Source organism: Nelumbo lutea, chromosome 3 (genome assembly GCF_056320005.1).
Source record: "Nelumbo lutea isolate HS-2025 chromosome 3, American lotus-T2T, whole genome shotgun sequence".
In the NCBI taxonomy this organism is placed as follows: Eukaryota; Viridiplantae; Streptophyta; class Magnoliopsida; order Proteales; family Nelumbonaceae; genus Nelumbo; species Nelumbo lutea.
The window spans coordinates 42,735,636-42,807,724 of record NC_142686.1 but is presented as its reverse complement, the minus strand read 5'-3'; the positions used below and the strand labels follow the sequence as shown (position 1 = coordinate 42,807,724).

The 72,089-nt window shown below is 35.1% G+C and overlaps 1 protein-coding gene across 1 annotated transcript; it reads right to left on the bottom strand.

Moving 5' to 3' along the window:
- Positions 1-29,629: 29,629 nt before the first annotated feature.
- On the bottom strand, positions 29,630-53,259 carry LOC148864531 (tubulin gamma-1 chain). The gene is made up of 11 exons (XM_088978642.1): positions 52,883-53,259; positions 51,718-51,918; positions 38,130-38,241; positions 37,001-37,401; positions 34,338-34,391; positions 34,110-34,214; positions 31,074-31,148; positions 30,944-30,988; positions 30,554-30,682; positions 30,055-30,159; positions 29,630-29,974 (listed from the first exon to the last, which is right to left on the bottom strand). Exons 1-11 carry the CDS (start codon positions 53,009-53,011, stop codon positions 29,906-29,908), a joined length of 1,425 nt encoding a protein of 474 aa, XP_088834768.1. The 5' UTR covers positions 53,012-53,259; the 3' UTR covers positions 29,630-29,905.
- Between the last annotated feature and the right edge of the window lie 18,830 nt (positions 53,260-72,089).

Here is a 72,089-nt window from a genome sequence, read left to right as displayed (position 1 = left end):
CAATTTTTGAAATGAGAAAACAATTGGTTTAGTTAATCTCATTAGTGTTTTTTATTAATTTAAAATTCAAATATTATTTCTTTATTTTGTGAAATACCGTTGAACCATCAATAGCGAAATTTATACTGCTGGAAGATTGGGGTACTTTTCTATTCCATAATAAAGACACTTGGCCTATTAAAGATAAAGCTTGCAAAGCTTGTTTGATAATATGAAGGATCGAAGTATCAATATTAGGTATCTTATCAGCTAGCTTGAATACGGATATAGATATAAATGCACTTTAATAATGTATAATTGTGAACGAAAGATATTAAAACATTTAGATACCTTAGGAAAATACATGCAAATCACACACACACAACTCGTGGGATACAATTGTGGCATATCTCATATTCATGGCGATAGATACAGATACAATACACTTCATATTGAGAGTATCTTATCGATAACAGTTATCTCCAAATATTTTCTTTTCACCTCACATCACATGGTAAATGATGAAAAAGCATTCTTCTTTTTTTAGGCAAAAGGAACCATTCAAAAGTCAAAACACAAGGATGCATCAATAGCCCTTTGAACAGTAGCATGAGTGAGAGTTTGAGGTGGGGGGGTGGGGGTGTACACCAAAAGATACAAAAGAACGTTTACTAGTGGCTACTCTAGCCATAGCATGAGCCTTTTTTACAACATTTCTACATATGATCAAGAAGGGTAATGTTTCCCATGGATCCTTTAATCTTACAAAGAGCAGCTAAAGCGTTAGAAAAAAGAACATCATGACAAAATTGACGGAGAGCAGCTTCTGTAAGCCCCTAACAATTGCCTGAAGTTCAGCTTCTATGGATGTATTTAGGGGTGAGAAAATGGATAGGGTCTATTCAGAATTGAATGGAACTGACCTCAAACCAGCCTTGAACCAAATTCTTAGAACCGATTCTAATCCAGGTCGGTTCTAGGGTCTAGGGGTTTACCCTACTCAAACCAACCATGGTTGGCCTTGGTGGAATTTACCTTGAAACCAAACTAGCCTTGAAATAAACCCCAAAATATTTTTAGGGATGTGAAGATTTAAACCCAAGCACAGCACTCATGGTTAGACCTTGGAACTGACCCAGAACCACAATGGAGACATGAAGCTACTGTCTAACCGCCTGGTCAATCATGGAGACATGATTGTCAACCAGTCCCGGGTCTACCATGGAGACATGAAGCTACTGGATCAAGTTAAGTCCTCTAAAGCATGGTTTTAAAAATCAGACCTGGGTGAAATGATCTAACCGCCTGGTCTGATGCGAGTTTGGATCACCTACCAACAAGGTGATCCCATCACATCTGATGCCGGGTCAGATGGTTTTGGGATCTAAAACCGGACCCAGATCCATGTCTGGTTCCCGGGTTGTTAACTCGTCTGACTGTCCAATTCGGTCCAGTTTTTGAAACCATGCTCTAAAGAGAACCTTATTTATGATGTCCCATATACCTCATAGGGTAGCTAAAATTTCTGCAAGGTATTCTTTTTTACTGTGTTTGTCACCATCGAAGTCAACATACTAATTTTCTATGAAATTTAAGTGGTTTACAATTGTTAACCTCTTTGGATTTATACCCCAGTTGAGCTTGAAGCCAAACAGCTTTGGAGAAGCTGCAATAAAAAAGAGATGCAGTTGGGTTCCTCAACATTGTTACAGAAAGTGCATAAAGTGCCATTTCTTCTTCAAAAAGCTCCAGTTTGCTTGCTTGGTTTTAATCGCACTTAGATTATACTTTCAAGCAAAAATCTGGCATCTGAAAGGAGCTAGTAAAGACCATATCCTCGTCCAATTTGTTGACCTGCTAGAGCTTGTTCCATGTCTTGCAATGAATGTTCTATAGGCTGATTGAACAGAGAAGGAACCACTTTTGGACCCATTCTACGATCTACATTATAGTATCCTCTTGAATTGAAGAGTTTCTGGAAACGTTGAGGATGTTATCCACGCTGGGAGCTTCAGAAAAAAAAAAAAATTTAATAGATGTCTATTCTAGATACCCTGATCAGTAATGAAATGAGACACTTTCAAATCTGTCACTTGTGTATTATTACAAATATTTGGTTTAAAAAGAGGTTTATTACTCACTGACCAAGGGATCCACGGATCAGTTATTGCATGGCTCTACCTCCTTCTCCTATTTTTCAATACAGCTCCTGTTCTTTATTTTGTAAGAGAAGAGACTATTTCATTTGAGATATCTTGAATGAATTTGTTTTGCCCATAGGTCATTATTTTTGTTCAAAAGCTTCCATATTTGCTTTGAGAATAGAGCCTTTTTCCTTGATTCACATGATCTGATTCCCAGTCCATTTTTTTAGTTTGCAGATAGACTTCCAGGACATCTTATGTCCGTAGGTATTTGATGTAGATCCTTTTCACCAAAAAATTCTTTGCATCTTCTCCAGATTGTAGTTGTCATAAAAATAACTTTCTCGATCAATGACCTCGAGATCGGCCCGTTCGAACAGCCTTTACAGTCTTGCATCGAAAACGTCTCCATACTTTTTTACTTTATTTCATGAGGAGATATTCCCAATACAAAACTATAATGGCTGTTGGAATGCCCTCGAGATCAACCTTAAATACATGGTTAAGCTTATGTTATAACCTATAACATTTATGATTTTAATCTTATTTCGATAAAAAAAGTTTTTTAAAAGATAATAAAAAGTTCTTTATTATTTCTTTATCTTATTTTTCTTAGATTCTTAATCCAATAGAGTTGAACAAGTCAACTAGATGGTTGCACTGCTTGATATAACAACATGGAGCGTACCTATTCAACAAAAAGATTCGTGAATTGTAACAACATTTTCAAACATGTTATTGAATAAAGTAGTCAGATTCCCATCACCTGACCAGGTTTCTAGCCTTATAGGTCTATTTATCCCCCAAAAAACTAATGGCTAAATTTGTTGATTTGATTAATGACAAAGTAATTGGCCAATTGAACCACTGAACCATTTGACCTTTATAATTGGTCACTCGTTTGACATTAATTATCTTTTCAATTATTTTAATTCATTTCCATAAATAACAATAATTCTCATTTGTCATATTTTTTTTAATATCATGGATATATAATGTTGGATATTCATGCCCCCTTTTGCAAATTTCTACATTACTTTTACATTTTTATCTATTTTTATATTTTATTATTTAATTTATTATGTCATGGGTTGAAACGTTTGACCTATATATTTGAATCACTAGTGCCACTCAAAGGAAAGGTGGTTCCATTTATGAGTATTTTTAAAACATTGGTTATAGAATGGAAGCTTAAAGCCATAAGATTGGAAGAAAGCTTCAATTAACTTCCTATTTTTTGTCTATTTTGAGCTTAACTTTCACAGAACTTTGGCTTTCAAAGAAAATCTTACCAAACCATAAATGATCTTTCTTGAGCTTTATGGCTTTCAGAAGCCCAGTCATAGCCTAACCAAACATGGCTTAAATTGAGGTAAAATTGTTCTCTAAAAGGGTTCGACTATGATATGGAAAAAATATGATATCTGAAAATTTTCTGACCAATCAATTGGAAACATAAACGTGGTAGCCAATCAGGTGTTATTATCAAAATTCAGGGGTGAGTTTTGATTGGTCAAAACTCTTTCCATACCATATCTTTTCCACATCATAGATTTTCCCTTTCTAAAAAGAGTTTAGATCTCCTACCCGCAAATTGTTCCCACATCCCTACCCTAAGCTAGACACTACAGATGCACATTAGGAATATGTCCATTGTCATTCATGAAGAGATGTTCCCAATACATAGTGGTAGTGTGTAGTTGACAGAGATGTGGTAAAAAGTTTGTGGGTAGGAGATCTAAAGTGTTCCAAAAATATGGTTTGGCTTAACAGAATGACCTTCAAAGCCACTACCACAAGGATGACAAAAAGGAACTCGAATTCACCATGTTTTGTGTTAGACATTTGTTGGGTTGGGATTATGGTCAAGGTTCAAAATATTTGTAATCATATATCATATTTGAAAGTGTGGATGTCAATATAGATACACCTTGGATATGCATGAATACAATGAAAGATATGAATCCACTTGAATGTATGAAGAAACTCTTATAAGATCTCATAAATCAATAGCACTATTACACTAAATCTAAAGTTGAAATAACTACAAATAAGGTATAAACACATAAGAAACTTACATTTTAATAGTTTATATAAAGAGATATATTACACTTAACAATACCAAGAGTTTAGAACATGGAAGCAATAACTTGACTATAAATAATGCAGCAAACAATTTCTGAGATTCTGATCTACCAAAAATTAATTATAACACATAAAATTGTAGTAGATCAATGAATTTGGAATATATAATTATTTATTTTTCTTAAAATATTAAAAAAAATATTTTTGACATAAATTATTCAGAGATCAATGAGTTTTAGTAGATCATTGATGAATTGTATTATAGGTTTTTTTCTTGCATTAAAAAACAATTATTTTTTATAATTTTCATATTTTTTTTTTGTGGCGGTTTATATGTCCTCAACATAGACAAAAGAAGTGGGCTTCCAGGCAAATCATTCATAGAAAAGACGTGAATGGCCCACAAATCATATTCCCTTTTCGTTGGGCAAATTCCACATTGAGAAGAATGACTCTTCTGTATGAAAACGGCATGGAAGGCCCCGTGAATTTAAACTTACTCCAAAGAAGCCACATTCTCTAATTGAAATGAATTACGGTACACCCGGTACCATACCTTTTATATTATATACCTTATATTAAGACCAGCATAGACCCCGTCCATGATGATGATTAATACAAATTGCTTTTTCACACATTTATTTTTCTTACTAAAATGACAAACATGTATAATGGCAACACATAACTAAAAGTCATCCATAGAAGTGACCAAACTAGAAAGAATTAACTATCAATCCTTTGAAAAAGCTGACCGTGCATGCAATGCAATGGAAGTATTCATCTTGAAAGATGCCCTGAAAGAGTTTCGTTTTACTTCCACAAAAGGCAATGGAACCTCAATGGGTGATCTGGTTGTCAGAGACTGATAGTAGTAGTTTATTGAGGACTGGGAATGAAATTGCCATCGTTTGTCTGGAGAATGGTGGTTTTTTAGTTTGTTTTGGTCATGGGCTGTTTGCAATATTTTGAACTCTACTATTTGTACTCCTTTCAAACTGAGCGGAAGCTTCATGTGCATGACAAATTTGGCATGGGTGTCGTGTAAAAATGTAATCATAATCAATAGTATCTTAATAAAAAGACAAACAAGGAACTTATTATAATTGGGTAGCGTGGTGACATGTCTCACGTACTTGCAGAAAAGCCCCCAGAGAGCCCAGGCTGTTTTTTCCCTTATAAATGGACCAATAATCCTTTGCTTTCAACTAGAACTAGTTTATAAACCGCAAAAGACAGGAAATGAGTGAAGCAACAGATGAAATTAAATAAATAGTCTGAATTTAACAAAAAGAAGGAAAAGAGCTAATCAGAAAAAAGATGAAGAAAGAATATGTCAAACAAAAGTGAATACAAAAGAGAAGACATGAATGGAAAAGAAAAGAAGAAGGGACCAAGGAAAGAGAAATCTTTCTCCTACACGGCAACACTAACTCAACTCTCCCCCAAGCACATTACACCAACCCAAATCCAAAACACCAACATCAGCACGTATGCAATCCCTTGATCGATTGATGTTCCTGTGTATCGAAACACAACCACGTCCATCACCATCTATTTTATAGCAATAAAGACAACCAAAGAATTCAAACAATGGAAAAAGGAATTTTTTTTATATTTTCTTTCTTTTTTTTTTTTTTTTTGTGGTGGAGTCGTGGAGAGGAGGAATTTGAGTACCAAGCAAAAGAAGAAAAAAATTCACGATTGACCACTGAAAATGATCAACAGAGCAAAGACGCAAGATAAAATACTGATAAAGCAGTGGAATGTTGAACAAAGATACATTCAAATGGCCTTACACAGATCTAGAAAATAAAGACATTTCAAAGCCACAACCCTAAAGAGGAGGAAATGAAATGAGAGCAAATGCCGAAAACTAAAATAGATTTCAAAGGATGAATGAAAAGCAACTGTCTTTTGATAGAAAGAAGAGAGCAAATTGGAGATCTGTAGCGAAAAACACCGGATAAATGGAAGCAATATTTTTAACAGTGAAGCCTAGAATAGGGAGAAAATTTTTGTGAAGTTAACAGGAAAGAACTGTAACGACCGTCTCATGCAGATGAAACACAGTACATTGATAGTTATTCGAACTCATGGACCAAAAACACCGGATGCTCCATTTCACAGCAACGTGATGATAAAGAAGACAAATTCCATATGCACATAGAAGAAAACAATGAGAATCATCAACAAAGAAAATCTACCGAAAATATGATGTTACGAAAAGATTAAAAAAATGAAATGGGAACCGAAAAACGGAAACAAAAAATGTACCGTCGCTTGTAGGAGCGGGAGCAGGAGCCACGGATTGAGCCTGGACGGCAGGTAAGGCAACGGCGAAAATGAGAGCGACGATCGCCACTGCTCCGAAAGAAACCCTAGAAACCGCCATTTTTCCCTAGTTATCTGTTCTGCTGTTGTTCGTACGAAACCCTGGAGCTCTCTCTCTCTCTCTCTCTCTCTCTCTCTCTCTCTCTCTGCGAACTCTCTTTCGCAAAGGAAGGGAAGAAATCGAGTAGGGAAGCTTGAAATCTCTGTAAATCGGCTCCGGGGAGCCGCAGAGAGAGAAGACGAGACGGAGGAAGAAGAGGAAAAAAAGAACCACAGAAGAAAGGGTATGAGGCAGGGAAGCGATGATATATATAGAAAGAGAGAGTGTGTGTGTGTGAAGGATAGAGAAAGAGAGCCTTGGGACGTCCATGGATGTGTCGTTTTATACTGGTCAGTGGTGACGTAGTACTCTCTCTCTCTCCTCGTCGTCGTCTTTTACGAGACGACATGGCAGAGAGACAAAACCGGCGTGCCACTAAGCGGCCGGTCCTCTTCTTGTGGGGCCCGCCCCGCGTGTCTCGCTTCCCGACCCCCACCCCCACCCTGCAAGTCTGTAATATGTAACCCCACCTCCCATGTGATCGTCCTGTTTATTCCCCGCTACGATCGCCACACTCTCTGTCGGCCCAGTTGTTGCCAGCTGGTGCCTCCTTATGCTCCCACGTGGCACTGTCTAATTGGCCTTCTCTACAGATTTCCCTCCTTCTCCCTCTGATTGAATGTGTCTTCTGTCTGCTCCGTGCTCCCCCTCCCTCTCGGGCTCTCTCACCCATTCTTTGAGGAAGCATGGTGTGGTTAATAATTACTTTGACATCGATGCCCCTGTCTTTTATTGTTATTACGCTTCATAATGGTGGATGAAGTGCACTGCACACTATTAAGGGTTGTTTAATTAATAACATAGGCCTATTACAGGCAGATTACCTGTACTTGAGGGCTGTTTTATTAATAAAAACGCCCCACGTCAGCCATGTGCCAAAGTGAGATATGGGACCATGTACAATGGATTGAGCAATCTATCACAATTAACGTGTCACTGTTCCCCACACATGAAGCCCACGAGAGACCAAACCAAACACTTGCGTGTCCACTTGTTCCCATGGCCCATCTCCCCCGTGCTTCGGGAACATCTTCCCTGTGTCATGGGTAGATGTTCCATTTGGAACAGTTCCAAATTTACATAAGCATGGTTTTGAAAACCGGACGGTTGGACCGGTTGACCCATTAACCAGTTAGTAACTGATTCCATTTCACCTTAAAATCACTTTTGGCCAAAAAAACATTAATTTGGTTAATGATTTATTGATGGGAGGAGTGGTTGAACCTTCAATCTGGCAGCCCGAATAATGGTTTTTATCCATTTTTATTTTCTTTTCTTTTAAATTAGAATGAGCCATCCATTCAAATCGGATGGTCAGACTGTTCGGCTCAAAAACCAGCCCCCAGAACAGTTCCGTGTCCAATCCAATTTTTAAAACCTTGCACATACGGAATGAACTGTGGGGCGCATGTGAAGAGTGCTGTGTGGAAAGCCCATCCCGTCTCTTGTGAGATATCTAAGTGGTCATGGGACATATCCATTTGATGGCTGAAATGGAGCATTATAGTTGATTGGCATCCCCTAATCAATTAGGATCTGCTTTTCACAGAGCTCTCCTTATATCGACCTTACAATCGCACCCCACGAATTAATATCTGCTTCTCACATTGCGCTTCTTAAGTTCTTATATATCTCGACTTTACAGCTACACTCCACCATCTATTACGAATATCTCCCATAAATAATAGCATATATACAATTGTACAAGCATGAGAGATGTTTTCAATATATGACTGATGCATGCTGTGAGATGAAAATCCGGACTCTCCCATAACACAAAAAGTATTGATTTGAATTATTCACGTCTACAGATTGTGGGGAGCCTCAAGCCTGGATCTATTATTTGGCAGTGTATAATAAACAGGTTACATAACCACCAATTTTACAAGTTCAGATCTGCGCCCCACAATACATCCACCATGTATTGAGAATATTTTCCGATGTGATCAATTTTGTTACTATCATGGGAGATGTTGGACATTGTGGTGTGCCCTTGTGAGGCGCAAAAGTGAACTCCAATTTTACACGGCTTTGAAAGGGCAGTTTGACCGTTTGAGTTTGCTCATCAGGCGTCGGGCAATTGTTGAGTAATAAACAATAAGGGCAGTAATTCCGAAGGAATCTACTTAAACTTGATTCCAAACTTATTAATATTTTAATTCAAATTGAATTAAATAAGTAGGTCAAAATATTATTAAAAAAAATAATTAAAAATAGCTTCCATAAGACTCAAAGCCAAAGCATACGAGACTTTAACTAATGATAACGGGATATTTAATTATTTATTTAAAGCAATCAACTTTAATATAAATTTAATAAAATGCATATAAAGGCAATATTGTTTATTGTTGGAAAGGGTGAAGGATCAAGAGGTTCATGATGACCAACCAATAATCTGATCAGATTTTTCAAAGAGGGACGATTGAGAGGCTTATAGTAAATTGAAAGTGAAGGAGTGTGAGTTGTGATTTGCTTGATATTCCTTGTTTGGCGTTCAATTTATGTAAAATGGCGATACCGATGGTCGATGGACACTGTGTCTGTGTCCAATCTGGTCCAAGTCCGAGTCTCCGACCAAAGCTTGTGAGAGGTCAAGCATGTGCAGGCGTTCCAATTGGGGCTGGGGGGACCATCAAATGGAAATTGGCAGCTGATCGAGCTGAAATTTCGACGTTCGAAAAGTTTGAAATTCCCAAATGAAACGTTGGACTTCAACGTTCTCATAACGGTTTCCTGCATTTAAATTCTGCAAAAGGCCAAAGGGGTGTCTCCTACACGCAACACTGCAACAGCAACAGATGGCTGTTCTACAGTTCTGCTGATCTAGCTAGTAGCTAGCAGCACCAAGGTTTGCTGGATTTATATAAAAACTAATAATTGCCTGCATTTTAAATTCCCTCCAACCAAATTTTCTTTCTTTCTTTGTTTTTAGCCTTTTACGGTTGTCTCTGTAATCTCAGTACAGGAGAGAAAAAAAGAAGCTATCATTAATTTATTATTGTGAAGCCATGTACCCTGTCGAAATTATCTGCAGAATGAAGACAAAAAACCTTGAAAGTTTTTTATGAAGGCTTGTTCTTCTTTGCCAAACCTAAATGGGAAGAGAGATGGTCATCGATTTAGAGGAGCAACCGAGATTGGCCCACCAGGTGATCGATATATTGCAGATTCAATCAATGGTAGGTGGTAGGCTGGTAGCTTGTCCATTTGGTCCTCTAGCTATCTCCCTCTCCGAGCTGGCAAGTGCCAAGTTGCGGTAGTGGTTAAGGTTGAACTGACCTCTTTCTCTTCATAGCTATAGAAGACATTTTCAATTCAAAATTCAAGCTCAAATTGCCTGGAAATTCTAAGGTATTTTCGGTTTGGAATTAGATTGATAAAATAATGAAAATTAATGGCTTAAAATATAAAACTAGAGGAGAAGAAATTGAACAAAATGGAAAGGGAGATAGTTAGTTATGAAGTATTAAGGGATTCTGAGTGCAATGAATTAAATATTTTCAGGGATTACCTGTTACCACCCTATTTATTTATAGACTTAAGCTGTATTGTGTTTGGTTTGAAAGTAAAGGTAGGGAAAGGTTCAAACCATATTAAACCAAAATAAGGTTTTATTTATTTATTTATTTTCATGTTGTAGTAATACTTCTTTGAGACATGTATATATGTTTGGAGCATGAAGGATTTTAAAACCAGACTAGACAGAGAACCATTCTGGATACCAATTCCCAAGTCAAAGGGTCTGATCGTCCAATTCGAACAGATGACATGTTCTAACTTAAAAAATAAAATAAAAGTAAATAAATAATGGGCAATAACCATTGTCTAGGTCGATGGTTGAAGGGTTCAACGGTTTGACCGCCTAGGCCAATGGATCGCTGACCAAATCAATGATTTTGACCAAAAAGTGGTTTTAGGGTAAAACAGAACCAGTTACCTAACCAGTTTTTTATTTTTCTGGTATATGACCGTTTGGTCCGGTTTTGAAAACCATGTGGAGCATAGTGGTTACCTTTGAGTGAGATCTATTGCTTTTTTTTACATGCTTCAAGGTAGGGGCTGCTCACGGTTTAGTAAACCGTATTGTGAGCCTATTTTTGAAACCGAACTAGTATTGCTGATTTCTACAAAACTAGTAACCGAAACTGAATGGAAGTCGACCGATTAACCGGTTGACCGGTTTGATTAACCGTCAGTTCGGTTCGTCAATTTTTTGTTTTTTAATTTACAATATATATTATAAAAATATATAAAATACTATATATTAAATAATATATAATATATTTTATATTATAAATATATATTTACATATAACGCATATTTATTAATTTATAATATATAGAAAATAATATATATATATATAATATACATAAAATCAATGTTTTAAAAAGTGACCCAAAACCATAACCATTCTAGCCATCGGTTTCCGGGTTGACAATTCAACCGTCTGGTCCAAATAGACGGCCCGTTCTAACAAAATAAATTAAAAAATAATTAAAATTTAAAAACAGTAAAAAACTGTTGAACGGGCCGATGATTCAATCACCCAGATCAACGAATCATTGACCGATTCAATAGTTTTTGGCCAAAAACTGGATTTAAAGTAAAATAAAACTAATAGCTTGGACGATTCCTAGGCCAAATGGTCCAACCATTCAAATTAATATATACCCCAATTGGTTTGATGAACTGTCAGTTTTCTACATTGCTTAACCGCAACCGAACCAGTAGCTTTGGTTTTTCTAGAAATACCACACCAGCCAATTCGTTTTTTCGGTTGGTTTGGTATCTAACAGATCCCACTACAAGGAGTATGTAGCAACGGACTCCTGCTTTAATGAAGTATAATTGATTGGTAATCGGTCAAAATTCAATAAAAGAATGAGCCAGCAGTGCCACTTTTCAAAGGTGAAATGGAGTGGAAGGGGCCGGGGAATCATTGTGAACTGCTATGCGTGGATTGTCACAAGGGGTGTTAGGGATCCTCACCCCACCCACAAGGCAACCCCTATGTACAGTGTTTGTGTGGGCTAATTGGTAACAAGGATCAGAACCCACTGGATGCCTGTATCTCACAACGAACCTTCAACTTTCTTTATCATATAGATTTAGTACAATAATTTTAGATCATGATGTCTTGCTCCCTACAATCATCTTTATCTTTATGACCAAGTCCAACTATATCTGTCTATCTATTTATCTCTCTCTCTATATGAATCAGACCCACTTGCTAATTACTCTCGACCGTAGCGGTAGAAAGTATTAGTCATACATACCTGTATTCATTAGGCTCAGTTGGGAAGAGGTATAATTACAAATATATACAGTTTAAATCTATCTATACCTATACTACTTATAAAATTGTGAATGATGAGGTATTGACTTCTTAAAATTTTCTTTATTGCAATACCCCTCCTCTTGAATTTAATTTATCTCCGCAAAAAATGTAATTAAAAGAATACCATTAAATACATTCAATTACCTTTCATTAAGTCTCACAATTAAGCCATTAAATAAATAACATTCTCTCTCATTGAATCCAACATTTATACTTTTATTTAACATCATTAAATTCCACTAATAAATTCATACACAATAATTATTAATAGAATGAAATTTTACATTTTTAAAATAAAACATAGAAATAAAATTATATTTTTCATCTAGGCAGTGGGTAAGTAGTTCAACCATTTGGGCCAAATGGATTATTTCATCATATCATAAATAAATAATATAAATTTAGAAATATAAAAAATACTTTTGTTTATCATCATTAAATTCCACTAATAAATCCATACACAATAATTATTAATAGAATGAAATTTTATAATTTTAAAATAAACCTAGAAATGAAATCATATTTTCCATCTAAGTCATGGGTAAGTACTTCAACCATTTGGGTCAAATGGATAATTTCATAATGTCATAAATAAATAATACAAACTTAGAAATATAAGAGATACAAAAATATATAAAAAAAAAGAAACTTTGAAAAAAATTGTACACACTTCTATTATTATATACTTGTCATATTAAAAAATAACTATGATAAAATAGACATAATTTTATTAATGATGGACATCAAATATACAGCTTAAAACCGATGAGAAATTAAACCATCTTTCTATCTAAGGGGTGGATTAGTGGTTCAACCTTACAGGTCAAATAGGTTGGCCCATGATGTATAATTAAAAATATTTTTTTAAATAGAATAGAACAAAAAAAATATGAAATAATTTTGGGCACATCTATAATATTAAATACTAATATTTTAAACAAAACTAAGTATGATAAATAATAATTATTTTATCAATGATACAAATGAAATGTAAAATTTAAAACCAATTTGAAAATGAAACCATTTCCATATCTAGATGTTAAGTAAGTCAATGATCTAACATTTCTAGGTCAAATGGGTCAATCTATGATGTCATAACTAAGTAATGAATATTAAATACATATATACATACATAAACTTAAAGAAAAATGTAAGTTTTGTATAAAGCATTTTGATACAATTCTATTGTTATATATTCACCATATTAAACAATAATAAATGTGAAAATAAAAATTACTTTTAACGATGATGAAAATAAAAATGGAATACATAATTTAATCTATCCATGTCAAATGAATGTTATTATTAAATAATAAAATACATAAAATTCTAGAAAATGTAGAAATTTATCTATAATTTTGGGTACATTCTATAATATTATATATTCATCATATAAAAAAAAAGTATGATTAATGAGAATTATTTTCATTAATGATAAAAATGGGATAAAAAAATAAAAAGTATTAATGTCTAACACATGACTCGACTAACCATGTCAAATGGTTCAATAATTTAATTAGTTAGGTCATCGTAGGCAAGTGGTTTGGTAGAGATGCAAGCAGATCATATCATATTTGAATTAGGGTATATTCAAATATGATATGATCCAAAAATTCGACCAGATCTCATAAATATTGATTTAAATCCAAATCCAATAAAGATGTCACATATTCAAATGTGACACAATCTAATTTGATTTTTTTTAAATTAATAAATTATTAAAATAAAAATAAAAATATAACAATTAAAATAAAAAACAAAAAATGAGTATTTTTTCAACTATTTCCATCATATAAAAAGTTTAAAAAATGCAATATAAATAACATATTTTATAAATAAATAATAAATAACATATATACTATGTATAAATAATTGATTTGACCATAATATTAAAAACCAACATTCAAAACAATATATTGGAGTTGAATTTCCTCTTGGTAAATAAGTATATTTTATTAACTCATAAATTAAATAATAAAAATAAAGAGTATAGAATTTTTATAAATTTTATCAAAAAATTCGAACATACATTACTATTATATATTCTTCGTATTAAGCAAAAATATGTTTGAAAAAATGAGAACTATTGTTAGTAAAGATAGAAATGGCTAAAATACAAAGAAAAAAATGAATTAATGTCTTAATCATAGTCCATTTTCCTAGTTAAATAGGTTAATGATTCAACCAGTAAGGTCATTTGGTTATTGATTATCATCATCATCATCATCATTTGGTACTGCCACATGCAAAAATAAATGCAGAAATGAGAATTATTTTTATTGATGATGAAAATGTAATACATGATTTAAAATCAACTGAAAAAGAAAAAATAGTTTTTCATCCAAGTGGTGGGTTAGTGGCTCAACTATCCATGTCAAATGGATCAACACATGATGTTATTATTACATAATAAAATATATAAAATTCTAGAAAAAGTAAAAATTTGTAGATAATTTTGGATACATTCTATAATATTATATACTCATCATATAAAAAAGCGTGCTTAATGAGAATTATTTTCATTAATGATAGAAATGGGATAAAAATTATGATAAAAAATAAAGAGCGTTAATGCCTAACACATGACCCCACTAACCATGTCAAACGGTTCAATGATTTAATTAGCTAGGTCATTGTAGGCAAGTGTTTTGATAGGGATGCAAATAGATTGGATCGAATTTGAATCAAGGTATATTTCAATTCGATTCGATCCGAAGATCTAATAAGATCTCATAAAATATTGATTTAAATCTGAATCCGATCAATATGTTGTATATCCAATTCTGATATGACCCAATTTAATTGTAAAAATAATAAATTATTAAAAGGAAAAGAAAATATAATAATTGAAACAAAAAAAACAAAAAATATAAGTATTTTTCTACTATTTTCATCATATAAGAAGTTTACAAAAATGCAATATAAATAACATATTTATAATAAATAACATATATATTATATATAAATGATATATATAATTGATTCAACCATAATATTAAAAACCAACATTCAAATAATATATTGGAATTGCATTTCCTCTTGATAAATAAGTATTTTTTATTATCTCATAAAATAAAAATATAAAAATATAGATTTTTTTATATTTTATAGAGAAATATGATCATACATTAACATTATATATTCTTCATATTAAACAAAAATATGTTTGAAAAATAAGATTTATTGTTAGCAAAGATAGAAGTGGCTAAAATACAAAGAAAAAAAATGAATTTATGTCTTAATCATAGTCCATTTTCCTGGTTAAATAGGTTAATGGTTCAACCAATAAGGTCATTTGGTTTTTGACTATTATCATTATCATCATCATTTGATATTGCCATGTACAACACGCGTACACTTTTATTAGTACATACAAAATGATACAAAGTATAAGGTTTTACACTTTACATATTTATATTTATACTCCTTCCAAAGTTAGTTTAAAGAAACAATTAGGAGCAACAACAGCAATTACAGAAACAAACAGTAACAAAGAAAACAAGAAAGTCACCCAAAAATTAGAATCCAAAAAGACTGCACTCTTTGAAGATCTAGCTATCACCCTTAGAAGATCTTTCCAATTGATGAAGCGATGTTGAAATGTCTCTTTGTCAATCTGTTAATATCTATAATAACTGAGAAAGATTAGAATCCAAATTTTCAAAATAAAGGGAATTTCTATCCTTCCAAATCTATCACAAACAAAAAGCCATTCTAATTGTTGTATTAGAATCACAGATCTTATTGACAGTTATAAAATCTAAAAACCATTTTCCATAGCGTGCATTAGGATCTATCAAGCCATCATTTAAACCCAAGCTAGAACCAAACCAAATACACATTGCTTTATTACAGAAAACCAACACATGAAGAATGGATTCTTTTCCATCTTCACATCTCAAGCAAGGAGATCTAACGAGGAGACCATTGACATAACATCTCCAAAGGAAATGTTTAAAGCCAACAGTGTAAGAACACATGCCATACACATATGCAAGTAAATATTAATCATACATGATTTATGGTATTTGAATTTAAGTTTGCGGCCTATGTGGAAACCAAAGCAAGTATCAACTTATATGCTTTAAATGTTTTTCAAAAAAAAAAACTAAAATTATAATGAAAACTCTTGGTTAAAAACATGTGGCATTTCGTTGTCAACAGGATAAAAGAAAGTGAAAGAAATTAAAAAACATATTTTAAGTGAGAGAAAATCTTTATTCTCTTACTGGCGTTTGTTTGTTGCTAAGAAAAATAAAAAAAAAGAAAGTTTTTATTTTTGTTTAATTTGACGGTCCATAAGTCGAATCCAATTAATTTTGTATTTTTTTTCTAAATAAAAGTGATAGCGTTTTGGAAGAGATGGTTGTTTTACAAAGTTGGCGTGATAAAAAAATTATTTTGAGAACAAAAGTAAAAGTAAAATTGCCCCCTCAAATAATCCAATTGGCTTTGTAGACAATTCTATTTCACTCCCTCTCCACTTTTTTTGAGTGCTATAGTAAATGTGCTTCTGTATTTTGCCTATGACAATTATTTTTTGATGATGATGGTGATAGTAATAACGTGTTTCTATTTTTTTACAATTTTTATATTTACTAGTAGAATGGCCCGTGCAGTGCATGGGATATTTGAAATTGATGGTGATGTTTGACTATGCTTTCTTGGGCATAAATGAAAGTTTGCACACCATTCAAGTCCTAAAACAATTATATAATACATAAAAAAGACTCCTTACAAAATGCCAAGATCTGAATTTTATAATATGCAGATAATGTTGGTTGCAAATGCATACATTAATGCACCAAATTAATGACAAAATTATGTTCAACAACATTATATATAGATACAATTCATCCCAATGAAACACAAAATTTATGGAGAATAGGAGATGCCACTCTTAACCGCTCTCCTGTTTTGTGATAACCTAAAACCTATGAAAATAATTATTATTAATGGTTAGAAGTAAATAAAGCTATTATGTTAATTTATTCAAGTAACTATTGAATAGCAGAAGTCATTATCTAAAATGACTATTAAATAACTTACATTAAGTCTAAAAACATTTTCTTCTTACTTTTTAACTAAGAAGAGATAAAGAAATTAATTGGAAGCAAAATTTATCAACCAACCACTAAATTAGCATGTATGCAAACACCTTCTAGGCATGTTGAGCACCTCCGCACATTTGTCCAAGAATAAAACAATTCATAATGTGTCACAGTGTTGCATACAATTGAAGACATGAGTTGTAGGCCCTGCTTAACAACCACATGCATGATAACATTCAGTTCCAATGGCCAAATGCCCTTATAAGACCTGGGCCTAATTGACAAACATGTCTAGGGCCCATTGAATGAAATTTCCGTATTTTCATTTTTCTGTAATTTATGGATTTTCTTTGTTTTTTGTAATTTCTGTTACTTTTCATCAATTTTTATGATTTTCTACATTTTTATAAATTTTCTATGTATTTCTTTGCCTTTTGTTATTTATATTTGTTCTTCATTTTCTGTGTTTTTTATAATTATTTTGCAATTTTCATTTTTATTTAATTTATGTTATTTTCCAATTTTCTATCTTTTATTTATATATTATGTATTTTTATAGTTATATTTTTCTAGAATTTATGTATTATGTGAAAAATTAATGGGTTGGGTAGGTTAACGAGTTGATGGGTTACGTGGGTTAGGTTGAAGCTCAACCCAAACCTTAATACCTAACCCACCCAATGGCTTTTTAGAAAAGACAATTTTGTTTTTTTTTTTTTTTTTTTTTTTTTTTTTTTTTTTTTTTTTTTTTTTTTTTTTTTGCCAACAACTATCATGCACCCTTATATAGAATTGGAATATATCAGAATAACCAAAAAACCATGGGGTAGTATTAGTACAAAAAATCAAGGTCTTTACACCACACTAACTGAATGATTCTCATTTTTTGTATATGGTAGTATATATAAATTTTTATTTTATTCTACAATTTTTGTTCATTTTCTGTAATTTATGGTCTTTCTTTTTTTTAATTTATATTTTTCTCTTCAATTTTTATGATTTTCTATATTTTTGTAAATTCTCTCTATGTTTTTTTGTAATTTATATTATTTTCTTCATTTTATGTGTTTTTTCACAATTATTTTGCAATGACAATATATACAATGGGAAAAATAGAAAGTTGAAGGTAAAGCTGGAAAGTAAAATCGGGGTCTTTTGACCAAACCAATTGCAACATTGGTATGGATTTGTAATTTGTGTTATTTTTCTTCAATTTTTATGAATTTCTATGCTTTTTTGTAAATTTTCTATGTATTTCTTTGTTTTTGTAATTTATATTATTTTATTCATTTTATATTTTTTTCATAATTATTTTGCAATGACATATATACAATGGGAAAAAATAGAAAGTTGAGGGTAAAGCTGGAAAGTAAAACCAATGTGTTTTTTACCAAACCGATTGCAACATTCTCAGTTTTTTCAATGTATGGTATAGAAATTTCTATGATTTTCTATATTTTCATGAATTTTCTATGCATTTCTTAGTCAATTTTGTAATTTATATTATTTTCTTCATTTTATGTTCTTCCTAATTATTTTTCAATAACAAAATATACAATGGGAAAAAATAGAAAGTTGAGGGTAAAGTTGAAAAGTAAAATCAGGTTGTTTTGACCAAACCAATTGCAGCATTCTATTTTTTTAGTATATGGTAAAGAAATTCTTCTGATTTTCTATATCTTTTTTAAATTTTTGTGTATTTCTTTGTTTTTTTTGTAATTTATATTGTTTTCCTCATTTTGAGAAGAAAGGTGTGTAGGATAAGGGAGACATCATTTCTACTTCCTCCTTCCTACTATGAAGTAGGGGGAATGGATAAGATATACACCATACAAAGAGGAGTTTAAAGGCGAGTATTTATGTCTTCGCTTTATGTGTGAACGATGACATTTGGCCTTTTGCCTCTTGCCATTATGCTTGTCAATGGTGGGGCCGTTATTTGCATATCTAATGGCTAGAGTCTAGATATAGGTTGATCTTAATTTGTTTATATTCAGATTCAAATTGAACATTCGTCTAATTTTTATAGAAGAGCCCAGATCTCCTACCAACAAAACACATTCCAAACCCCTACAACCCTACCAAGTACCAAACCCCTACGGTATTATGTTAGTAGGGTGTCAGATTACCGGACTGGCCTGATGATCATCAAGAAAAAACACCCTAAAACAAATTAATATAATAAATCTGAAAGCATTTCCTAATCAAATACAACTTATTACATTAGCAGAGACAATCAAAATGGAGGGGAAATGGACAAAATACCTAAAAAAACAGGGAGAAAACCAAAAAACGTTTCATTTAATCAGTGAACTCCTCTGTTAACCTAGTGAACTCGTGGCAAGGGAGTTTTAAAAACAGCAAGGGCCGCCATAACTTCTGACTCCTCGACTAAAAAAAAAAAAATTGACAGGTCACTACAAGTTCACTCTCCAATGAATAGTTGTCATCGTGGGTCACCGAGAAGCTGAATATCTTACTACCCCTTTTCTGTCTTCCACTGCGCTCATCATCATCATCCGATCCCTCTCCTAAAGCCACAATTGAGGAGCTTGAATTCTCATTGGAAACTGTATATCCTCTATCTCCCTTGATCCATTATATGCTTGACAAACTCTAATGCGAAACACACTCTGAGAAGTTCCGGCGACGTTCTAGTAGTATTGCACGTCTGGGGGGTAGGGGAACATCACTATCTTCATCGTCTTCCGGTGGTGAAACACACAGTTCACTAGAAAAAAGGATCAGGCATCATCACCAGAAAAAAGGATCAGGCATCTCGTTAAACAATAAGGGTATAGTTAGTCAAATTCACAAACAGTAGGGATAGTTTAAGGAAATTGCCATTAATAAAATGAGAATTATGGTTTAAAAATACCCTATTTAATAAGAGAAAATGAGAGTTAATGCCTCAAACATAAGACTTAACGAGAAGGAATTGAATGAGGTAAAAAATAGTACTTTAAATTACATTTTTGCCTTAACAATTACAGAGGGACTAGTTTAAAAATAAGAGTATTTTAAACTAAAAGAAAAAAAAAAATCTATAAGCTGATCCATACTTTTAATAATAGTATACATATTCGAATTGAGAATTGAGAGTTCTACCCATTCAAGCAGTCTAAGATGGTTTTCACTATATGATTTTATTATGTAATTGGTAAAGCACCCCCTACATTGGTATCCAAAAAAATGACAAAATAGCATACACTTTTATTAGAAATCACATTCCTTACAACCCCCAAAAAACATGGATAGGTCAGTAATTTGGTTTTGTTCCAAATACGATTTTGTTATGTAATTGGTAAAATATATACCCCCTACATGGTATCCAAGACAAAATAGTAGGCATTTTTATTAGAGAGCACATTCCTTGCAATCCCCAAAGAAACATGAATAGATCAATGATGGAAATAAATTCATAACATTACATTACATGAACTGCTTTTTAGTTTTCATCCCTAGCATGCCTAGGGAGTACTGCATGGTTGCAGCAGATGCAAACTCGCTTCATAGGTGATGTTTGGCACCACCTAGCGTTTTGAGTTTAAACATCAAATTTCTGTTTGCATGGTTGAGATTATTTTGAGTTAAATGTCACAAAATGTTCCTACTACAAACATAAATGAGTAGGAAGGGGTGCTTGGCGAAATGTCAAATTAATGTTTCCTCCATCAGCTGCCCATTTGAAGAAATACTCCAATGAGGGATTATATTAGTTGGCATTCAATATGGGTAGTATAGAGATATATTCTAATGCATAACATACTAGCAAAGATGGATATATATATATATATATACACCATCAAATTAAATGCCCATAAATCCTACCACCAAAACAACAAAGGTTGGTTCTATGCTTCTCGAACCATTAGATTTGCATCTATGTCGTCTTAATATGTAAATTCTCAGAAAACATTTTATTTTTAAATTTGACCATCAATGAGAGTCGGTCAATACACATTCTAAGGCTCAGTTTGGAATGAGTACAAATACAAATATGTACAGTATAAATACATATAAAATAATATAAAATACATGGTTTTTCATTCTACGAATTTGGATTTATACTCCTTCCAAACTGAGCTTAAATGTTTTAGCTAACAACACCAATACCAAACACAATACTACTCAAAACACTTGTTCAATGCATATAATCAGCACAAGTACCAACCAAACAAGTTTCATATAACAATTTGACATGAAATTCCATTGCCTGTCTAAACATTTGAGCCTGAAATGGCAATTATTTTCCATTTAGGTTTAACAGTTTTCTTTAATTACGTAACCAATTCATCAATCAATAACAAATTGATCATTAAACAAGATGTAATAATCAAATTCAAGGCTTAGTGAACTAATACATGTGGGATTACGTTACGATTGAGTAGATTCCACCCTAAAGTATAACAAATTAATTAATCAGGGCTCTTCCACTTTATTGTGACCTTGTGAGATCATTGCACCAGGCCTTACGTTATGGCATGAATTATGGCGTGCACACTGGCTTCGGCCCAGGGTGGACAGGTTTTGCTCTTTTATGTGGTGAAGACTATTGAAAGCATTGATGAGTACTTATTATTGTACTTCCCACATGTTTATGCTCATGCCCTGAACCTGCGTATTGATTCTTACTCTCCAATGAAAGTTGGCAAGTGGCTAACTGTTGATTGGTGGTATCGTGATGCAGAGTTGATGGCTTTTATGGTTCTGTTCTTGTCATGTATATTTGGAGGACCCGCAATAAATACATTTTTTAGCATACTCCGTTTGGTCCAATTACATTCATTACTCGGGCCCGAGGCCAAGCCTATATGATCATATCCATTACTCATTTGGGGACTACATCATCCATCTTGGCAAATCCATTGAGGATGGTGGAATTCCTTCTTACTTTGGTCTGGACCAAATAGATCCATAACCATGGTTTTCAAAACCGGATTGGACTGAGAAAACCAGTAATCATTCAGCCCCTCGAGGCCGTTATGCTGTAAACTGTTATTTATTAAATAACCATTGAAAAGGTAAAAAAAAAAAAAAAAAACTGTTGATCTGCGTGGTTGAACCGTTAAATCATTCAAATTGGGCAACGGTTCGTGGGTAGCAAAATTTATTTTCGTTCAATTTAAAAGAAAAAACAAAAAAATGACTGGGTTAGAATGAAAGTTCATTTTCGTTCTAACCCTTCCAAGTTCCATGTTCTAGCCTTCCTTCCTGAGCTCTCAGACCTCATACTCCAACAATGCGACCGACGACCTACGACAGCCACAACCGACATCGACCAATGACCTGCAACAGCCACAACCGATGTCAACCAACAATGAATCACAACGGCAAGCGACTATGATGGATTTCCTTCCTCAAAAGGGCTTCATCTACAGTGGTGAGCAACAGGGAGCAGCGGCGGATTTCCTTCGTCTTGTAATCAGCATCAACAAGGAGCAGCGGCGGTCGGTGATTTTGCAGTAGTGGCTGGCAGTGAGCTTTGAATTTTTTTTGCTTAATTTTTATTGGAAAACTCAATATGATAAAAAGTTTTCATATGAAAATTATCATATTGGTTTTCTGTATTTATTTTTTTCTGTATTTGTTTGCATTTTTTTTGTTTTATTTTTCTGTTTTTATTTTCACTTTTCTGTTTTCTTTCTGTATTTATTTGCACATTAGAACTTGGAAGCAGAAGCCCTGGGAAATGGGAAGGCGTCCATGTATTGCGTTTTGCAGAGAAGAGAAGCCATCTCTTGGAGCTTTCATTATTAATTTATTGCAGAGGTGTGATTTCGCGCCTTCCCCTTTACCTCTTTTCAGTCGTAGTCAAATAACAGGAAATTTCCCTTCCTGTTCCGTGTGGGAATTGGCAGAAATCAGCTTCGCGAAATATCAAATAAATAATATAGTACTGGAATTTTACATCGCGGTTGGGAAGGTTCAAATTCGAAAGCGATGCTGATGCCCACTCAAAATAGTAAAGTTAAAGTATCCTTTCTAGTTAGTTTTCGAAGAAAGTGAATGAGCCTGAATGCAACTTCTTTTGCCGTCAAAAGTACCTGTAAGGGTGGGATAATCACACAACTACAAAGAATGAGGTACCCACAACCACAATGTGGTCCATGTTCTGAAGAACCCATTTATACCTACTACTCTACAAGTAACTCGGGCAAACCAAAAACTAACAAGGACTACTGGAACACCCGAATGGCTGAATCCTTTATATTGAAAGCAAACCAAACAACTCCAATCTAAAAAGGCGATCCTGTGACGGGGGCATTTTCATGCGGCGCTAGAACCTATGTTATGGAAAGCAACTGGCTATATTGGGTCCTAAAAGTTTTAGGGGTGGTTAGCAACCCAAAAGGACTTAAATGTTTTAATCATGGTTTTAAAAAACCACAATTGTTCTGGTCATCAGTTATCCTGTTTGAACAGTTGGTCCATTCTAACAATAAAAATAAAAAATAAAAAAATGGTTAAAAACTGTTGAATGGATCGATGGTTCGACCATCCAAGTCAATGAACCATTGATCGATTCAACAGTTTTTTGCCAAGAATCGGATTTGGAGTAAAATAGAACCGGTTATCTGAACGATTCCCAAACCAAACGGTAAACCATGATTTTAATCACATTACCCTTCCCAATTTGGCAGCTTTCAGCAAAATGTCTTTCTACGGACCAAAGCATTCATCTTTTCATGGATGGCTTATGTCAGCAATGCCATCAACCAATGTGGCCAAGAGAAATACATCTTGTTGCAATGATATTTAGAGATTAAAAGACCCCAGTGGAAAACCCAAAAGGAATTTTTCTTGACTGCTATGGACGGAGGTTTTCAACCATGTAAGGGTGAGGCTAAAGCATATCTAGGCTATTCACCCAACAAACAACAAGAACTAGATTAATCATTTGCCCATTCTCCTAGCATCAATCCCATACACCATTATGTATTACTTCCTTTTCCTGTTTTCCCGCTTTCTTTGTGACTGTATTACTCTCTGCGAATAGTAACCTTTGAGGCTTGTTTTTACTTAAAAAACTTCAATGTCATATTCATGCAAAACAAAGAAAAATGGATGATTTCCTTAGGAAATGATATTCAATAAGAAAAAACTAATTTATTTTTCAAGAAACCTGAAAAGTCAAACAATACATGGATGCCATCAGATTGAATCGAGAGGATTGATCCTCCATTTGGAAAATTAATGACTAGTCGAAAATTAGAAAGAATGTCATTTTCATATAATCACTCTGGAAAATATCTGTCTTTCATGACCTTTCTGTGTGCAACTAAACGTTAGAAAATAGCATTTCCTGGGAATTATTTGATTTCTTTCATTTTATGTGCAACTAAATGGAGCCCAAGTACAAAGTGCTGAAATAAAATCTCTTTATGGAAAGAATATTACTTGGCTAAAAGAGGGTGAAGCAACAATCACAAAAGCCACCAATCTGGAATTTAACCTCAGCTGCCATATGTAAGACACTTGTAAAAGGACTATATTTAACCTTACAAAGGCATGGACAACAAAAACCATGCTCCATCAACTGAAAGGACAGGATATGCAAGTGTCTAATACTTTATACAATCTCTTTCTAACCAGCAGATCATGGTCCTTGCATTATTCTCCGTATATCAAGCCATGGATCACAAGATTATGCAGAAATTTGCTGTAATGGATCAAAAATTTGACCTTTGAAATGCAAATCTAGCCTCACTTATATAGAGGGTATTACTATTGGTGAAAATCTTGAAACGTCAAATCTAATGAAGTATCTCAGCCTATTTTGGCATCAAATTCTCAGCTCATTATTCCTACATTGCCCTCTTACAGATACTATGCAACAACATTTCAGCATAAAACCGCCCTCAATGTTCCTACCCTTAAAATTGTGATTCAAGAAAATCTGAGAAGGAAGAAGGGCAACTAGCTGCTAATCCACCAACGATTGAAACAGTGAAATGTCATCCTAAGCTTATGAAAGAAGTGCCTAAAGATGTGTTCTAAGTGCTCGAGGAACAACTTCAACTAAAAGGTAATGGTAGATTGCCAGCTATTCTCTTCAAAGAGTTCATTGCAGATCAAAAATAGCTTCAGCACATTGATACTGTGATCCCTGAAAATAAGGCTCACTGTGAAAGGAGTACAAATACAAATATGTATAGTGCAAATACATACAAAATAATACAAAATACAAGGTTTTGCACCCTACATATTTTTATTTGTACTCGTTACAAACTGAGACTAAAGAGTAATCTTTTGTATTGCTAATTTCTTCATCCTTGTAGTTCTTAGTACCAGCTTATAATAACTTGTGATCTAGAGCAAACTTTGACCATTTCTCACTATAAAACTCAAGAACGAGTTTTTTTTTTTTTTTTTGGTAGAGGGAGAATAATGTTGATACAGAAGCAAGGAAAAATCCATGTAAAAATACATCAGTTTTCCAATTCCTTTACCTATTTCAAATTTTGAGGTGCGAGGGGAATTGGGGTTTTTTGAGTATTTTTAAATTATTTCTTAGTTATAGGTGTCTTAAGAATAGGATTTTAAGTCTTATAGCATTGGTAAATCAAAATTACTATTTATGGTAATTTTTGGACTTAGTATTTATAAAAATTCCCATAATTATTATCTACAGTAAAATTGCAATATATTATTTTTGGTATTTTTTGGTTTCTTTACATTTAGTCTTAGTAGGATACTGGGATTAGAAAATTGTTACTAGAGTTGCTTTAGGAGTTTAGTCCTTTTTTGAGTATCCCTAAGAGTTGTTTATGGGTTTGTCTTAGTTTTAAAGTGGTTAGAAATTACGTATAAAAAAAATCACGTAGTTAGTTTCCTAGTCCAAACAGGAGTCTGTAAAGAGATATCCGAGTTCTTATGTTGTGTATAAGTGGGTCATAGTAATTGCAATTTATAAAAGTTTATTTGATAACATAATGTTTAGATTATTGAATTCTGGTTGTTCCTAAGAATTTCACCTTTTTTCCCTCTCGATTCTTCTTCCAGGTGACTATGACCTATCTCATTGTTGATTAGTTGTTTACTATAACAACAAGAGTTTTCCTTCCATCTGAATCTCTTCATTCTTTGGTGGACAGAAGGCTATCTATTTGCTTCTCCATCATTAATCACTCAATTTCCTTTCATCAACCCATAAAGTTCATCACTAGATCTGAAATTTGTAAACCCACTGCCTTGTCCTACATCAAGATGAGTCTAAAACTCGTTCTGGATGGAAAACATGTTCAGCACTCTTTTACTTTCTCCTTTTTCTTTTTTTGATAAATAGTGCTTTTCTCCTTTTTCTTTTTTTGATAAATAGTGCTTTTCTCCTTTTTCAAAAAACAGGATGGCCTCTGGGCTCTGGTCTACTATACCTGGATAATTGTACAAAGGTGTAGAGCTGTTTAGTGGGACAGGCTGCCTGCGGGCCAGCACGGCCTGGTTACTGTAGCAGACAGGCCATGCCAGGCCTGGCCCAAACCCACATGACATGCCAGGTTGGGGCTTTGCAGCCCATGGGCCGGCACAGCACTGGGTTTTAAGGCCCACATGCCATGCCAGCATGGCCCACATATATATAAATATGTAAATAATTATACATAATAATGTATTAATATGTATACAACATATATGTATAGAAATTTTTATTTTCAATTTTATTATACTATTTCATTGCAATTTATTGTAATTTTTTCTTTTTCATTTTATTATATCATATATAAACAATTTTATATATCAAAATTCATAATGGAATAAAATTTTAAGATTTTTTTTTCAATATCTTGTCCATCTTGTTAATTTATTTAAAATTTTCATTATTTTTTTCAATTTTTCTAAAAATTCATGTTGGGCTCCCCTCTTGGGGGATTCGTGCCAAGAAGGCACAGCCTAGTGTGGTGGCCCACATAAGTGGGTTGTGCCAGCCAAACCCAACCCACATTTAGACTTGTTCATGGGCCGGGTAGCCCAACAACCCGGCCCAGCCCCCGGACAGGCTTGAACATAGATTTGAACCCATGGGCTTGACCTTGGGATTTGTTAAAAACGCCCGACTTTTAGGTTAAACCAAAAACCCTAAATATCCTAACCCCTCTCTTCTCATTCATCTCTTTCTAGCCGAACATCAGTTCTCTCTTCTCAGTAGTCGAATGCTCACCAACGCAACCTTACACTTTCAAGCAGACAGAACCAGCGAACACTCATCAGCGCAACCAATGAACTCCGACAGATCGACGGTGAGTCCTCTCTCTCTCTCTCTCTCTCTCTCTCTCTCTCTCTCTCTCTCTCTCTTGTTCCTCTTCTCACTTCTTCTCTCTCAGAATCTCAGACGCAAACTCAAGCACTGGCGAGGCAGCGAACACAAGCACCGGCAGCGACAATGAGTACTCTCTCTCTCTCTCAGACATGAACTCAGTACTAACAAACACAATCATCGACAATGAATCATTTCTCTTTGCCATCTTTCTGTTAAGCAGGGCCCGAGCTTCAGGCTTTTTCTTAAGATCGGGCTCGGGCCCAAATTGTAGGCCCATTTGTTAGACCAGGCTCGAACTCGAGCCTAACAAAATCCTGTTTATGAAGAGTAAAAGCCCAGCCCATAAACAGGTCTACCCACATTACACCTCTACAAGAGTGATGTATCAAGTTGAATAGTTTAATATTTAGTGTAAATTCCTTATCTAACACCATGTCCTTGCTATAAATGGGTAACATAGGCCTTGTTTAGTTTAGTAAGGGCTTTTAAGAGTCATCATTCATCAATTCCCTTTCCCTACTCCCAATTCCGTTGCATTTAATCAAGATCAATGCATGGGAAAATAGGAGACAGAATTATAGTTGGAAATGCAGAAAAGCAGCCTACATTGGGCTTCATTCAAATGCAGAAAAGCTGCCTACTCCCATTTCCTGACTAGAATGGCTTGCTGTGGGGCCCTAGTCACCAATCTATGTTTTGGAAGAATGGTAAAAGATTTGTATGCTTCTTGTAGAAAATAACAAGAGGCAGAGCATTAATCACCTTTCTTCAGGTGCTCAGTTGCTGTGGGGCCCTAGTCACCAATCTATGTTTTTAAGTACTTATTTTATATTGGGTCTTTGGTATTCTTTTTCACTAATAAGCATTTATGACTACTTTATCCTTTATTTTCTTTCAAATTTTCAAAATATACCCTTTAAAAGAATTTTTATTAAATTACTTTTGTAAAAACACTTTTATGAAAGTACTTTTATAAAAGGATTTTACAAAAGCACTTTTACAAAAGTACTTTTATGAAAAAACTTTAAGAAAAGCACTTTTATAAAAGTTCTTTTATAAAAGCACTTCTATAAAAACGCTTTCATAAAAATACTTTTGTAAAAGTGCTTTCATAAATGTACTATGTTAAAAGTGTTTACATAAAAATACATTTACAAAAGTACTTTTATAAAAGTGTTTTCATAAAATACTTTTATAAAAGTGCTTTTGTAAAAGTTCTTTCACAAAAGTGATTTTATAAAATTCAACTAGAGATAATTTTGGAAGAAAAAAGTTGAATAAGTGCTTATTGTATAAGTACTAAAAAAAATTAGAAATTTGAGCTTCAAAAATAAGCCCTTATTTTTAAAATAAGCACTTATTTCAAACTTATTCCTCAAATACCAATAAGTGCTTAATGGCCCAAATAAGAACTTACTTTGAATAAGCACTTATTTTTAAGCACTCCCAAGCATTGCTTTAAACTCCGATAAGAAGCAAGTAAATTGGTCAACACAAGAGTTGACCAACTAACCTGCATTCATTTTTCAATATTAATGGGTCCCATGAAAAACAACACTTCTTGAGTGTATCAATAACCCAAGAAAATATTACCTTCTATCCATTTGGATAAATACGCTTCCTCCTCATAGAGAAAATTGCTAATACATGATGGAACAACATTGCCCCTTCTAATAATGGCCATCTTATGGGTAAAGTGACCATTGCCTTACTTTACCTAGGAAACAAAAGAACACTGGTAAGTGCACTTATTTCCAGGAAACATTTACCCAGCTAAGTTCATTTACCCAGGTAAATGGCTTCCCGAACAAGGCCCTAAATCTATTTGGGTACCTTTGAGGGTGGGCAGGACTTGATAAATTGGAGATCGGATTTGGTGCCAGGCCATTTTAAGGTTGGGAACAGAATATTATTGTTGAGGAGTCTTCGCAGGAAAGCAACTCTCCAAGGAAAGCTATTTAACAAACAAAAATATACACTCAGAATCACTTTGACAGCTGAAAATCCTTGATTCAACCCCAGAAGGAAATTCTTAACTGCTGCTAATGATAACTTGTTCATCTACCAAAGCGGTTCTAATGGATTCAGTATCCCACCAGATCAAATGAAGGTGTCCGTCTAAACGTGGATCTCATCATGAAGTAAAATTGCTGGCAAGGTTATGAGAATGGCCCTTGATATTTGTAACTACTTCTGCTTCATGTTAAAGGTAAAGGACCAACTTCAGCTTCACTTTTAAAATATTTGTTGCTTTGGACACAAATCCAGTGGGCATGCTGATCCTATTTTAGGTCTATGATCAAATGACTGGAAATTAGTTCCAGCTGGCAGAGATACAAAGACTTGAATGGAGAAATGCTAGTAAGCATGAAGCAAGCAAGCACAATCAAACCCAAAACATACAGTGGTACACAACAGAAATTTACAGCCCCAGAGTTGTGCCATTTCGACACTGAATTTCCACCATATCAAGCTCATTAATCACATCCTTGCTTCTCTGAATTCCTTTTGCAAAGAAATTTTCATAAAATAAACTTCATTTTACTTGGCAAAAGGAAAGATCCAACCATGCTTCAAAGGTTTTCTTTGAAACAGGAGTGCATGGCTTACTTGGATAGTTTACACTGCTAATTTAGGATCAACTGTCCCTGTAGCATTGCCTTCTCCAGTTAGAGCCCGGTCTGGGTCCTGCATGGAATGTGACTCATCAGTGAAGTTCAACTGGAAATTGATTAAGGATGGAAAATCGGGAACCAACATGCACGGACCTCTATTCCCCATTTGATATAATCAGGTGACTCACAAGCTTTGTACTCGTCAACCAAGCTTTCTATTATTTCTCGAGATTCATCAAATTCAGAAAGATCATTATCCTATCCATATATGACAGTGGAATGATATGAGATAAATGAAAAACAAGTGAAATTTTTACCAAATGGAACCATAACACATGATGCACATTGTTAGTTACAAAAATCAAATGGGAAACCTGCATCTTGGAAACAATTATAATTATACATATGGAAGTGAAAAGAATTTAGAAAATAGAAAATAAACCAAATCTCATCAACTAAAATAAAATTTAGAACTATGTTTTAATGGAAGATGCAATAGCTTATGTTTGACTGCAATACTTGGTAACTGTTAATATAGCAAATTACAAATTAAAAAGAAAACGAATATACAAAATGATCAAAAGGCATTTCTCAGTACAAAAACAACACAGTTAATCTCAAATAAATATACACTTGACAGCATTCAACTTACTGCAAACATAGGGAACTTCCGATAGTTGTCAAGGAAGGCTTGTTTCTTTCTCAACTTCTCATACTGGCTCAAACATTTACTGAAGAGGTGCCGTATACTAGTATGGCTAGCTAGCATAAGACCACTAACCTAATAAAAAGGGTAGGTACAGTTAGTAAAAACTCCTGTAAAATAATCTGAGCATTCTTCTGAAACACAACAAAACAACTGCCCCTCCCCCCACCCCACCCCACTCACAGAAAAAAAAATCAGTGTACAGGAACAAAATGAACTTATAGGACATATAAGAAATTAATATCTGGTTCAAGTTTTGGAAGGATACGAGCAAAAGAGATACATATATTGGAAAGAAAGAGGAAATCAATTGTACAGTATCAGGTATACTCTTACCCTATGAGCAGTTTGAACATATGGGGACTTTCTAGATAATGCAACCTGCAAAAGGAATAAAATACAATATAAACTACATAGATAAATTGACATGTAGTGTACAAATTTTTTCTTGCAGTGGAAAAGATACCTGAATGCTTGCAGGACCCCACTCAATGAAATTAACAAGCTTTCTTTCACGTATTCTCTGCAAGCTTTCATGAACCTGGTTCAAAGAACACGTAAAGCATCAAAATATAGCAATACCAATACTATAGGTACACCATGTTGTCATTTAAAGATATGATACATAATTACCAGTGAAAAGCAAGTCACAACAACAAAATAAAAGAAGCATGGTTAGAATATTTCAGCTTTGTTAATTTGAAAATTTGCATAGGACATACTTTAGATTGATATGTAAAAAATGAAACCTAATAGCTGAAAACAAGCTTTTCATTCTGTAATATGTTCAACTGTCTAGGCCCAGGAGGTGCACTGCACCTGAAACCTAGAGGAATGGTCAAGCTACCCACAAGAATCATTTCAACTTCAATGCACCAGACCGTTGAGTTTCTTCTTGTTCCTTTTAGGAATGGAATAAATTTCTAGCCCAGAAGCTCATGAGTCATTGATGGAATGGCCTACCATGGTTATCTTTTAAGGAGGAATAATCCAGTTGTTATCTCATTGGAAGTTTGGAAGGAAAGACAAATAAGAACTGAAAAAGACAATAAAAAACCTCCCCAAGGCTGGCTGCAAATAATAACTCCGTCCTTGATGAGTTGTACTTCCGATGTCAAAAGAATTCAAGGACCTTCTGATGTGGTAGCTGTAGCTGATGATCTACTAGAGACCACCGAAAGTGTGCCTAGTCTTTTTACTAAATCCTTACGTGTTTTCCCTGATTGGTAAATCCTTTGTGTTTTGATCTGAGTTACTGGAATTAGAGGGGATTTTGGTCAGTAAATGTTGCTAAAAGGTCATACAATATGGCATACAATCACTCAAGGGTATTTGTGTCATAGCATGACAATTTATTATAAAAAATCTGCTGCAAGGGGCATTGCTTTGCGTAACACTAAAATCTGAGGCTAGAGGTATTATTATACAGCAAAGTCTATCCAGACCTGTGTGTTGGGTGATAACCCTTTTATTTCTCCTTGTTTCTCTTTATATTGCTTACTTGGAGTTGTTTCTACTATTTCCTCTTGGAGTTCTCCTAAACATTCAGACAAAAACTAAATTGCATTACCAGCCTAAACACCATCACCTTCATATCCCAATTTTTTGAAAGGGAGAGTACAGCGTATTTTCAGAATTCTGTAAAAAAGTAAGCTTTATCCCCCTACACATTCTACAGCTCATGTATTACTAGTGCTGAATAATTGAAATTATCTAGTTATCAAGAAAATCAAATAAGGCCATTAAAAGAAAGACCAAAGAAAAGAGATAAATAAAAATAGTATTTATGCAAATAGAAAATTTGAAGTGCAACGGTACTTCTTTTTTGAGAGAGCAATGAGTAAAATATTGCATTAATCAAAACTCAAAGCATGTACAAAGCCCTCCTCAATGATACTAATAGATCAATAAAAGAAAAAAAAATATATATATATATATATATATATATTAGAATTGAAACAGAGGGCATGCACATTCTAACACAAATTATTTTATATATAATCACCAAGGAACAATTCTAGCAAAAATGGTGACTTGAGCTCAAGGTTCAAAGTATCAGAAACTCAAAGTGTATCAGAAAGGCAGTTTTAAAAGTCACATAAGGATACGCCTTGTATATGCATGTGTATCAAATGAAAAATCAAGATACGTAGGGGTGAGCATTCGGTTTGTTCGGTTCAGTTTAATAAACCAAAATTTAAATAATCAAACTTATTAGTATAAAAACCAAACCAAAACCGAACTTTGGCAAAACTGAAACAACCAAACCAAAATTATTATTCAGTTATTTTGGTTAAAACCAAATTTGATTGTGGTTTTTCATGAACCAAATAAATTATAAATATCAAACATTATTTATGCATAACTATTTATTTTGGTTAAATAATTTTATCATTTACCACAAAATATTATTATATATTACACAAAACATTTAAATATTATTATATATACTACACATTTAAAAGTTCAGTTTTTTTAAGTAAACCAAACTTTTAAATGTGATAACCAAACTTCCAGAAACCAAATTTGAGGAACTGAAACCAAACCGATGACTGACAAAACTGAACCCAAAAAAACCGAAACCGAAATTTTGGTTCTCTTTTTCAGTTTTAACCGAAACATGCTCACCCCTAAAGATATGCATGGAAACACATGGCGGCATGGATACACTATAGATACCCAATAAATCATAAAAATGCATCAATAATACTAAATAAAAGGCCTAAATAAGGTATCTAGTGGTACAGATAAGTCCTGTTCAAAGAGAAAGAGAAAGAAGAAGAAGAAGGAAGAAGAAGAAGAAGAAGAAGAAGAAGAAGGCTGTCAAACTAGAGAGTCTAAACCCTCCTAGTCGACCATAATCTCTATTATATTAAAATAAGGGTACAAAGACAAATATACCCCTACTTAAGTATGGGACAAGAGAAATAAAAAACAAAACAGAATTGCCACATCACTACACTACTTAAACTATAATGAAAAGACTAAGTTACCCTTACTCGACCAACTCTAACAGTATCTATACATTAAGAATCGCATAATTTAGTAGTCTTTACAAAGAAAACATATCATAATCAACATACAGAAACACATAGATATCATCTAATAAGATTATAACTACAAGCCTAAAAGTTTACAAATTATTCATCAAACTTGTATCTTAAATTTTCAACTCTAAATCCCAAATCTATTACAAATTCAACACATAAAGAATTAAAATGATGAATAGTGAATTAAGCATGATCTAACATTAGAAGTTGAGCTGCCCAGTGTAGAAATTATCATCTGATGTTAGTTGACAATGGTAAGATAACTTCAATGAAATGCATGTCATCCAACATCATAATGAAAACCCAAGCATTTTTCAACTCTATGAAACATTGGATGTTAATGGAAGTGCTTTGCCATGCCCACATTGGTTGAACTCATCACACACTTAACGTGAACAAGTGATAGCTTGATCTACAAGATGAATGCATTGTAAAGGGAGCAAAAACACCACCTGAGTAGGATCTACTTCTCCTTGGATGATATTTAATATTGATATGTACTTTGCTTGACTTGCTTCTTTTGTTCGTGCATAAGAGGAAACCATGATATTCTTAGTCTGTAGAAGAAACAAAGTAAGAAGCATGCCACCAATAAGAGTCCTGGGAAATTTTTCTATGGCTTAGTTTTGACTAGTATAAAGCATGGAAATAAAGAAAACAACCAAATTAGCAGCTCTTACCTGCAGAAGTCTTCTCATGACATCTAGTACTGTAGTTTTTCGAATTACATTAGCCTGCCAAACACGAAATAGTCTAAATTACAATACCACAGAAGGCTTCTAATGAAAGAAAGAAATGCAAAAGGAAGATTCTGCAAGAAATGGAATAATGGATAAATCCGACAGATTTGTACTCATTTTGACCATGTAAACCCCATGTTCAGCATGGACTTGTTTTCTCATTGGTGGTATTATTATAACTTATCAGAACAATTGCAGTAGGTGTAGCAATGCAAGTCAGAGTATAGCAACAAAAATAAGAACAAGCACATTGGCATAACATGGTACCCTATAGCCATATTGAATTGAATAGGATGCAATGCAGTCAAGGCAAGCATTAGACTGCATAGGCAATAAGAAATCAAAGGAACTCAATAAATGTGTGCAACAACCAAAAGGTGGATGTATAAGGGTGACATGGATGGCAAAGCATGGGTGGTAAATCCAAATCTGCAATAAGACAAATGGTCTATGACTTTACACCATCCCCCCATGGAACCGTAACGTTTCTGTGTAGAGAAAATGCACATGCATCTCATCTTAGAGAGCTTTTGTATGAAAGTTCAGTATTTTTATGCTACAATTTTCTTACTACATAGAAGATAAAATAAGCCAATAGAAATCACAGTACCATGCACCACCTACACACTACACTATAACAGATTTTCTTCAACTGTGTTGGAGTTGGCAGTTGGCAGTCATAAGGGTAGTTTGGTCTTTTTGCTATGTTATTAGAGTTAAATTGTCCCTTTTATCTTTGTTTAAGTTGTGTCCCATACTTAATTAGGGACATAATAGCCTTTGTACACCAAGGCACACCCATGGAACCAAATGTCAAATTAAGTATTGATGTAGGTGAAGAGTTTGAAGATCCTGGAAAGTACAAAAAGTTGGTGGGTGGATTTAACTACTTAACTATTACTCGGTCAAATATATCATTTGCAATTAGTGTGGTGAGCCAGTTTATGCAAAATCCTTAGGTTCCATGCCAGGATGTAATTCTAAGAAATGTTCGATATTTGAAAATAGCTACAGGTCGTGGCTTGTTATACAAGATTGGAGGAAGTCTCGAGATATAGGGTTACACAGGTGTTGATTGGGTTGGCTCAGTTTCTAACAAAAGATCCACTACAAGGTACTGTACCTTTCTTGGGGAAAATCTGATGACATGGAAGAGCAAGAAACAGACCGTAGTAGCAAGGAGTAGTGCTGAAGCTAAATACAAAGCCAAGGCACACACTACATGTGAATTAGTGTGGTTGAAGAACCTTTTGCAAGAGATGGGATTCTCAATTGACAGCCCTATGAATGAAATTGTACTGTGACAACCAACTGCAGTCCACATTTCTTCTAATCCAGTTTTCCATAAGAGAACGAAGCACATAGAAATTGACTGCCACTTTGTAAGAGAAAAGGTATCAATGGAGTGATAAGTACAATGCATGTGAATTCAATAAATCAGTGAGCAGATTTGTTTACAAAAGGGTTGAGTTGGGGGAAAGTGGATTATATATGTAAATATGTAACAAGCTAGGATTATATGACATACTCACCAGCTTGAGGGGGAGTGTTAGAGTCGACTAATCATAAGGGTAGTTTGGTCTTTTTGCTATGTTATTAGAGTTAAATTGTCCTTTTTATCTTTGTTCAAGTTATGTGCCCCCCATACTTAATTAGGGACATAATAGTCTTTGTACACCAAGACACATAACATATAAATAAGAAGGTAGTCGGCTAAGAGAGGGTGATTTTCTTCAGTTCTCTCTACTCTCTTCCTCTTTCCTTCCTCTTTCCTTCCTCTTCCTCTCTTCTATTCTTTCTTCCTTTTTCAGACCTAGAACTGAACCAATGCTAACCAAACCATTAGCAAGTTGGATTTACAAATAGAACATTAGAGGTGGTATAGGTAACCATCTAGGCATCAACCCAATATTTACTTGGGCAAGGATTCAGGTTTGCACATCACTGTTGTGGACTATGGGAAACCTCACCTGAACCAAGTTCAAGGCCCTCTCATTACAATTGTTTTTCATTGATCCTATTACCACCAGAAATTATTCAAATGTTAACACATGGGATAAGATGGAAGCCCCTCATATACGCACAGATTAAGCTTCAAGATATTAGGTTTGAGGCTCATGGGCCCTCACTTCAAAAAGAAAATGAATTGAAAGGAGCACAGGAAAGGAAATAAGAAAATAGTACTTCATTAAGCTACAGTAAAATGAAGGTTAATTATAATTTATATCAAATGTTAATATAGGCACTATTTTCAAGTCCTCACAAAGGCTTCCACAGGGAAGAATAAAAGTATTACATTGAAGATTAGTGAATATAAGCCCTCTAATGCTTCTTAGAGAAATAAAAGATGAAAAACAATGATTAAACTTAGGTTAGGCAGTTTAAAGAATAATATAGGCACTAATGCTTTCAATGATACTTAATTAGGTCATGTTTAAACAATAAAACCGGATTTTTTTTCACATGGTAGGACTATAGGAGATACAAACAAACAAAAATAGGAACACCCTCATGAAGCTTGTAGTTTCGGCACTGTGGAATAATATTTGCCAGTCTATAAAAAAAGCAGGGAAGTACATGTCATGCATGGATATAACTCACACCTGGCGCTCCACAGTAAGTGGAGTGTACCCTGTCATTAGGAAATGGCATCTAGGTGTCGGAATTAAAGATGCAAGAAGCCCAACCAAATCATTGTTCATGTATCCTGGATAACGCAGAGTGGTTGTGCTTGCAGACATTACAGTCGAAACCAAAGAATTTGTTTGTGCAAAGGTAGGGTTTGCCAGATGTAAGCGTTCAACAGCAATCCTATTTAATGCAGTGTTGTCAAGAACAACAACACAATCTGCATTCAGTGTAAGCCGCTTAAGTGTCAAAAGTGAATTGTATGGCTGGACAACTACATCACTTGTCTCCATCTGGTTAGGAAACACACTGTATGTCTGAATAAGTTTTTTACTGTAGCGATCATTCAAGGTCTCCAACAAGTATGAACCCATTCCTGCAGTAAAGTCAGCGGTGAGCACAATATGATGAAACCTAAACTCCACGGTTAAAAATAATATATGATTTCTCTTTAGCAAATGACTATAAGACATTGTTCTGTGCACCATAAAAGGAATCTCTATCAAGCAAACAGAGAAGACATGCAAATGGTTGAAAGTGAGCAGAAACACAAAGAGATAATGACATGTTACAGATGCTAGAAGAGTGCTAAAAGGCATATATGATCTTACAACTGCTGCCCTTGCAAACGAGTCAGCAAGGCTATTGCCTGACCTAGGAATCCACTTGAATGAATAGTTCATGTTCTTAGTCAAAGCCTGTGCTTCTCTAATTGTCAGCCAAATTTATATCGAGCATTATATCCAATTGACATTCAGATTTATGTAACTCAGGCTTACATAAGTTTATATAAATTGGCATTGATACCACCTGGCAAATATTTCGGGAAAATTAGATAATCCACTTCAACTTCTTGGATAATCTCTGAAGTATAAGAATCTACAGATGCATGGTAAAGCATTTTCAAGGACCACAGAAAGTTCAGTCTCATAAGTTGAACCTCTTTCAAACAAAAAAAAAAGTAAATACAGAGAATGAAAATGACTCAGCTGTGGAGCTTGGACAAAGCTGTATACTTTGGATAATAAGTTACTTAAGGCAAGCAATGTATAGAGACTCAAGGGTCCAAAATATAAAATATGAGATACAAGAGGTGGTGGGGACCTGAGCCGGTTCCTCCAGCTATTGAATGGCATAGAACAAACCCCTCAAGACTATCACTTCCATCAGCTTCCCTATCAACCATGTCCATTATATCCTCTTGAACCTGCTCTCCCTGAATAAGGATCAATAAGTATAAGTTAATAATCTCAACCATAAAAGAAGCATGTGATATCCTCATGTCAAAAAGCACTACAACAAACAATGGGAAAAATAATCAAAGCATCTCATGAAAATAAACAAATTATGAATTCCAAATAAATGTATCCAAGCTTCTATCAGAATGTCCTTGCTAGGGATGATCATTCTTGGCCCGGCCTGGCCCAGCCTGCAAATTTCCGGGCATGGGCCCAGCTTTTTGTGTGCAAGCCTGGCCCGGCCTGGGCCTGCATCAAACCTGAACAATTTTGGGCTGGCCTTGGGCCCAACACTTTAAGCCCAGCCCACAACTAATTAATATTTATTTATTTATTTATATATATTATTTTATACTGAATGTTTATTATTCTACATAAGAAATAAAAATGTTAGGTTTTAACATATAAATAAATATTAATTAGTTGACACATGTCAATACGTGTGAACACTTGAGACAACTTAAGTATGTAAATTATCCTTCTAGGCAAGGCCTTCATTCTCATTGCCTAAGCAATGTGAGATTTGGAAAAACACTCAATGGTAGCACTCATTACTTAGTGTTGTTCCAAGTCCCACATTGCTCAAGAATGGGAATGGAGGCTTTGCCTTCATCTATAAAATGATAGGTAAGCCAAGCCAAGGCAACTCTAAGAATTAAATGAGGCCCATGCCTTTTTTTGTGCATAGGCCCAAAGCTTAGTCAAGCCCAATTTACGTTGGGCTTGTGCCATATTTTTTTACATAAATTGCATTTTATTTAATTTAATTTAAATTTTAAATAATTAAATTTTTATTATTGGATGTCATAGGCCCGGAAAGCCCGTAAGCCCAGCCCGGGCCTGTGTAGGGCCACGCTTGGGCTTGCAAACTAGGCCCAGGGTGCAGGCCAGGCCCAGGCCTAGGTTAAAGCACTTATAATTAGTGATAAACCTGGCCAGGCCCGGCCCATGATCACCCCCACCTTGTAGTTCAATTAACCAAGAAATGAATAGGGGGTACCAAATTCTATGGACTATGTTTTCCTACAAACTGACAAAGTGGAACATACAAGTTATGGTAACTTCACCATAATGAGGAAATACTACCAATATATGACACTCACATGGAACTAATGGTTAGATTAGATAAAACTACAACTTTGTTTTGTTTGTATGCATACTCCCTGTGAGACACAACCTATCTGTAATAACAGTTACTGGAGAATGATCATTAAATATTCATTGATAGTTATAAATAAGGACACTGATCTGGGGTTTTAGAGATCGTCTCAAAAGGGTTAAATGGATAACAAGGAATATGACAATCAGAGTTCAGTGGGTAGGCAGATCAGCAAACTCAATTGCTGATTCACTTGCAAAACAAGGGGTACTTCAGGCTACTTTATTTTGGGCTTCTATGTAATTTCTTTTGTACTTATAATTCTGTAACTAGTTTTAAAGAAAAGTTTGCATCTCGTGCCTTTCCATGGGTTGCATGTAACTCTTATTTTCTGGTTTAATAAAATCTTACTCATTTATCAAAAAAAAAAGTTATAACTAAGGGCAAAACTAACAGAACCTGTGTATAGAGAAATATGGACAGAATAGGCTTTCTAGTATCAACCTGTGCTTGTTTTGGGAGGGATGGACAGAGGCACAAAATGGATTTAAATAGCAAGGAGTATAAAGGAGCCAGTCTCCGAATTTCAGAATAAAATTATAGAAAAGGTACCTAAAGAAGCAAAGCTCAAAGATGCACTCAAAGTTAATCTTGAAGAAAGCTTTCATGCTGAACCATGTAGAACTGGTCTATGAGTTTTAAAATGACGAAAAGGGAATCTTGCATATTGTTCTTCATTTAAATTAGAGACCATAGGCATGATTGAAGGACATAGAAAATCCAAAGACACTTTATCTGAAAGGTTAATTTCTTAAAGGGATTTTTCTAATTCCTTTTCACCAGGACTTGGGAAGGAGGTCAATGGAAGTTGGTGGATACCATTGTTCAAGATAGCTTATACCTATTGTGCATGTCAAGATGCTAATAATCTCCTTCTACATTGGAAACTTAGTATAATAATTGTTTGTATTTAATACTTCTTTTTAAATCTCATTTGTAGATTGAAGAAAAAAATAGTTGCATTCCTCTTTTTACATGAGAAACTATAGATATTTAAGAAATAAATAAATCAAAATATTGTTAGAGCCGGCTGTAGAAGGGTAGTATAGGCTTTTTTCATTTAGTTATATGTTAAATGTAATTATGAGTAGATCTTAAGTTAGCTGATGTGTCTCTCACTTAAGTGAGGGCATAAGAGTAATTCTGTTTTGTTTAGAAAGATATAAATAAAGTCTGGCCAACTAGAGAAGAGACTTTTCCTCTCTAGTTCGACTAGAACAGTTTCTCTCCTCTTCTCTTTTCTTCTTCTTCTTCTCCTTCTCCTTCTTATTATCTGAAATCGTACGGACCAGTGTTTTAAAAGCGCAAGGTGCAAAAAAGGCACAGAGGTCAATTTGCGCCTCAGGCACAAGGCGAGGCACGCACCTTTTTGAAGCAAGGCACAAAAACCAAAACAACTGCTAAAAAAATCAAGAAAAAATGTCAGAAAATTAAAAAAAATCAAAAAAAATATATCAAACATAATATTAATAAAAATATAAACTTAAATTTTAAAATAAATGTTTTAAAAAACCTATTATCTAAACTTAAAATACGTAAACATAAGATGTAAAGCATATTCAAATGAGAATTAAAAATTTTTTTTTGGAAAAAGGTAAGGTAATTTTATTCAAAACAAAAGAACATACAGACAGAACTCAGACCCAGGAAGGCAGTCTGAGAACAATAAAAATTACAAGCTCCACCAGGAGTGAGACCGAAATAAAAAAGACAAATTCAGACTTCTGAACTCAGTAACAGAAACCCAAGAAATCAGCTTGCCCACTGCTCTCTGCATTATATCTTTAGGACTTTTACCTGTATTACAGAAAATCCTACTGTTCCTTTCAGTCCAAATGGACCACAAGACTGCAGCAGGAATGGTCCTCCACACTAATTTCCCTTTCTTACTTAGGCCTTTTACTTTCCAGCAGCAGAGAAGCACCTTAACTGACCTAGACCTAACCCAACTGATATCCATGGATTTGAGAAAGTGCTTCCACACCTGCGAGGAGATCGGACAGTGAAGACACAAATGATATGTAGATTCTGTAAGGAACCCACAAAGACCACAATATAAATCCAAAATTTGAATGCCCCGCCTCTCAAGATTAGATCTGGAAAGGCATTTGTCAAGGGCCATTGTCCATACCAGAAAATTGGATTTTGATGAACTTGTAGGATTCCAGATCTGAGTAGCTGGGAAATCAGTGGGACCCAAGCTGCACAATTTGGAGGCAAGGGATTTGACAGAAAATTCACCATCTAGGTTCTATTTCCAGCACCATTTGTCTTCCAAGAACGGGTCTATCTTCTGCATCTGAAGAAGATCCATCAGCTCCATAATCTCTTCCAACTCCTAGTCAAATAGATTCCTCCTAAAAAGAGGGGTCCAAGTAACAGAATCTCCAAACGAACAAGCACTCTCAGCCACAGAGGAATCTTGGTTAGAAGCACACTGGAAAAGGAGAGGAAAGGAATCAGCTAGAGGGCCATCCAAGCACCACGGGTCCTTCCAAACTTAGTTCTATCCCCTTTACCAATCTTGACTGAAATCCCTTCCAAGAAAATAGAGAAATTCTTCATGATACCTTTCCAATCCCTAAATCTCCAGTTGCCCCACTCCACCCCATATTTACCAGCTATAAGAGATCTCCACCAAGCATTCCTTTCAGCCGAGAACCTCCAAATCCACTTACTAAGGAGGGCTGAATTAAAGCTCAACTTCCTTATTCCTAATCCACCTTCAGCCTTAGGAAGACATACTTGGTCCCAATTGACTAGGTGAATTTTGTTCTCATCTTCCCAACCCCTCCAAAGAAAATTCCTCTAAAGCTGCTTCAACCTTTTTGCTACTTTGTTTGGGATGGGGAAAAGAGATAGGAAATAAGTGGGCAGATTGGAAAGGGTACTTGTTATCAGAGTTACCCTACAAGAGAGGTATCTTGCCTTCCAGGAAGCTAATTTCCTCTCCAATCTTTCAATAACTGGGTCCCAAACCGAGGAAGATAATCAATTTGCCCCCAAGGGCAAACCCAAATATTTCACAGGGAGGAAATCAATCTGACAAGCCAGCACCTTGTTGATATTGGGCCGATTTTAAGTTATTGGACCCAGCCTTTTATTTTTATTTTTAAGTTGTTAAGTTAGAAAGTAATTGGGCCTTAGGCCCATTAGTTTATGTTATTTTAAGTTGCGACTGTTCAGCTACTTAAAGTAGCCGCCCTACTAAGGGTATTCATGTAATCTTTCATTCTTTTATTTTAAGTATATAAATCAAGAGGGGCTGGAGGCCAAATCTATTCAATTCTGGCAACATCCCCCTCTCTTTTCTTCTCCTCTCTTCTTCTTCTCTACTGCTGAAACCTTTCAGCTTCTTCTACTTTTCTTCACAAGGCATTCATCTGAAACAGTTATCAGCAAATTCTACTCACCTCAGCACAATCATCTAAATTGGCAACTTGACCCACTGGAATGATTTGACTTTTGTTCAAATTAACTTTAAGCCTAGAGACTGCCTCAAACTAGGTTAAGATCCCAAGGACAAGATCCAACTGGACAAGAGAAGCATCCACAAAGAGTCTGCAAATTGGAGAATATTGACCTTTTTCCCCCTCTGGGGAAATTGCAAAACATTCCCAACAACCAGAATCAGCTGCCTTCTTGCAAAACAGAGTAAGAATTTCCATAACACAAATAAAGAGCAAGGGGGGCAGGGGATCACCCTGTCTCAGACCCCTTGAGCTATCAAAAAACCCCGCTGACTGACCATTAATCAAAACTGAGAATTTGAGAGAGGTTATACATACTTTGATCCAGTTTCTCCATTTCTGCGCAAAATTCATTAGCACAGAATCAATACAACTCCAATTAGCATGGTCATAGGCCTTCTCAATGTCTAGTTTACAAATCAAGCCTGGGACACCCACTCTTCTTGAGTGAATCAGCTCATTAGCAATAAGAACGGAATCTAGCATCTGCCTCCCCAGGACAAAAGCACTTTGATTATTTGAAATAACACTTCCTAACACCCCTTTCATTCTCTCAGCTAGAACTTTAGCCAAGATCTTATAAAACCCTGGAAGACATTTAATAAATCTTGTTTCACTATATCCCAGCATTTAACATAGAAGAGATTGGCGAGACCATCCGGCCCTGGCAATGTATCATCTGCCAACTTGATAATGGCAGCTTTGATTTCCTCCTCCATAAAGGGTCTCTCCAGGAAAGATTTCTGATCTTCACTCAACCGCTTGAAAGGAAGGTTTCCAGGAAAGGGTCTAAGAGTCCAAAATTCTTTGCAAAAGTTTTTATAAAAATCAGTTGCCACCACCTTCATTTCTACATCAGATTCCCCCATTCTTCCTTCCCACTCCAGCTTACTGATTGAAGAAGCTCTTGCTCTGGCATTTTCTATTTTATGAAAAAAAAAATGAGTGTTTTTGTCCCCCTCTTTCAACCAAACCACCTTAGCTCTTTGCCTCCATTTGATTTCTTCTTTCACAGCCAGTTTATCATAATTAATTTTTGCCTAGGATCTCTTCCACCTGCTTTCCTCTGATAAAAGACCTACCTCTTCTGCTGAATCAATTTCCTCAATAATGCTCTCTTTTCTGTTTTTGAATTCAAGTTATTCTCCATCTTCCAGATTTTTAACCTCTCTTTAATTACACCAAGTTTTTTTGCCAAAATGAAAGAGCAAGTGCCCTCCACCTGAAAGTCTCTCCAAAGAGTCTTCAACAAGGGGATAAGCTTATCATCTTCAAGCCAGGCATTCTCAAACTTGAACGGAACTCTGCTTTTTCTTCTATAGCCACAAACCAACTAGATCGGAATATGATCTAAGACTGGCCTAGGGAGGGCAATCTGTTCAATATCAGGAAATAACTCCTCCCAATTTAAAGAGACCAAGAACCTATCCAATCTCACTAGAGTGGGGTTGTCTTGATTATTGGTCCAAGTAAATCGACTACCCTGAAGAGGGAAGTCCATCAACTCAAATCTGTTAATAAAATCAGCAAACTGATGCATCGCTCTTGACCTCCTACATCTAGTATTTTTTCTTCAGCAGACAAGGTAACATTAAAGTTGCCTCCAATAACCCAGGGATAAGTTAGGTTACCCCTCGCCCCAACCAATTCCTCCCAAAGATTCCTATCTGTAGGACCATAAACATTTGTGACTTGACAGATATTTCCATCAGATAATTTCAGTACTAAGGAAACTGAAAAGTTCCCAATGTGAGAAGAGATTAAACTGCAGAAAGAAGGATCCCAAAGACTCAACAAACCCCCTGCACTACCCACTGCCAATTTTGATTTCCATCTGACCTCTCCCTCCCCCCAAATACTTCTAACAGTAGCAACATCCAAGCACTCCAGTTTAGTTTCTTGAAGCAGAATAATCTTCGAACTAGACCTCTTCAAAGATGCACACACCACTAATCTTCTTCTCCCCAAGCCCAAACCTCTTACATTCCAAGATAAATTTTTTAAATCCATGAGAAACACAACAAGAGCAGAACAGAAACAACCCTCAAACTTAATCTTTTTTTGCTCCCCTCGATGTCCCCTCACTACTACCTGCCTTATCATTTAGGCCCCAAGTCAGCCCCATCATCTCTCTACTCCTCTTTGAATTTGTTCCTCTATTTTTTGCCACTAGTTTCCCTCTCTCCATAAGGATTCTTTGTTCGACCCCCTCCAAAAATTTAATTGCTTCATCCTCCATCCCCTCCATTGAAACTCCTAAGAAATTACCCAACCCCAAGAGTTTCGAGGAGACCCAAGAAGAGGAGGCAGAAATATTAAAGACTTACCTCCCTGGATCGTCGAATTAGGTGTCTTTCCTATGCTATTTCTCAACTGAACTGGACTTCCAATTGTCTCTCGCAAGTCGATTTTTCTTCTCCCCCCCCCCCCAATCTTGTGAACTAAGCTGATCAGGATCCTCCCCCCTATCTTCGAACTGTTCATTGGTATCTACCACAGCAATAGGAGCATCTTCAACCAGACTCTCTTCAACCCGTGCCAAAGCAAGATGGTGCACCTCCAACCTTGTTTCCTCCATAGAAGGTGAAACTAATGAACACAAAGGGCTAGGAGGTTGAAGAGGAACAATCTGTTCACAGAAACTACCACTCGAAACCACCAACAGAGAGACCTGCTTACGAGCATGCTCATCACCAACATTCCCGATTTTCTTTGGAGGCTGGCTGGACCAATCAGGTCCCTTTTGGCTCAGACTACTGGGTTCATTTCTATTCTACGGAAGAGGGCCCTGGGTTCACTTAGTGCTTTGGGCCCATGTCCACTTCTAAACACCTATGAAGAAAAACTTGCCAGGGTTCGTTGGTTCGGTGGGGACTTCTGACCCCTTAATAAATTCTCCTGAACCAAACAAGGCTCGAGGACTGGTATCTGCCGATTCTCCCTACAACTCTTCGGCAAGTTTTCCTCCATGGGTGCCACGTGCATCTCCACCAAACATTGTTTAACTAGATTTTTTAACTCATCAATACCCAAACTCCTCCCATTCATCCCATTGTTTGAATTTTGAACGCTACCCTCGAGATTATTCCTAGAGGGCTCATCCTGACCCTCCAAGACATCCAAGATTGGACGACTCAGATTAGTACTGGTTTTGTCTCCTTCCTCACCTCCACCAAATGCCGAAAAAATCATCGGTGATTGGAAGTCGGGTTGAACATCACTAAGGTGTTTTGGGGGCTAAAGATTTCCGCCAACATCCTCAAGAACAAAAGTTTTTGAGAGCTCCTAATCCACTCTCCCCTCTTTTTGGGACTTCTCAGTCTCCCGATCTCCCCACTTCCATCTACTCATTGACAGTAGAATCCCAGGCCACATATGGACAAAGAACAAAGCTTCCCCAACGGCTATCTCCACCTTATTCAAGATGGACTCTCCCCTACGAACCTTCATTCTGGCCCACTCACAAGTTGCTAACTCTGAAGGAGAATCATCCGTCTCAATAAAGCCCCCACACACATCCCCAATGGCTTTTATCACTTGGACACCAGAGGAGTAAGGGAAGGCCAAAAACCCTAATCCAAGTTGAATCCGATCGATCAATATCAGAATTAGGCTTCGAATAGAAACACTCCGCACTCGCACCCCACCAATCCAGCAAGAGAGAGTTTCTCCCCATCTTCCACAGCCCGTTACGCAAGATCCACTCCGCTTCAACTCTCGATGGACAGATGAACAAGAATGTCATCTGCCATTTTCTTCACCCTTATTCGCCCCACCTCCCTCCACATTCTACTCGCCCATATCTCCACTTCTCTAGCTCCCACCCCCCACCAGACATTTGCGTAGAAAGTCCCTTCTTGCTTCAACCAACTAAGCCTCTGTTACTACTACCAATTTATCTTCCATCTTTTTTAGCTCCGTAAAGCCAAAATCAAGCAATGCTCCTACAGCTGCAGCTTTACTATAGGAGAAATTGGTTCTCGTCCTCGCGTCTGCCTCTCCTCTTCGGCACCAATTATTTGCTTCCCATCTCCTCTTCCCTCCAGAAGATTTCCTAGATGTTAGGAAGTGTAATGGTCCCTTCTGATTATTTGAATGTGCAGATGACATCTATAAAACTAAATGGTGAGAATTATGTGCCTTGGGCTAAATCAGTTGAAGTTTTTCTGAAAGCTAAGAAGAAAGTGAAGCATGTGAAGGAAGATAAACCCCTAACTGATTCTTAGGGATATGATGAGTGGGAGCAAGAGGATGCTCAAATTATGACATGGCTATGGAACAGTACAGAACCCAAAATCAGTGTGAAGTTCATGTTTTTAGATACAACCAAGGAGATCTGGGATCATGCAAGAAAGCTTTATTCTGGACAAGACAACACTACTAGGGTTTACCAATTGTACCAAGAATATTTCAATTTGCAACAAGGGAATCAGAGTCTTGAAGACTATTATGCAAGTATGAGAAATATGCAAAATGAGTTGAATGTGTATCACCCTGTTACACCTGATATCAAAATTCAGCAGCAACAAAGAGAGCAGTTGGATGTGACCAGGTTCTTAGTAGGGTTGCAGTCTGAATATGAACCAGTAAGGGCACAAATACTAGGTGGATCTGCTCTTCCCTCTCTTGAAGAAGTATTTGCTCATCTCCAAAGGATCTTGGTTGGACCCACGGAGAACTCCACTATATCAGATAGGTCTGCATTTGCGGTAACAAGAGGGGGAGGCTGTGGAGGTGGAGGAGGAATTCGAGAAGGTCAATTGGCCATGGTAGTGGTGGTAGACCCATGTATGGTCGTGGTGGTGGTGGTGTCATGTACAATCGTGGTGGTGATCATGTTGGAGGTCAAGACTCAGGGGGAGCCCGTGGCGGAGGACTTAATAATGGTTAGAGGAGGTGTACACATTGTGGTATGGAGGAGCATACTATCAACTTCTGCTATAATCTACATGCCCACCTTCAACCTAGGCAAATCATGCAACCGTAAATGGTGGTGGTTCGAGACAGGAATCTCAACAAACTAATCAGATACCCTTTACATCTACAGATGCCTCCAGAAAAGAAATGTTGAGTGTTCCACAGGATGAGTATGAGCGGTTCATTCAGGGTAAGTCTTAATAGAACACGGCTACCCTTGCACGCTTAGGTATGGCTCGTCTGGCATCCAAACCCTCCTATTGGATTATAGATTCTAAAGCCTCCGATCATATGACTGAGACACCAAGTGTGTTTTCATCCCTTTCTCAATCATCCACATCACAATCTGTTACTCTTGCCAATGGTTCTACATTTCTATATGTGGTATTGGTAATGTTGACACAAACTCATTATCCCTATCCTCAATTTTATATGTTCCTAAGTTTCCCTTTAACCCAGTGACTATTAGTAAATTGACTAAATCTTTTAATTGCTCTATCACTTTTTACCCTTCTTGTGTATTTCAAGATCTCAAGACAGGGATGAAGATTGGTGGAGGGCATGAAGCTAATGGATTGTATTACATTGATGGAGTTGGTTCGACAACAACCCTTCAGACATCTCTTTCTCCTCTTCAATGGCATTGCAGACTTGGCCATCCGTCTCTTAAAGCTCTTTAGTTACTTGTTCCATCATTGAGTCATCTTTCTACTTTGAATTGTGAGTCATGTCAGTTTGGGAAACATCATCGTGTTCCCTTTAATCCTAGAGTTGATAGTCATATGTCAAGTCCTTTTTCTTTAGTCCATTCGGACATCTGGGATCCAACCAAAATAGTGTCTTATAATGGTTACAAGTACTTTGTAATTTTTGTTGATGATTATTCAAGGATGACATGGCTTTACCTTATGAAAAAAATGAGTGAATTGTTTTCTATCTTCCAAAAATTTTATGCTGAGATTCACAATCAATTTGGTATACACATTAAAATTCTTCATTTTGATAATGGTCGCGAGTAATTTTACACACCATTTCAAGAATATTTGGAACAACATGGCATTATCCATCAAACCTCGTATACCTACACCCCTTAACAAAATGGGGTGGCTAAGAGAAAGAACCGTCACCTTTTGGAAACTGCTCAATCCCTCTTACATCATATGAATGTTCCCAAACACTTCTGGAGTGATGCTAATGCTTACATCTTACTTCCTTATTAACCGCATGCCCATGTCTACCCTTGAAGGTCAATCTCCATTCTCCGTCTTGTTTCCTACTTTATCACCTTTTCCTCTTACTCCCAGAGTTTTTTGGGGGGGGGGTGTTTTTTGTTTATAATCTTGGGCGTGGAATGGACAAATTAGATGCTTGATCCACTAAGTGTATCTTCCTTGACTATTCCAAGACTCAAAAGGGTATAAGTGTTATAACCCCAGTTCCTGGCATTCTTTTGTCTATTCCGATGTTACATTCTTTGAGTTTGTTCCTTTTTTCTCTGGGTCAGGTGTTTCTTCTCTTCCATCACTATCACCTCCTCTTCCAGTTCCTATTGAGAACCCAATTCCTCTTATCCCAATTGTGACCAAGTCTTTGCCTCCAATGCAACTTCCTGTTAAACGACCACCCATCCGACAAGTGTATATGCATCGTCAGGTATCGGCTCCTCCTCCAGCTTCGTCACCGTCGATAGATCCGACAATTGTTCCCACCCTAGCCCCACCCCCTATTTCTAACATTGATCTTCCCATTGCTTTGCGGAAAGGTAAACGCAATTGCACTCTTCACCCCATTTCCAATTATGTTTCTGTATCTCATCTTTCAGCACCCCATCGCCAATTTGTTTCTATGTTATCCTCTGTCTCTGTTCCAAAGGATTTCCAAGAAGCTCTCACTTCTCCAAGGTAGCACCAAGCAATGGAGGAAGAATTCTCAGCCTTGACTCGTATTCATACGTGCGACCCCACCACTCTTCCACCTGGTAAGCATGTTATAGGCTGTAAGTGGGTATACACTATTAAATATTTGCTTGATGGGAATGTTGAACGGTTGAAAACTCAGTTAGTTGCCAAAGGTTATTCGCAGTTGTATGGTATCGGTTACACAGACACCTCTTCCCCTGTTGCCAAAATTGGTTTCGTTCGTGTTCTGATCTCTCTTGTTGCTATGTATGATTGGCCCTTGTTTCAACTTGACATCAAGAACGCCATCTTACATGGTGATCTCCTTGAGGAAGTGTACATGGAGTAACCACCAAGGTTTGTTGCTCAGGGGGAGGGTGAACAATCTCCTCGTGCAAGGTTTGGTAGATTCAGTGAAGTGGTGAAGAAGTTTGGCATGAAATAGTGTCAGGTTGACCATTAAAGTATTCAGCCATGAGTCCAGTGTTGGGAAGATCCTATTGGTGGTATATGTAGATGATATTGTTATCACTGGCAGTGATAGACCAGGGATTAGCAGGTTGAAGACTTACTTGCGTGATCATTCCCAGACAAAGGATCTTGGCAAATTAAGATACTTCCTAGGGATAGAAGTAGCGAGGTCCAAGAATGGTATTAATCTATGCCAGAGGAAATATGTCCTTGATCTGCTAGAGGAAACAAGGTTGTTAGGGGACAAACCAACTGAACACCCATAGAACCGAATGTTAAGTTGAGTAGTGATGCAAGTGAGGAGTTTGAAGATCCTGGAAGGTACAGAAGGTTGGTAGGTAAGCTAAATTACTTAACAATCACTCAACCCAATATCTCATTTGCAGTTAGTGTAGTGAGTCATTTTATGCAGAATCCTCAAATTCCACATTGGGAGGCGGTTCTAAGGTTTGTGCGGTACTAGAAGGGAGCTCCGGGTCATGGTTTGTTATATAAGAATGGAGGAAGTCTTGAGATAGAGGGATATATGGATGTTGATTGGACCGGTTCCATATCTAACAAAAGGTCCACTACAGGGTATTGCACTCATCTTAATGGCAACTTAGTGACATGGAAGAGTAAGGAGCAGACAGTGGTAGCAAGAAGTAGTGTAGAGGCTGAATATAGAGCCATGGCACACACAACATGTGAGCTAGTGTGGTTGAAAGCATCTCCTAGAGAAAACGGGGTACTCAATTGACACTCCTATAAAGCTATATTGCAATAATCAATCTGCAATTCATATCTCCTCTAATCCAATGTTTCATAAAAGAACGAAGCATATAGAAGTTGATTGCCATTTTGTACGTGAGAAGGTGCTCAATGGAGTGATAAGTACAACATATGTGAACACAGGAAATCAATGGGCAGATCTGTTTACCAAAGGGTTGAGTTGGGGAAGAGTGGACTACATATGTAACAAGCTGGGACTATATAACATATATTCACCAACTTAAGGGGGAGTGTTAGAGTCGGCTGTAGAAGGCTAGTATAGGCTTTATACATTAAGCTATATGTTAAATGTAATTATGAGTAGATCTTATGTTAGCTGATGTGTCTCTCACTTAAGTGAGGGCATAAGAGTAATTTTGTTTTGTTTAGAAAGATATAAATAAAGTTTGGCCGACTAGAGAAGAGATTTTTCCTCTCTAGTTCGACTAAAACAGTTTCTCTCCTCTTCTCTTTTCTTCTTCTTCTTCTCCTTCTTCTTCTTATTATTATTATCTGAAATTGTACGGACACTACATCTGAATTTTATCAAATATAAATTCATCAAATGCATGAACAAATATCCTTGATGATTATTCTTTGCCAACAAATCAATACTCGGTGGAACATACTGTACATGATAAGCTTTTAAGCATATGACAATCTAATTTCTGTCAATAACCATGCAAACTCCATTAAGCTTTCCAGTGCAGCAGTACTTACCATGAATTGAAACTAACAAAAAGGAAAAAGAAAGACAGGAAAGACAAAAGTAAGCACTATATAACAAACCTGGTGATATCCACTCGCCCAATTATTTCCAGCACCACCTCCATGATCTGAGACAAATATATTCTCATGATTGTAGAGATTCCGGTATTCACTGTTTTGAATCCCATTGATGACTCTAGGCTCTAAATCCATCAGCAGAGCTCTTGGTATGTAGTGTTGATCATCAGCTTGATAGAAAAACACATCTTTCCTGTCACCACCCTGTAACATTCCACAATGGGTAAATAAGCCAAAGTAAATTTTGCCTAATGACCTACACATAAAGCTGAACACAAAGTCGAAGAGTGGCATACATAAACAGTAGAGAAGTAAAAGTATTCATGAAAGCTTCATTTAAAATTATAAAAGAAATAAAATGCATCAAAATTTCTCCAATGGACCAAATGCACACAAGCCTAAGTGAACAATAGGGTTGAATGAGTGATACTATTCATATAAGGCATTTCTGTATAAGATTGCAACTTATTGTGTACTACAATATCATGCAGGAGCATGTTTCTATACCATCCAGTCAGAACTCCAAAACTCATTTTTAATCTATAATCTGCATATATACTTGAGTTTCCTGAAAGCTGATAATAGTGTGTATAACTAATCAGATTAGTTTCGTTAGCACCGCTAGTACAGAAAATTCTTTTTTCTGTACAATGCAGAAAAGTTCAGTGACTAGCAAGACTTTTCAGAAGGAGAAAAAATAATCTAAATACTTTGCATTTCAGGAGATCACACGATCAAAAAGTGCCTTAACAATTTAACTGGTCGATTAGACTAAAATGAGAAGGATAAAACATCAAATAAGAGAGAATCTCAACAGAAGATTCAGAAGAAATGACTTTCTATGGTAGAACATTTCTACGATACTAGAAGTTCAGAGGTCAATCTAACAATTCAACCTAATAATTAGCTTTGAAACAATATAAGCAAAACACAACATAAAGGAGTAGAATTAACTCAAGCCAAGAAATTTAACAACAACAACATCAAACAATTCTGTGACATCAATTTTTTTCAGAAAATAAGTCTCCTGTTGCTGATCTAACAGTCGACCTATTAATTACACTGAAATAAGCCACAATAAAGCAAGCAAGAACGTGGAATCAGAAGAAAAATAAAAAATTTCGGAAAGGACATGTAGCCAGTGAAGATCAAAGAAAGGGAAAACAACCTGAGTAGCGAAATCTTCGAGAATCCCTTCTTTGCTGATGCCGTGTTCGAGGCACAGCTGCTTCCAGAACTCCATTCCGATCTGATTCCCACATTGTCCGACTTGCAAAGTGATGATTTCTCGAGGCATTTTTTAAACTGAAATTTGAGGCTTACAGGGAAGGATTTGGGTTTTCTGCTTCTTGTTCGTCTCCTTCTTCTCTCTTTCTATCTCGTCGCGCGACGTTTTTGAAAAGAGAGGGAAAAAATTTAAAAAAAAAAAAAAACAGTCTACAGACATTAAGACCTCCATTTATGTTGCGCTTTTATATGGACGGGAAAGAAAAAATGAGCATTTTGCTCACTCAGTTCCCATAGTCTACAGTTTTACTCGTAGTACTCCCATACTGAAGGCTCACTGCCAATATAGGTGTAAATCGAACCGTGGGCGGCACGGCCCGGCACGATGGCTCAAAGGCAGTGCCACAGCCCGGCATGATTTTATGGATCGATGGGTTGTGCCGGGCTTGGGGTTTCAGGTCAGTGTGTTGGACCAGCATGGCCTACACTGTTGTGTCGTGTCACCCGTGGCCTATGGGCTGACATGGCCCATATATATTTTATATATAAATTATATAATAATATATAGTATATAATATATTAATAAAATAAATAAAATTTTTTAAATTTATTATACTTTTTTATTTAATTATTGTATATATAAGAAATTTTATATATCAAAATTCATATAAAATTAAAATTTTATGTTTTTTTAATTTTTTTAAATAAATATCTTTAGCTCGGTTCACAACCCAGCTTGGCTCAAGGCATGGGCCCACATAGGCTCAGGCCATTAGCTATGCCGGGCCAACCCCCCAAAAGATCCCAAGGGAGGGAGGCACGGCCTGGGATGGCTTACAGGCCACGACGTTTTATACCTCTAGTTTTACTCATGTTTTAAAAATGAGAAAATTCCTGATCAATACCCTATACTTTGGTTTGAGTGACAATTTGGTCTCGAAACTTTAAAATGTGATAATCCAATACCTAAACTTTCGAAATGCGACAATCTAGTACCTACTATTAATAGACTATCAGTTATGTATATCACGTGACCTCATGTCATCATGTGTGGTTTAAAACTTTTGAAAATATCAAAATTATCCTTGAAAATAAAACACATTATTCATTGTCTTCTTCCTCAATAACATGAAATAGAGCCTAAGCTCTCTGTCACAAACACCAAAACCCTTCTTGCATAGAATGATAGAGGGTCCTCCAAACTCTTCTATCAAATGCCTGGTGCACAAAAACCCGGCCAGATAAACCTTTTGGTAAGTTATATAAATACTCTCCATTTTTTAGTCTCATGAAAATAACTGATTAATTAACCTCCTCCTAACACGCCTACCTTGGTTGCCAGCCCTTCTCTTTGCGAATGCCAACCCATCTTTCATAGCTTCCCGAAAACAACACTCGTTTTCCTATTATATGTTATTCCTTGGTCCTTTTCTAATAGCAATGCTATAACGAAATGCTTGACACCATAAAATGCCTCCTCGGTTTAATGGACCCCAACGGCTTCAGCTCCAAGTCGACAGCCGATAGGTCACCGAAACCTATTCCGATCTCTGCTCCATTACCGCTATTATCACAATTCATAGGTGACCCCACTTCTACAGTTACATGTACATTACTATCTTTAGTTTCTATTCACTTGTTTTTTAAACCACTTGACTTACCAAGCGTCACATCAAGTATCAAAGCTGAGACGACACGGGTTTTAGCAAAACGCGGTGTCAGGCTTGTTCTCCCAAGAAAGTTGCCGAGGAAGCCAGGGCCGTAATCTGGCTGAGTTTCGAGAGTCTCAAATCTTCGTCATTGCTCTCGATATATCTCAACTCTCTTTCTTCTATTCGAACCTTCGTTCTTCAGTTTGAATCCCTCAACTCGTCTCTCAATCTGCTCATGTGATTCATGTCAGCACCCAATTAAAAGAAAAATAAACTTGTACTATTTTTCTCTCTTATTATTTACTTTATCTGGTTCGTAATGAACTTCATATGGATGAATTGAAGATTAATCAGCCGATGGTTGATAAGAAAATTAGATGACATTTGAAGAGCATTTGTGTCTTTTTCACATGCCACTTAACGACTGGTTAACGATAAGTAATAGATTGTCACATTTTGAAAGTTCAAGTATTGAATTGTCGAATTTTAAAGTTCGGAAACAAAATTGCCACTCAAGCCAAATTACAAGGTACTGATCGAGAATTTTTTCTTTAAAAATCAACCTAGAGGTCGAACTATTTTTGCCACATCAGCATCTATATATTTAAAAAGTATATATAATATTAGTTTATATTTAATTTATGTTTTTTAATTCAATTTTTTATTTATAAAAAATATTAAAAATTGTAATTTGATGTCAAAAAATGTTTTTTTTTTACAAAAATAGCGGGGCAAGCACTAATGGATCATTGGGGTGCATAGATAGATCTTGAAAAGTTACTCAAAGATCACCCCAATCGAGCACTGAGTGTGCAACCTGTGACTCGGTGATTGGGTCAAACAGGTCGATGGTTGAACCGCTCAAGTCGGTTGATTTTTTACCAAGTCAATAGTTTCTGAACTAAATGACAGGTTTTAACATAAGTAGACCCAAAATCCTAGTCGGGTGACGGTTTGAACAATTCAACTGACTAGGTCAATGACGGGTTGAAAACACTGCTTTTACTCATAATACTCTCAAAGTCAAGGCTTAGTGCCAAATATTCGAATAGGCTTCCGAACCATGGTTCTATTTTTCAAATCGAACTGATATGATCGGTTTTTTGTAAAACAATCAATTGAAAGTTTGAAACCAATCGATTATCTGGTTGATTGGTTTGGTTTTTAGCTAAATTGGTTTTTTTAATTTTTTTAGTTTTTTAATAATATAAATATTAGAATTACATTATTATATTATAAATAATAAGTGATATATTATATGTTTATATATAATGAATATATATTTATTTATAGCATATAGGTAGTATATATACTATATTAATTGCTAGTTTTTTCATATTGGATAATCAAAATCAAACCAATAGCTTCACCGACCGATTTAATTAATCATAATTTTTTATTCAGTTTCATCGATTTGGTTTTTTTTTTATGAACATCCATCCAGTGACCGTTGTCCTTCAACAAGAAATTTAGGCTGTATTTGAGAATAGGTATGTGTTTAGTTGCAATGCAAATAAATTTGCACTATTGCAAAACCATGACACTGCAAATGATTTGAGTGTAAATTTTGACCTATTTTTTTCAAATTTTTAACTTCTTTTGTTTGATTGTAATACACATGAAATAAATCAAGACATGAAGCAGAATAAAGTAAAATCCAAAACAAAATTAAATAAGAATTTGCATGTTTACATTTACACTTTCATGCATTATACTAATGCAAATTAATGCAAATAAATTTGCATTGTAACCAAAAACAGCCTAATAATCAGTCCAGATGAACTGGAGACAAAATCATATACACCTGGCTGAACACTGGTGTGTTCAACCATGATAAATAGTTCAGCTGGGTGTGTATGTTTTTGTCTCTAGTTAATCCTTTCTCCCTAATGATATGTCGAATTTATACAAATATGAGCTCCGGTTCAGGTTCGCTAACGTTTGGTAAGAGAGTGAATATATATTTCAAAAATCCAACTAAATATATGTTTCTACTTCCATTTGGCAAAGAATTGTATCAACATTTGAGAGCAATGGTAAGTCAGTAACCTTCGACAGTTCGACCTCCCTACAATACCGACGCCAAACTCCAAGACAAAGTTCAAATTAGGGGTGAGCAAAAAAAGAAAAAAAGAACGAAAAACTGAATCGACCAAAAAAACCGACCGAAACTGAACAAAAAAATCGATTAACCGAACTGGTCGGTTCGGTTTCTATTAGCCATTTAAAAAATCGGTGGTTAATTGAACCGATTAATATATATATATATATATATATATATATATATTTTTTTTTTCAAAAAGGTTCAACAGTCTAAGAGACTTTCAATTTCAGCCTCTCTTTGAACCAATTGAAAGTTCGACAATCTGCTAGAGTGCCAGATTGCCACTTTGCCAGACTGCCAGTCTCACTCTCTTCGAAACTATGCCAGTCGGCCACTGCCAGACTTTCTTCAAAACTCGGAACCACTCAAGCCTTTTTGTCTCTTTGAAGTTTGAAATTCGAAACCAAACCTTCTCAGCTTCTCTCACTCTTTGTCTTTTCTCTTGTTTCTCTAGTCTCTCCATTCTCTTTTCAGTCTCTCTTACTCTTCTAATCTTCTTTGACTCTTAGTATTTCTTAGATTACTGCACAGCCCGCGCCAACCACCAGCACCAAGCGGCAACACCAGTCACCGCCTCGTCAGCAAGCAAGCACCACCACCATTTAGTGTCATTGGTAGTTTTGAAGCATCTGTCGACTACTGGTGGGTGGTGGTTTTGATGCATCTGGGATCATTTTCTCTCTCTCTCTCTCTCTATCACCTCTCCTCTTTGTGGCTCTGCTAGCAACCACCAACACCAACCAGTCCGGCATCGACAACAACCACCAACAATTTTAGGATTTCTTTTTTTTTTTATATTTTAAGTGCATAAAAAACCGAAAAATCAAACCACGGTTAACCAATTAATCAATTGCATTGGTTCAATTTCAGTTTGAATATTTAAAAAACCGAACAAATCGATTAGATTTGAAAAAATACCCCACGGTTCGATAACGTGAGCATCCTAGTTCAAATCTTCAGGATCACACCCAACAATACTTTAGACGAAATTTAAAAGCCCCATGCTCATAACAAAACATCTGACAAAAGAGAAATGAAAGCTAGCCTGTGTAACAAAATTAAATATTTTGCGCTTAATTTGAACGAAGGTCACGATTAATTCAAACAACAACCTATGAGCATCAACAATAATCCCAACTACCTTCTCCATGGAATTGGTTTTCGGTCCAAATTGTAGAATATTGACAAAAGTGAGATAGCCTCCAATGATAGAAGGGCGTACTGCCACTATAATGTGATATTTTGATGCCAACATGTGTGCCATCGCCTCTACCATGTATCCAAAGCAATTGGGCTTGTTTTGATTCTTAATATATTATTTCAAATTATCAATTATTATTGGTTTAGAATCGGTTCTATCCAGTCTCTCTCTCTTTCCAATTATCATAAGAGCCGATTAATTTAGTTGTGTGTTTAAAGTTACGGGTCTGATTCAGTTCTCAATCCTTAATAAATTTGTCGGATTGGTTCAGATTCTACCCAGACCCAATCCATTGACAGCCCTAACCCCTAATATCAGTACAACCGCTTTTGACACTGATCGTCTAGAATGTTGTTCCTCGAATCCAGTCATCCACAGTAGATGTCACCACAAGAACAATACTCTAAATCTCAATCATGAACTTTTTTTTTTTACTGAAAATCTCTGCTTGTTATTTTTGTTTTGACTTTTTTGAAACAAACGGTAGAAAAAAAGCATCATTGTTTTACTCCCTTCCAGCCAACCATAGCAATACAGTATGCCACCTAAAACTGATTTTCCAATTGCATTCATGTAAATCGAATTGTTTTGCACTGTACCATACACATTTGTGTTTATACTTTTGTCAAATGCAGCCCTAGTGAAAAACAAAAATATTCCTGCAGCTACTAAGCAATGACATTGGATGCAATTGCCTTTGGCCTTTTCCTAGTTTTCAAAGGTAGTAATTAATAGAGATTGTTATTCATTCTACTACTAAGGAATCTAGACCATAAATGGGCTTTGTTTTCGTCAATTGTCGTAAATGAGATGTGATCCCGATAAGATTCGGCCCGAGATACTGTCTGACCTAAACCATTCGGCATTAGAATCTCATATCAAAAGCCCAACCCACAAACTGACTAGTACGGGGAAAAAAAACGCCTCGAATTCGAACTTCACTTGGACACTACAACCAGACTGACTAGCTTAATACTGCCAACCGGTTAGTCAGTCAGGTCAGGTAGGGGTGCAATCGAGTTGAGTCGAACTGAATTTGGGAAGTCTTGGCTCGGTTTGACTAAAACATTTTTTTGGTTGAAGTGCGATTCAATTAAATATTCAATAGCTCAAATTTATTGGCTTTGAGTTCGACTTGAACTATCATATATATATATATATATATATATATATATATATATTTATTTATATTCTATAATATATGTGTTAATCGAGTTCAAACTCAAACAACTAATTGAGTTTACCCAAGATTCAAATTCAACTTGAACTCGACTAGAATGAAGTCTAATCAAATTTGAACATGAACTGTTGGATTAGAGCTCGGCTCGATTGCAACCTTGCCCGAATATAAAAAAAATGCACAAAACCAATTCCAAACCATCACCTATAGGGTCTGTAAAGGCACTAAGAACCGACCCAAGTATTAATCCTAATCAGGATTATTGGGCCTAATCAGATAAAACCATATTAGAATTGATAGTCATTCTTCTAACCTGTTATATGATAACAAGCCTTGCCTTAGGGCGTAAAGATAAAAACGAAAACCAACTTACTTTTGTGTTAAGTCGACACAATTGGGCTTCATAATACAATAGTGTGACAAGTATATCATGAGAAAATAAGTATTACACTGGACTGGGGTTATACACAGGGCATGTTTGAGAGAATATGGCATTGTTTTTAGTGAAATCCCCCATTACTCAATTTGGTTCACCCTAGTGCTTGTAATTCGAATTTGGATTTAGTCCTCATAGAATCATCCCCATATCCCTTTGGAGCTGTTTATTGGAAATATTTTCATACTTATATATTTTTATTCATGGGGAGATGTTTTTAATGCATGACTGCAATAAGCTGTAAAAATGATATGAGGACGGTTTTGTAAGGACTAAATCCGATCTCTCCTAACTCTGTCTCTGTAACCCATCTTATTGACTTGACATGATATCCATCATGCCAGCTCTTATGTTAGTAAGATCTTTGACTAGTTGTAGCAGAGACCTGAGATCAAATCTCTTTGCCAACAGGCTGGGGGGTTAAGGGGATGAGGGATGGACTACCCCCATTTTATAGCCCCATGAAACCAAAATAAAATAAATAAAAAATCCTAGTTCTTATTTGTGGAAGTCCGATCCCTTTCTACTCTCATCTATATTGGCTGATTTATAAGCAACCAATTTTTGAGTAATTTGAATGGAATTAGCCTTTTGGCTTAAAAAAAAAAGGAAAAGAAAAAAAAAGAAACTTAACATACAAAAACTGCCATGTTGCCCATAAAAATGACAAAATTAAGGTGAGGCATAATCCTCGAGGCATACGATTACGATGGTATAAGCCTAAAAAATTAAATCATTAAAAATGATTATTTAATGTTTTTAAATAATAAAAGGAACATATTATAAACTGACATAGAACAAGAGAATAAACAAACATTCATAAAATAGAAGTTTGTAAGAAACAAATTCCAAGCTTTTAGCATTCAACAAAATAATAACTGATCAACTTACAACCAAAAACCTTTTATATGTATTCAGTTGGTTTAATCTATGTAAGAAAAAACCTAACAATTACGTTGGTTTAAGAAGAAACCTAACAATTTAGTTGGTTTACTCTATGTAAAAACACCAACAAAAAGAAAAAAAAAATCCATTAGGAAGGGAAATGAGAGGCAAAATTAATTAGATAGTATTTTCTTGTGAAAAAAATTAAAAAAACGACAAACATAGGATACTGGATTTCCAGTCACCCCAAAGCATAGAACAATAAGAAAAAAAAAATCCAGTACAAGAGAGGATGATGAAAGTTCTTTTTTGCCCTTATTGCATTGCAATATTCTTTTAAAATCCTCAGAGAATTTAGGAATTTTAGTTGCTCTTTTAATTTTTCATTTCAATCTTTTTATTTGGCCCATTAATCACCAAAGTACCTTTTTTAAATATTAAATAACTAAATTATCTTAATTATTTTTGGATTACGCCTCATACCTTGAGACTTGAAGCTTATGCCTCTCGTTGATAGTTCACACAGTGTGCTATAAAAATTGCCAGCTGTCGCGCTGATGATTTCATTTCATCAATTGTTTGAGATGCTGGGTAGGCTGTTATTGGAAAACGATCTATGGCTTTCATGTGGTCAGTATCCTGTGCTTGTTCAACTTCCGTTACCTAATGGTACGCAACTATCAATTAGAATGAATTATTGACCAAATCAGTGGTTTTTAATAAAAGAATGGTTTATGGATGAAATAAAACCAGTTGTCTGAATAATTTCTAAATCAAATGGTCTAATCATCCGAATCAACAGCAGTTCAAAAACCATAACTTATACACTATAATGAGCTGACATTATCTACAACCCTTGGAACAATGGAGATCCAACGAAATGCAAAGAAACTAACATTTGATTATTTTTGCAATAAATTCAAAGCATCACGTCAACTGATTTTTTTATTTGAATGGTTGGTGTATTTAGTTCACTTGGGTCACTGAATTGTTTTGGGACCACCGTGTCAGGCAATGTATTCTCCTTAATAGCTAGATAAAAGAGCCTTTAATTTCATCATATGGTTGCAATTACATTCCGGAATAAGGACTGGACTCTCGATCGAGAGAGAGTGATGGAATTTGATATTTATTGTCAGAAACTCGGAATAGATTATACATGAAACATTAAGCATATTTTGTGGATCAAAATACCGTCAAAAGAGAAGCCCATTACGTAGATTATGATTGTCGTGGACTTCAATCACAAGAAACGTGAATGAGGAGGAATCTAGTAAGGTATTAAATGATCAAATGACATGGACCATGTCCATTACTTTCTGCTGAAATTTACAGAAATACAGATGATTGGTGAATGAAAATGAACCACACATGCATAGACAAAGGCTATAACGTTTATAGAGTTGTGTGGAACGACATGTCGGGCCATGCCGACTGAGGGAGGTCATATAGTTGTGTAGTTAATGATAAGCTTTTAGTAGTTTTCTTTCATTGGAACACTGAGTTGCATTATGGGAACATCTGTTCACTTACCCTTATCCAGTGTGCTCTCTACAGTGTTGTAATTTGTCCTTTTGCCAACTCGCGCGATCCCTGGGATCCTGTATTCATATTTTAAGAGTAGGTGAAAATGGAACCCATCTTTCCGTTCCCTGAAACTTTGCATCGTGGTAGGTCAGCTTTTATAGCAACAAACCACACAATTGATGAATTGTGCCCTTAGGCCCAGTTTGGAAGGAGTATAAATACAAATATGTTGAGTGCAAAATCTTATATTTTGTATTATTCTAGATATATTTGTACTGTACATATTTGATTAAAACTGAAAACTGAATTAACCAATTATTTGATTAAAACTGAAAAACTGAATTAAAAATTTTGGTTTTGGTTTTTTTTTTTTTGGTTTTTGGTTATTTCAGTTTTTAGTTTTAGAAATTTGGTTAACCAATTATTAGTTGAATTTTATTATCTATAATATATATATGTATATATTAACATATAATACATATATAGTATGTATAAAATATATTATATTGTATTATATTATGTATTAAAATATATAATTATTATATACATTATATAATATATTTTTTAATATATAATATATATTAAAATATATATAGTGTTGAAATTCGGTTTTAAATGAAATAACCAAAAGTCAAACCGAAAATTTTGGTTTTTCAATATTTCAGTTTCGGTTCAGTTTTTCATTTAAAATTTTGATTTATTCAATTTGGTTTTTAACCAAATAAACTGTTTATTCGCCCCTACATACAAATATTTATAGTGCAAAACCTTATATTTTGTATGTATTTATACTGTACAAATTTGTATTTGTATTATTTTCAAATTGACTTCTATTGTACATCTAGGCAATATGACATTGTAGCATATCGTGAATTATATTATTTGGAGATTGGTTTTGCTCAATTGGATTAGCGAAAAGTGTAAGTGGGCTAGCCAAGCAACCCATTGTACAGTACAGGTAGTCATCTCGCTCAATTAATTCATGAAATACAGCAAAAATGATCCCTCGCCTTTTCATTTTGTTTACCTGCATGACACATGCTACTTTTTTAGAACATGTAACATTATGTCAACTTCTTTATATATAAAATATGCTCTATCTTTTGAGCCCGGATCTCCTGCTCATAAAAACCCTGTCCACATTTATCTTAGCCACACATAGAGAACATGTCATCCTTTATATAATATTATACAGGGGAAGATGTTCCCAATTCACGGGAGATGGTGTATTGTGGGTAGGCGTGGACAAAATTCTCATGTGCATAAGATCCGGAGTCCTTTTAGTAGGAGGTCTTTGCCAAATATAGCAGTTGCTTTTCTTAACAAAAACAAAATCATACAAATGAACATCACTTTATTATTTTGGAATTAGTCAAGGCTTTTTGTCTCTTAATATTAGAGGCAATTCTACCTTCAAAATTCCAATGAACTGCTAATGATCAAATACCTTTTTTCACCTTTTTATATGCAAAGAATTTTTGTAGTGGAGATTCAAAAGAAACAAGAAAAAATAATACAAATGCATGTAGAAGAAAACACAATAGAGATTTACATGATTTGGCATTTTTGTGCCTATGCCCACAAAATTAAGATCTTTGTGAAACAGTTCTATAGCATATCTTGGTGAATAGGCCAATATATTTAAATATCATCAAATCATGTTTCTTGAGGTTTCTAATTCATTTACAATTGAGAATAGGATTTATGTAAAAGATACTTTTGTATGGGTACGTGATTTCAATTCTGTTCATTCCATGAAGAATGCAGACACCCTTTTAAGTAATCCACAAAAACTCCATTTGGAAAGAGTGCAAATATAAATATATTTGACACAAGTATAAGGTTTAAAATATAAATATGGATCATATACAAGGTTTTGCATTGAAAATATCTATATTAATTTGCACTCTCTCCAAATTGAGTCTTAATTAAAGGACATGTAATTAGGTTGAATAACAACTTGAAAGGGATAAAAAAAAAAATCAAGCCTTAATATATCTGATTCTAGTTTTGTGGTCATCAGTAGGGCGCTTTGAGCACCTTGCAATATTGGTTCTTCATGCTGCCTTGCTGTCCCTCCACTTTCAACCCTGGTGGTCTGCCTCGGTGCCCATTCTCTCTTAACCTTAGTATTGCGTGAGACCCGTTAGGGCAACCAGCTCCACTCATCCCTCTGGCTTTTTCTTGCTATACAATAATGCAAAGCTGTGATACCAAGATGCTTTGATAAGGTATCCTTTAGGTATGCAAGAGAGTATTGGAAACAAGAAAACGTAAAAAAGAGGGCATTAATAATATGAAAAAGGTACTTTATACTTATTAGTTCAAGTAGGATGTATTCATTAACATTGGCTATGGGCTATATGTTAAATCCCAATCATCTTAAAAATATGTTTAATTTTCATTGGTTTGTAACGAAGGATGCACCGTGGATTTTGCCTTTTTATATATAACGAAGGATACACCGTGGATTTCATTTAATGTTGATTTATAAAAATAATTATTTTTAATTTAATATAAACAAATATATTTTAATAAATTTAGTTTTATTAATAATTTGAAGTAATTTTAATAATTGTTATTATTTTTAAATAAAATTTTGATTAAATTTAATTAAATAAAATAATTATAAAAGCTAGTATTTTTATTAATTTCACTAATAATTAACAATTATATAGGAATAACAACGGGGTGGGTTCAGGGCGGGGCACCCCATCCTTGTCCTTGCCCCATAATCAAGACAATCTACCCCATCCCCAATGTTAGATGGGTTCAGGGCAAGGCAACCACTCCTCAATGTCGGGCGAGTTCAGGAGTAACACACCCCACTCCTCGTCAAGGATGGAGAACCCTCAAATTTCCCCGCCTTGTCCCCAGTATTGGGTGGGTTCAAGTAGAGGCGTAAATCGGGCCGTGCTGGGCCGGCATGCCATGACCCACATGCGACCCGCACAAAGTGCGGGCCATGCCGTGTTGGCCCACAAGGCATCCCAGACTTGGCCAGATCGATTTGATTGGCGAAACAACCTGCAACTAAACTGAACCAATCATTGAATGCTCCTAATTTCAATTAAATTTATAGTCTAATCTCTAATAAATAACAATAGTTTAATATCCAATAATTATTGAAAATTTATAGCAAATGTACACAATCATTGAAAATAAGCTTATGATGAAAATATAATAGATATGTAATAAAAGTACAATAATTACAAAAAATATAATGAATACTAAAAATATACTAAATTATTCAATAAATAGTGTAATCTTAAATAATAGTTTAATCTCTAATAAGTATTAATCTATAAATTATAAAAAATATATAATTACTAAAAATAAATTTATAACAAAAATACAATAAATATGATAAATTAAATTTCAAAAGTTAAATAATAGTTGTTTAATCTCCAACAATTATTGATAATTTTCTATTAAATAACAAAAAATAAAAATACATTTATAAATAATTATTGAAATCATATTAATAAAAAATAATAAATAATTATGGAAAATAAAATAAATATTAATTATAGTATATATAAATATATAATGGATATACACTATTATTGTAAAATTATTACTAATAAATATAATTTTGTTGATAGTTATTTTCTATAGTTATTAATTGATATAAGTGAAATTAGTTATTTACAATATTATTTAGTTATTGAAATAATATTGTTATTTAAATTATTAAAATATTAATTAGTTATTGAATTTAATAATACATAAAATAATAATTGTACTATTATTATATGATTGGTTATTAATTTTGTAAAATGTTAAATTATTATTAATATGGATATTATGAATTATATTATAATTATTTTTCTACTTTTAAGATTTTTTTTTAATTTATTACATAATTTCGTTATTTTAACTATTTAAAATTTTGTCATGTTAAATATTTTACTATTTAAATATTTAAATAATATGTAAAATATTTATAAATTTCATTTATTTTAGTGTTATTACGTAATATTAAATATTTTGTTATATTATTTATCTATTTTTAATTTTTTTATTTAAGATTTTTATTTATTGAAGTATTTAAATAATGTTTTATTTTTTGATGTTAAATTTTTATTATTTTAATATCATTTAAATTGAATAATTCGTAAAATTATAATTTATATTGTTACTACATAATTTCCTGATGAATTTTGTAAAAATATTGATTTATTAATAATATGAATATTATTAAGTCTATTATTTTTTTTTGTGTTTTGAATAAATATTTTAAATTTAGTATATAACATTTAAATACTTCTGAGTTTTTTTAATTGAAACTTTCTTTAGATAGATATAGATAAAAAAGTTGGGGAGAGGATAAATAGGAATTAGAGATAGTTTAGGAGAGAATCTCTTTACTAAATTAGAGATCATTTAAGAGATAAATAGGAGTTAGAGATAATTTAGGAGATGAATAGGAATTAGAGACAATTTAGGAGGAAGTGGGGGAAAGTGGTGCCACTTGGATAAACATTAGAAAAGCAAATCCATCTTTCTTTATGGTTGTTAGAAATAGTTAAGCAAATGTGATTTCCTTATTGGTTTAATGGATAGTTATGTGGAATTCAAATTTTCAAAAATTCAAAAAAAAAAAAAACAGAAAATTAGGAAGAGGAGTTTAAGGCAAGGAGAGGACATGATAGGACCAATAGATAGATAGATAGCTTGTGAAAAAGATAAAGATATGTTAATAAGGCTTAATTTGGGAAGAGTGTAAATGAAAATATATATACTACAAATACAAATACAGGGTTTTGTATTGTACATATATGTATTTTGCATTCTTCCCAAACACCTATTTTGTCTCCACCCTATAAAGTTGATAAGGATTGAATGACGATGATGATAACATTATTTATCTCCAAGTAATTTATGCTATATTTTAAAGGCCTTTTTAGTATGGTTTTCAAAACTGGACTGGATTGGATGGTTGGCCCAGAAAAACTGGGACCAGTTCTGTTTTACCCCAGAATTGTTATTTCCCCAAAAACCATTGATTTAGTCAGCAAATCGCTGACCCGGGCAGTCAAACCATTCAATGGTTTGATTGATTTTTTAATTTTTAATTTTTTTTTATTTTTTTTGTTAGAACGGGTCATTTGTTCAATTCGAATAGTCAGACCATTTGGCCTGAGAACCGGACCCCTGGTTGATTCATTGTCCAGTTCAATTTTAAAATCCTTTCTTTTTAAAGTTCAGTCCACCTCGAAATTTCAAAATTAATTAATTCCCCAAATGCATTCATCCTCACCCCTATAAACAATATCCCTCATGAATTAGGAATCTTTCCCCCTTACATTGACCCGTATTGTATGATTGCATTTGGAATTCTGAGGTGACTAAACTCAAGTTACCCCTATTCTAATATACAATTATCCACATCAGACTCCTTATATTGCTTCTCAATGCCTTTAAAATTTTGTAGTTCTATTTTCAAATTTTTGAAAATAGAATTAAAAATAAATATGGAGTTAATTAGGCCTTGTTTGTTTTTCGTTAAATTACTTATCCGGGTAAACGCAATTACCTAGGTAAGTTTTTTTTTGGGAAATACTTACCCGGGTAAATGCATTTACCCATGTTCTTTAATTTCTCATGTAAATAAGGTAATGATCATTTTATCCATAAAATTCTATTATTAAAAGGGGCATTTTTGTCCCATTCAATTGACAACTTCCCCCCTAGGTGGAAAAGTTATTTACCCACCTAGGAGATGGGTATCACTTATGTAGGAAACTAAACTTTCCCTGATCCCCACATATGTCTGAAAAAAGAACATGGGATTCTTGACCACTAGGAACCAAAATTCCATTGACCAACTTTCCCCCCTCTCAAAATCCAAAAAAAGAACACCCCTTTAAGGTTGCCCATATCCAATTCAATTAAGAAACATATAACATTCTTTTTCAACACCAGCTCTTGCATGTTACATGTGTCTTCTGATGAATATGAAGATAATAATAGTACTTACATAGTTACTGATTGAATTAACTTTGCAATACGTTGGATTTGGGGCTACTGGACCAATATGAAATGATGTGGCCCGGGTTCCAAACGTTAGATTAGAATCGGCTTCATAAGTTACAATTATGTGAAAATTGGACTCATTATCAAATTCATACTGTCGCTCTACATCAAAGTTCAAATTTATAAGACCCATGTTTTATTACGTGATGGAGGTAGATTTGGCCCGAGCCCTTGGTTGTGCGACACGTGGAAGAAACTGGGGTGACTTGGCAGTAACACCAACTCGGCACGGTAACATAGCACGGCCATATCCCAAGACGAGTCCCGAGCTCTCCAAGAAGAGGCCCGAGCTCCCCAAAAAGAACCCACACTTCCTGGGAGGTGAAACCCGAGCTCTCCCCAAGAATCCCGAAGCCAGCAAAGCCCGCGAGGGGCGAAGCCCAGACTATCCCACCTCGGGTCAGTCTGGGTCATATCCCGACACCTCGGGACAGTAGGCCATACTCCCATCCGAACTCAATACTTCACCTCATGCACCACCCCGGCAACTCGGGTCTAGGTCACGCAATTGTGAAATCGTACCTGACAGGTCCGGACTCTGGGGCAGCACGCCTGACTGGTCTGGATTTGACAGATGGCAATCACACTGTAACGGCCACCTGCTAACGCCATCTCAATTGTGGCAGAGACGGCCCTGATAGAGAGGAAAGTGGCGGTTAGGTCTGCCCCCCACAGAGGCGGTTATACCTTACATGGTAGAAGCTTGGGAGTGAGTGCATCAAGTGGTTATTAAAGGCCTTCTTCTCCTAGAGAGATGTATGTGATATTTTGTGCTTTCTGATCTTAAAGCCTCTTACTTTCCCTTGCCTTTTCAAGAATATTAACTTGAGCTTTGAAGCATTCCCATCGGGTTCCTCCCTGAAAATTTCTTATTTCTTCTTTGTTTTCAGGCATCTTCAGCTCCATCAGAAACAAGATTACCGGCAACTAAGACCAACCAGATCATGCATCATGCATCATCATTATGCATTTACATCGCTCGGTATTGTAGAGTTGTAGTTCATTGTTAGTTCGAATGGTGGGCCATTTGGTTGGGGGTGATATTGCTTGCAGGGTTGATGATGCTCACAAGAATTAGTCTTTGACTGATTAGCTATTGAAAGCATATTGGATCGGTGTTCAACTATCCCTAAATAGGCATGTTTGGGAGGGAAGCTGTAAGAAGGTTTTGACGTCATCTTCTCTGCCAATGCCCATATTCAGGAACTATAAAACTCTATATTAATTCCTTGCACCACCTCCCATTTCCCCACATCACACTCCACATCCCCACATTACTCGATGGATTTCACCCCACCACGGCATCCTTAATTAACGTCGATGACGATCACAATGTGCCACTTGTGCAGAATATACAATTCGGGATGGGGGGTGGTTTTCCTTGGCACGGGCTATCAGCCTTCACCCTTGCTCTCCCATTTCAGCCGAAGCAATGGACATTTTACCGCTATCTTTTGCCAGAGGTACCTCAGGTAGAATTGGGGAAGTAATGCTGTGTTTGGTTTGAAGGAAAAAATAGGGATAGGTAAAAAAACCTATACAAAGATTGTAAATGCTTTTCTATCTTTCCTTTTATTTTCTTACTTTTTCCTTCAAGCTAAACATAACATAAACACAGGGGGTATAGGCTAAAATATAAGTGGGATGTAAGTAAAAATTGTGGGAATTTTAAAGCCAATAGGGGTGCCATGCCACCCTGGCCTGTCAGTAAAACACAAATCAACCATGTGGGTCATATATTAATAAGAAAATTTAAAATAAGCAATTAACACCTATTTAAAACTAATTGCGGAATTGAGTAGGTAATTGTGCAAAAATGAGAAAAGAACTTGGAGCTTCTAAATAAGCGGAATTTAAAAGTTATAAAATTAAAAAAATAAATAAAATAGTAATATAAAAAGTACAGAGTGTCTAATAATTTCATCAAATTGATATAGCCAATAAATATAATATATTAAGAAAGTCATAAAATATAATAAAATATCATATAATCGTGCCCTATCTTACTCATTTTCATTCTTTGAAAAAACTCTGTTTCAGTAGTCATATACCGCCAATATATATGTTTATTCCATCGATAAGCATCTATGCTAGCAGTTTTAAAGACGTAGGACAGTGGTTTATAATTGCTGGCACATAGCTTCTCTGAAGAATGAAAATGGGAAACATGGGGCACAATTATTTTCCATGCCATAGGTTATCTCAATTTTTGGGTCATGGGCTGATTTTTCATTTTGAAAAAATAATGCTCATGGCAAGGCTTTTAATGATACCTGAAAATCCGAGGCCAATCCAACATCCAATTTGATTATCTCAGATTCAAATGATGTATTTATGTAATCAGATTAGATTCGGATGTTATAATATACATCTAATTAATAATTGGATCAGATTCGAATTTGACCTCATCTGATCCAATTAAAATCCAATTATTTTAAAATATTTATTGATTTTAATATAAAAATTTTATATAATTATATATAAAATTATAAAAATATATTTTATATATTATATTATACATGAATTTATATACGTAATAACTTTAGTATGTTATATTTATATTAATTTATTATATATAACAGTTGAAAAATAATTGAAATTATATTTTTTGGTATTTTAAAAAATTAAAACGAAGTTGATTTAAATCCAAATCCGACCCAGGTCCATTACGATTCAAATGTGAATATGAGGTCTTCAATCTGATCAAATTTTGGATCAGATTTGGATGCATGTTTTCAATAGTCGGATCAGATGTAAATTGTACTGAGTCCAATCAGAGTCCGATCCAATTACAACCCTAAATGTTATTCATTCTTGCCCATTCTTACCTAGAATTAGTAAGAATTGAAAGAATGAGGGACTAGAACAGTGAACCAGAATGGCCTTAGCTTCACAGCTCTAGACATGTCCTGATGAAGCTTGACTCTGGATTTCCCAACCAAGGTCTCCCAAGAGAAAGGAATATCCATTCCTTCAATCAAAGTTGATAGTACACATCATCAAAACAACCATACAAAGAATACTATAATGGAAAATTGATTATCCAGGTTCTATTGTATTCTTGGCTTCTTGAGCCACACTAACATTCCAAGATTTTTCTCCGATTATTTTAAGGGTCCATTTGGTTTACAATTGGAATCAAAATCAAAATCCCTTGGAATTAGAATTGAAATGGTTTATTCCCCTGTTTGGTTCAGATAGGAGTTGGAATAAGTTAGAATGGCATTTCATTCCCAAGCAAAGTTCAAAATATCGGTACGCCGATACACCGATAGGGGCATATCAGGCGAATCAATACACATTTTGGTCCCTTTTTTTTTTAATTTTTTTTCACAATCAGTTCAGGGGGCCGGTTTAGGTCTCCTCTACCCCTGAACCGGTCAGACCTCCGATACACCACTGTAGGGGCGTATCGGAGGGGTCCCAGAATGATACGTATTGGCTGATATGGGTCAATACGTGTCAATACTTTGAGCCTTATTCACAAGGGAGGGGGAGGGAATGATCATTCTCTCAAATGGGAGAATGCCATTCCAGTAAGAATGGAAATGAGATTCTGATTCTTTCCAACCAAACAATTGGAATCGGAATGGCCCCTATTCCTCTAAACCAAACGGGCCCTAAGTTTTCTATCACTATATATGATTCATAAGTATGAACAGATTTTTAAAATTCTATTAACTTGTTCTGTTGAACCAAATTTTGCTGTAGAGATAGTCATTTTTAAGTAAATGACCATCAACAGGGCAAGGGCCAAGGGGGCTATTTTGGTGACAATTTGGGGTATTGGGCTTTTGATTTTCAATATTATCACATTAGTTACCGTCGTGTTTGTGGTCCTAGAATTACTGATGAAGCCCAAATTACAAGTCTCTTTGGTGCAGCCCCTGCCCTAGATTGAGCACGGTGGACTACAGCTTTTCTGATGATAAATCATAATTTATTTCAATAACTCATTTTGCTTTCAGCTGATCTCAAGAAATAGATCTAGTCATATTGTTCTTTATTTTGATACCTTTTGAGAACTGAGATTGATCTCAATGCTACTTGATTTGCAATTTCATATTGGGCTAAGAATCACGGTATACACAGAATTGTCTTGTATTGCATGTGTTTGTGGTGGA

Bases quoted from the DNA above. Each gene is read 5' to 3' on its own strand.
- LOC148864531 (XM_088978642.1), bottom strand. From the start codon at position 53,011: ATGCCTCGAGAAATCATCACTTTGCAAGTCGGACAATGTGGGAATCAG. The intron at 34,392-37,000 runs GTGTGAGTTATA...CGTGTTTGGCAG, and splicing joins CACTTACTGTGGAGCGCCAG to GCTAATGTAATTCGAAAAAC. The intron at 34,215-34,337 runs GTAAGAGCTGCT...TTTCTTCTACAG, and splicing joins TCATGAGAAGACTTCTGCAG to ACTAAGAATATCATGGTTTC.